A 59,742-nucleotide genomic window follows, 5' to 3' on the forward strand; every position below is an offset into this window, starting at 1 on the left:
GAACCCACAACTCATGTTTCCTAGCAGATCGTTAACCACTGGCCACGATGGGAACTCCCCCATTGGTTTTTTTATAGCATGTTGGTTATTTTCATGGTAGTCAGGCTGTTTTCTCATTTCTTTCCTGTGGTTGATTTCTATTCTGCCATTTGGTCAGAAGATACTTGAAATAATTTCATATCTAAATTTGATTGAGCGTTAGCTTTGTGCCCAGTATGTGATTATCTTGAGCATGTTCCAGGTGCGTTTAGCAGAATGTATATTCTGATGTTTTTGATGTAAATTCCTGAAATGTCGATAAGTCTAACTTTTCTATTGTTCCTTTAGGTCTCTTGTTGCTATGATTTTCTGTCTAAGGATCTGTCCATTGAATGATGTGAGTGTGGTGTTAAAGTCTCCTACTGTGATAGTTTCCATTCTGTTGCTCCTTTTATGTCTGTTTAATTATTAGGTAATGCGCTTCTCCTATATTAGGGCAATATACTTGTGATTGTAATGTCCTCTTCTTTGAATGGTCTTAACCATTAAACAGCATCCTTCTTGTCTTTCTTTTGGCCTTCGTTTTAGCTAGTTTTGTCTGATATGAGTAGTTGAATCCTGCTGTTCCTGTCTATGAACCATGCATGAAAATCTTTCCCATCCCCTCACTTTTCATCAATATTGTGCCTTTGCCCTAAGGTGAGTTTCGTAGACGCAGATGTAGGTTTTTGCTTTTTATCCAACCTGCACTCTGCGTCTTATTGGAGATTTCAGTCCACTGACATTAAGGTGATTATGATAGATATGTATTTATGCTTTTAGACTTGTTCCATCCATTCTATGTTTCATTTCTTCTTCTTATTTTTCTAGTTTGGGATGGTTTCCATTATTTTATGCTGAATACTTTTCAGTTTTGTGATTATTGTCGGTGTGATTTGTAGTTGCCTGTTTTTCCTTCCTATCTCTACTTGCTTTTGCCTGTTACTCATATAGGCTCAAACATTTTTTCTAAATCTTATTTCTACTTCCTTCCCCAGATTTTGTTTAAGTCCTTTTTTTTTTTTTTTTTGTTTTTTTTGTTTTTAAACTCTTCATGTTGAGATCTCTATCGCTGTATTGACTGACTGCTTCCTTAATGTTTCCTCCATTCCTAATTCTTTTTTTCTCTTTTTTTCTCTCTCTCTTTTTATTTTTAAACTCAGAGAAGAAGCATTCAGTATTTCTTTAGATGGGTTAGTATTGCTTGTCTAGTTTAGCTTTGTATGCTGCAGAAAGGAAAGAAATCTTCTTTCCCCTTTATTTTAATTGATATATGCTGACTAGGAGTATTCTAGGTTGCATGTTTCCTCTCCAGCACCTTAAAATATATCTTTGCACTCCTCTGGCCTGTAGGTTCTTACAAAAATCAGCTTGATCCCTATGGGGGTCCTATAATTCAGCCTTGCTTTTCTCTTGCTGCCTTTAGAATCCTCGTTTATCTTTAAATTCCCATTTTATTATAATATGTTTGTGTGGGCTTTGGGTTCACTGTTGGCCTCTGTGCTTCCTATCTTGATTCAGTATCTTTAGATTGGAGTTTTCATCATTAATTTCTTCAACATGTTTGTTATAGTTATTTTTGTCTTTCTAGGGCTTGCACCTGCGGCCCTAGGGAGTTTTCCCAGGCAGGGTTTAATCAGACCTAAGCCACCAGCCTAACCACGAGCCACAGCAATGCCCATTTATTAAGCCATATTATATCATACACCAAGAGCTACGGCAAGCCGGATCCTTAAACCAATGATCAGGCCAGGGTCGAACCGCACCTCACGGGTCTTATGTGGTTCTGTAACATGGACCACACGGAACTCCTCTTCCAATATACAGTTTCAATCCCCTTTCTTTCTTCACCTCTGAATCCTATTATGCATAGATTGCCTGCTTTATGTTATCCATAGTCGTTATTATTGCCCATTCATGTTTTTCATTTGGTTTTTCCTGTCTGCTTCATGGGATTTCTATTCTATGTCCATGTCACTAATTCATTCTCTCATTATGCTTTTCTTTCCTCGCTTAGTCATTTGAATCTTGCAAATGATCTCTAGTTTTCTTGGCTCCTCCTTATATTTTCTAGTTCCTTTCTAAAGGAATCTCTCTCCTTCCTTCAGTGTTTTCACTACCTCGCGTTTGACTACAATGTCTTCAGACTGCAGAGGCTTTTCATTGTTTGACTGCTTAGGTGAATTTTCCTGTTGCTTTAACTGGATGGTTTCTGAGCTTCGTCTTGCTTTTGTTTCTTTTCTGTTGGGCTTGGGGAAGGCCAAACTGTAGTGCTTCAAGGCTACAAGGTAATTTCGATGCAGAGGGAAACCCCTATTATTCATGGGGTACTATATTTCTGGAGTGGAAGTTTGAGGATAGTGCGTGTCTCTTCGGTTGTGAGCAGGTGTATCCCAGGTGCGCGTGTTGATTTTCAGGGAGAAGGAGGCAAGGGGAGGAGCCAGTATCAGTTCGGTGCATTGGCTTCATATCAGTAGTAAGGACTGCAGGAATGCAGCAAGTGTTCTGTTGCAGGTCCCTGAAAAGTGGGGAGCTCTGGTCAATTTCAAGGACAGCATTTGCGGTTAGGAAAGGCAAGTGATGCTAGTTCCAGGGAGGAGAGCCTGACAGCTTGGTTTGATTGCAATGCCTGTGAAGGTGATTTGAACCGGTGTGCCTGGTTCAGACCCCATTAGAGCAGCCCATGACTGTCTCTTGGTCAAGTATAGACTTGGGGGTTTGCGGCCCCCCACCTGTAGACTGCATCGTGAAGATCCGTGTTCACTTAGCCCACAGAGGAGGTGCCGTAAAGGCTGCTCCTAGTTGCAGGATTCTGGGAAGTGACAGAGATCAGGCTTGTACTGCCAAAGGTACTGCCTGAAACCTTTGGCAGTGGCAGTAGCAGGGAGGTGTGTTCCTGGGTGCTAGTGCACCTACAGGCGGTGTTTGGTCACAATGCCCTCCTCTGTGGTGCCCTTTAGGTGAAGGGGGCTGCAAGTGATTTTGGTTCCTGTATTTCCAATGGCAGTGGCCACACCCACCTCTGGAATCAAATACTTGCCGTGGTTTGCCACTGCAACCTGCAGACCACACAAGAAGCACCCTGTCCCACTTAAACCACATGGATGGTGCTGCACCAGTTGCTCCTAGTTGTAGGGTCTTGGGAAGGGACAGTCAAGTTTCTGGCCACCACCAGAGCATTTTGGCAGTGGCAGCTGCCAGGCGCTGTGTTCCCAGGGGAGTGAGAGAACAGCGTATGGTGCTTGGTTGCAGTGCCTCTTTTTTGCCAACCCTGAGGTGACTAGGGTTGCAGATGGAACCCACTCACAGGCCCCAGTGGTGGCAAGCCAAGCCACCCTCTGGCCTCTGAGATGACCGATGCAGTCTGTCCCTGCCACCTGTACATTGTGCAAGGGGCACCACTTGGCAATTAGCCCCTTATGCCCTTAGCCCACACAATAGGTGCCTGGCCACAATAGGTAGCCTGCACAAGAAGCACTAATCTCCCCTAAACGAGCAAGAGGCTTCTCACAGCCCCTAGCTCTGCTGAGCCACCCCACCTTGCCCTCTAAGCCCGGGGCAAGTGCACCTCTGGTGCTAGGACTTTCCTATAGTAGCCCACCTCGCCTCCTTTCCCGCCCCAACAATGGCGCCTTGCCCTCCTTTGGGTCCAGACCTTCTCATGGGGTCCCTCTGCCATGGTGTCCCCTCTTTAGCCTGTGGCACACTGCCCTTTAGCCCTGCATGCCGTCCCCAGTTCTCTCCCGGGACTGACTCCAGTGCCTGAGTCTCAGGGCCCAGCTCCCACCAGAGTGTCTCAGGCTGGTATCTGGGCCTGTGTTTCAGATGATCTGTGCGACTCTCACTCTGCTGTGCTGTTATGAGTCCAGCTGCCGTGCTTTTCTTGGTAGTTGAGGTCCCACTGACTGGGCTGATCTTTCGGCAGTTAGGTGGCTTCCCAGGGTGGGTTCCTTTTCTCCTACAGTCCCTATCAGGATGCTGGTCCTGTCCTGATTACTTCTCTCTCTTTTTTTTCCTTTTGTTCTACCCAGTTCTGTCAAGAGTTTCTTGCCCTCTTGTGGAGGTTCAAGTTCTTCTGCCAGCATCAGCTGATGTTCTGTGTGAGTCGTTTTACATGGGGATGTGGTTTTGTGATGTGTTTGTGGGGAAGGTGCGCATGACCTCTTACTCCTCTGTCATCTTGTTCCGCCTCCCCAGGAAGATTTCTTGATATGACAGTAAACACAGGAACCACAATATGATGACCTGGTTTTCATAAAAACAAAAGCATTAATAAGATCAAATGACATTGTGAGAAACAAATGACAGAACACAGATTTCATAATATTCAGAGAACAGTAAAGGGTTTGTGTCTAAAATCTATAACTTGCTTTCATAACTCAATGGTGAGAGAACAGCCAATTTTTTAATAGGTAGAAGTTTGATAGACACTTCACCAAAGAAAGAGGTATGAAGGGCAAATAAGCATTTGAAATGGATGCTGCACACAACCAGTCCCCGGGAAATGCAATACATAAAAGACATAATGCTACACACATAGTAGAATGGCTTAAAAAAATCCGACCAGTAGCAAGTGCTGACAAATAACCAACATAAACAGAACTTCATTACAATGCTGGTTAGAAATTTGGAATGGCCCAGCCATTTTGAAAAAGTCTTGCCATTTTTTTATACGCATATACTTACCGTAACAGCCAGCAATTAAAATCCGGATATTTATTCAGGAGGAAATGAAGCACACATCACACAAAGACTATATGGAGATATTTATAGAAGCATTATTCAGAATTGCCAAAACTAGAAAATTCTCAATGCCCTTCACTGAATTAAAAGTGAAGAAATGGTGGTACATTCGTGCAATGGCTGTTTGAGAGGATTTTGCCACAATCCAGAGTCTAACATTTCTTTCACAGTATCAGGGCATCATTCAAACGTGCGGACATAAAAAAGGGATATGCAATCCTTCTCATGATAAAGGGGGAAACAACCTCAAGGAAGGCTGAAAACAAAGTTTATGCTTCCATCTTAGGAAGCTTAAAAGGAACAACAAACAATTGGGAAAATATATAATAACAAAAGACACCAATGAAATAAATAGAAGACTGATAGAAAAAAAACATATCTGTAATTTCACTCACTGAAAAGATTAATAAGGAGTTCCCATTGTGGCACAGTGATAAGGAACCAAACAATATCCATGAGGATGAAGGATTGAACCTGCCTTGCTCAGTGGTTAAGGATCCTCTGATGCCGTGAGTTGTGGTGCAGGTCACAGACACAGCTCGAATCTTGCATTGCTGTGGCTGTGCCAAAAGGGAAGCAGCTGCAGTCCCGATTCAACCCCTAGCCCAGGAACTTCCTGTGCCATGGTGCAGCCCTGAAAAAAAGGAAAGCTTATGAAAATGGAAAAACCTGGAGTCTTCCTCAAGAAAAAGGCAAACATATTACTTATCCAAGAAGGACATGCAAAGAGGCTTAACTTCACGTTTGGCAAATATTAGGGTGATTAACATAGAGAGTATAACAATTGTGTCAATAAATTTAGTAAACAGTAATGGATTTTGTAAGGAAAACTGCCTTGTTGGGACAGAAACAGAAAACATTTCTGTTGTTCTTCAGACGAGGAGGACCGACACACAAGAATCTAGCACAAATTAGTAGAAAATGCTTCCCCCAAGCTTATGTCCATAATGACCCAATTTCTCACTGACGAGTGTGTCCTTACTGATAACAACACCCAGGGCTGGGGACTATCCCCACTTATTACTGGAGACGCCCAGTTAGTAAATTGCCATCATTTCTTAATGGCGTCCAACCCCAGACTACGTCCTTCTCCTCATCTCACTCAGAAGCAGCAACCAGTCCGGCACTGATTCCTGCACCCCTTCATTGTCCTCAGTATCTTCAGTGAGAATCCAGTCCTTCCCAGAGGCATCTGCCTTCTCTCCCCTGTTGAGAGATGCATGCTGGTTTTTGGCGAGCCCTCCCTCGCTGCACTGACCCAATAAACTTGATTGTGTAGGACTATAGGTTTGTTTCTGGTGGTCTATGGCTGACTAGCCTTTGAAACTGTAGCTTTACATATTTATGGTTTAGTGGTGGGAGATTAGGTCTCACTATCCTAAATGAGATTTGGATATGAATGTTATAGGGGTTCCATAAGTAGCTTGTGGATGAATGAAAGTTATTGGAGTTAAGAAGGTAGAGGAAATTTGAGGTTAGGCTGTCAGTTGATGTGTCCAAATGCTTAGAAGTTGTCTTTGCTGGGGACAAAGGTAGAGGTGAAGGGAAAATTTGAGGTGCAGGAGCTCAGGTCCTCAGGGGATGAGGAATAGCAGGGAGCTTCATGGGGTGGACAGGAGATGCCATAGCTTAGAACACCATGGTTTCAAAGAAGAAAGTATCTGGGGGGGGGTTAAGATGCAATAGAATAATTTGCAAAAGGTGGCAGGGCACCTCCCAACCCTGATGAGTGTGAATCATCAGAGTCAACACATCCAAGCCCTTTCTTCTAATCAATGTTTGAGACAGAGCAGTAACTTCACTTAGCTCTTCCAGATATTATATGCTATCCCAGTTAAGTCTTAGTCCTATACTGTGAGATAGGGGTTATAATCCCACTTTATAGAACATGAAATTCAGTCTCAAAGAGCTTAAATAGCTTTCTTGAGCTCATGCACATCAAGCTAACCTCAGGTCTCCTGGCTATAAAGCCACACTTAGTGATTTTCAAACCATTTAAGTTTTTATCCATTTTCCCCCAAGCCTCCAAGGATGATTGGTAATGAGATCTATTACAAAACTAGAATGGCTGGGAAATCAGTAACAGGACTGAAATAAAAAATGTAAATCTAATGTTTATGATTAGAGTCAACACATTTAAATTACTTTCTCAAATTGCTATGAAAGTGTAGAAATGGTTCCCTTCACTCCTCTCCTTAATGCATCGAGGACTGATAATAACAGTTTGCCAGCGAGCACCAGTCTGTGGGCTGCACGTTGAGGGACAGGAGACGGTGCTTTGTTTCTGCTGCCTGACTCGTATTACTCCATGGCTTTCTCCACCAGCTGATGTCCTCAGTTAAAGGGACTGTTTTGTCTACATAGACGAAATTAGAGCCTTTTGGTGGCCCTGACTGTGGCCCCCATCTCCCTCCAAATTTCTTTCTCAACTGTTTTTTTTTAATCCTATTCTCTGGAAAAGTGTTCATCAGGCTCCTTGGAATTTGTTCCAACTGGACCTTCTGTTTATGCCACTGAATGCGTCACATACTCTGCAAGTCATTTCTGGAGAGCTAACCCAGGGACCTTTATCTCAAGGGGCCAGGAAGAACAGCCCTAGAGATTTGTCAGTTCTATTAGAACCTTCATTTCCTTCCCACACACACACAAAGACACCCTCCTCATCCTTACAGAACGTTTGTAATCTGTTTCTAGATGGAGCAGAGCCTTCAACCATTTATGCTGTCAGGTATTTAGTGCAGAGCTACTATACAATTACATGGCAAACATCTGCTTTATAAAGTTCTCCTTAGAGGTCAGCATCAACACTTCTGCTCTGAGAGGTGAGTGCACTTGTCATGGGTTTGTCTAAATAATGTAAAACTGTGTTTGTAAATGCAAACTATTACATTTAGAATGCATATGAAATGAGGTCCTACTGTTCGGCCCAGGGAACTATATCCAATCTTTTGGAATAGAACATGATAGAAGAGAGTATGAGAATATACAGGTATATGTATGTATATATATGACTGGGTCACTATATGTACAGCAAACATTGACACAACACTGTAAATCTACTGTAATTTAAAAATAAATGAAATAACCAAAGTAAATGAGAACTTAAAAATTAAAGAAACTCTAACCAATTTTAGCTCTTGAGCCCTGTGGAAAGGTGGCCTCAGCAAGACTGGCGTTGCAGAATGGTCATTCTGGGCACCCAAACCAGGCTGCCCAAGAGTCCCTAGAATGCCGTCTGGACGGTCCCCAGCAGCCAAAGCAGTGCTCGGCTTGTGTAGCTGAAACAGTGGAAAGCGAATCCGGAAGAAACCACCTGACGTTCAGGTTGTTGGAGGCACGGAGCCATGGCCCCTTCATCCTGTGCAGTGAGGGGGAGCGTGGGGTGAGCATTAATCTCTGACTCAGGGGAGCCAGCATGAACCTCGTGCCAAAGTTAAGAGCTCTAGAAAGATCTCCAGGTAGCCAGGGGAGGGGAAGAAAGGGAAAAATCAGTTTCCTTTTATGCTTGGGGCTGTGAATGACATAGCCCCAAACAGAGAAAGGAGCATAGACTGTACTTCCTGACAGCCTTTGATTTTGTGAATATCTCTCGACATGGGTTGAAGGGAAAATTATGCTATGATCCTCATGAAAGTGAAATAATTGAAAATCCACCAACACTTTACTTTGACTTAAGGAAAAGTAACTTAATTCTGATGTAGAACAAACACCTCTGATGAGTACTTTGTAGATGTCATTTCTTTCAACCTCACTCCAAAGCTGCATCGTAGGGACAACTTTTCATGTTTTTACAAATGAAAAAATACTGAGTGAGACAGATTGAAATGTCAGATGCAAGAAAATGCTGGCCCCCGGGAGGCCCAGGATCTGTGTCTTCTGTCTTCAGCCTCCAGGATGCTGTGAGCACAGACTGAAGCCTGCAGTGAAGGCACGGTTGGCCCCACAGAACTCTGCTTGGGTCAGAGGGCAAAGAGCACACATGCTGCTCAGTGCTTGGCCCCATTCCTCAGACCAGAGCCTGTTCATAGACTGACTGGAGAATGGTGAGGAATCTGAAAGCTATGCCCCAGGTGGAATGGCCAAAGGATCTATGGGGGCTTACTTTTGGAAAAGGGAAGGCAGTAGGTGTGTGCTGGCTCTATTCAGATATTTCAGTGTTTTGATGTAGAAAGGAGAGGCTTTGGACCATTAAAGTCATGGGAGATCAAGTGATAAGACTAAAAACAGATATTTCATGAAAGAGCTACATCCATGGTAGTAGACTAGCCTATCACTAGAGTAATTTAATGCATTTAATGAAGACTGATCATAACATATTGTTCAATGAGCTGTAGGTTCTTAGCTATTCATTCATTATATGTCACAATTCATTCTATCAATGAACTAAGTGGTATGAGTAGAAACGCTAAATGCTTTCGTAAAATGAGACATTTTTATATTTTTAAGTTAGAAGGACATTTCGAAGCTATTTAATGCATATATTATCATTTGCATTAAATACTCCAGACTTTAAAGAATGCAAATAATGTTGTTGGCAGAAAATTTTCTTTCTATGAAGATCAGAACCAGTTGTACTGAATAGAAAATTTCAGTGTCATGTTAATGTGTTAAAAGAATAAACTTTCCAAAGAGCATATAGAGAGATACATTTAGGAAAGTATTTTGGGATATGTTTTGAAGTTCCATGAATATCATATCCAGCATTTCTTCTATGAGTATTACCTGAGAAATCAGGAAATATTTAATCAACATAACTAAGTGAAAATATAAATAGTAAATGTAATTTATAATATGATTACAAATATATAACACTATTTGCAACTGACATTAAAAGAAACCGAAATAGATTGTGAGGCATTGTTAACATTAAGGATTTGTGAGTGACTCTTTCTATAGTTAATTATGTAGAGAGAAGTAGAGAAAATGCATGCAAATAGGTTTTGTAAATCGGAAGAAATTACCTGAAGGGATTGATATTTAATTGGAGTTAGTGAAAAGAAAAGACGTGCATAAGTGAAAATTTCAGATTACTGAAAGAAATCTCTAAGTTTTTATTTTATAATACTTGAAAGAAACAATTTAAAAAGATTTTCATACTCTATTTTCTCATTCTGACAAATATCACTTTTTTTTCTAAATTTCACTGAATCTGTAGTATACCCTAAAATACTGCATTGGATTGCAATGATTTCTTTGTGTCTTCCCTTATAATTTATCATTAATTCTGCTTTCTCAGGATTGTTTCAAAACACAGGAAGTTTGCCTAAGTCACAACACAATGGCAAAACATAGAGAAGGTACTAATGAAAATGTCACCCTAGGGAGTTCCCATCGTGGCTCAACTAAATGAATCATATTAGCACCCAGGAGGACCCAGGTTCAATCCCTGGACTTGCTCAGCAGGCACCTGGATCTGGTATTGCTGTGGCTGTGGCATAGGCTGGAAGCTACAGCTCTGATTCGACACCTAGCCTGGGGACCTTCATATGTTGTGGGTGCAACCCTAAAAAGGCAAAAAAATTTTTTTTAATATAAAAAGAAGAAAATGTCACCCCAAACTCAACAGATCAGTGAATGTAGCTTAGCACAGGGGTTGCGTATTTTCATTATTGAAAATAGTAGAGATACATTTGTCTTAGAGCTCAGCACATATTTCTTTTGAATTGGCATTAAGAAAAGCAGCTAGTAACGGCAGTTTCTAGATCTTATTTTGTAGTGTAATCCACCTGATGCTTTATCAAACTGTCCATGCATTCATCCATCAAATGTTTTTTTGCAGTACATTTTATTCCCAACACTAGTTATGATACAGGAAGAAAATACACCATTGTTGAGGGAAATGTATATAAATTGAGGAGAGTGAAGAGCAAACATGCAAACAACAACAAAAAGCATAGCCAGGATAAACAGTGGTGATCTGGACATCTTCAAACATGATGTCAAGCCAAGGGAAAGTCATCTGATTACCCCTTGGAAGGCAGAGAAGACTTTAAGAGAAATGAATCTTAGGATGAACAGAAGTCCCCGGGGGGGGGGCTGATGGGGGGAGGTTGGAAGCCATTCAAGTTGAAGAAAAAGGCACAAAATCCAGAGAGAGTAGAGTGTGTGTGTGGTGGGAGGGGACTCTAAATAGCTCAGGAAGGTTGGATCAGTGCAGGCGTAGGATAGAAATATCCCAAGGAACAAGCAAAGAGTCACATGCAGAGGGGGGCATCAGAAAGTGTACACTGTGCTGTGCTCGAGAAGTTAGGGTGCATCCTGGAGGCAGGCAAAATGTGAAAGACTTAAAAGAATCCTTTTGGCATCACTTGTTCTTCGATACATAACAATTATCCTGTTATGGGAAGAAGAAAGAAACACAAACAAAAATCCCATAAAGCACTCTGTTTACAGGCAGTGCAGAAGAAGAACTTCCTGTGCATGGGTCTGCGGAATAAGCAAAGAAATCTGGGAAAGTGTAGAATGAAAGTATAAACAAACATTCCCATTTCCCTCAACAGGACTAGTTCCCAGGAGAGATGGAGGCTGGAAACCACAGCAGTGTGACAGAGTTCATCCTTTTGGGGCTCACAGAGGACCCTGTGCTTGGTGTCATCTGCTTTGTGATATTTCTAGGCATCTATGTTGTCACCTTAGTAGGCAATAGCAGCATCATTGCTTTGATAAGAAGCTGTGCCCATCTTCACACCCCCATGTACCTCTTTCTTGGCCATTTGGCTTTTGTGGATATTGGTTGTTCCACAGCAGTCACACCTGTGATGCTCATAGGATTCCTTAGACATGGACTGGCCATCACCACTGCTGGCTGTGAAGCCCAGTTCTGTTCTGCGGTCCTGTTTGGGACAACCGAGTGCTTCCTATTGGCCGCCATGGCCTATGACCGCTATGTGGCCATCAGCTTGCCCCTGCTCTACTCCACCCACATGTCCCCAAGAGTCTGTGTCCTCTTACTGGGGGCTTCCTATCTGGGTGGGTGTGTGAATGCTTGGACATTTGCTAGTTGCTTGTTGAGTCTGTCTTTCTGTGGACCAAATCAGATAGACCACTTTTTCTGTGATTTCTCCCCTTTGGTGAAACTTTCCTGCTCAGATGTCTCTGTTCTTGAAATTATCGCTTCCATCTCCTCTGGGTCCATCATTGTGGTCACAGTGATTGTCATAGTTCTCTCTTACATCCGCATCCTCATCACTGTCCTGAAGATGCCCTCCACTGAAGGAAGACACAAGGCCTTCTCCACCTGCACCTCCCACCTCACGGCTGTTACTCTCTACTATGGAAGTATCACCTTCATTTACGTGATGCCCAAGTCCAGCTATTCCACTGGCCAGAACAAGGTGGTGTCTGTGTTCTACACGGTGGTGGTCCCCATGCTGAACCCCCTCATCTACAGTCTCCGGAACAGAGATGTAAAGGAGGCCCTGAGGAAGACCACTCTCAGAGTATCTCAGTAGGACTCTTTCTTAGCATTTTGGGTGATCTATAAATTTTTTAAATACTGTATTAGTTTTAACCAAAACCTAGCAAATATTGCTTAATTGGGTTAACTTAAGTTTAGGTTAAAATCATGCTTCTTTCAACCCTCACCTTTATTTCCTTGTACACCAAATGGGAGACACCTTAAAATCAGGAATGATCATAGCAATAATTATCACTATTATTAGCACCTGTAGGTTCCAAGCACTTTATTTATTTTATAGAAGTATAGTTGATTTACAATGTTTCTTCAGTTTCTGTTGTACAGCAAAGGGACCCAATCACACACAGTTTTTCTGTGCTGTACAGAAGGACCCCATTGCCCATCTATTCCAAATGTTATGGTTTCCATGTACCAACCACAAACACCCCATCCATCCCACTCCCGCCTCCCCACCCCCTGGCAAGCACAAGTCTTCTCTACACATCCATGATCTGTCTCTGTTTCGTGGTAGGTTCATCTGTGCCATATTTTTAGATTCCACATAAAAGTGGTACCTTATGGTATTTGTCTTTCTGACGTCACTTAGTATCAGAATCATTAGGTACATCTATGTTGCTGCAAATGGCATTATTTGTCTTTTATGACTGAGTAGTATTCCATTGTATACATGTACCACTTCTTAATCCATTCCTCTGCCGATGGTCATTTATGTTGTGTCCCTATCTTGGCTATTGCGAATAGTGTTGCAATGAACATACCCGTGCACGTGTCTTTTTCGAGGAAAGTTTTGTCCAGATATATGCCCAAGAGTGGGATTGCTGAGTCATATGGTAGTTCTATGTTTAGTTGTCTGAGAATTCTCCACCCTGTTTTCCACAGTGTTATACCAATTTACACCCCCCCACGCACAGAGTGTAGGAGGGTCCCCTTTCCTCCACCCCTTCTCCATCATTTGTTACATGTTGGCCTGTTAATGATGGCCATTCTGACATGTGTGAGGTGGTGCTCTTGTAGTTCTGATTGGTATTTCTCTAATAATCAGTGATGTTGGGCATTTTTTCATGTTTTTGTTGGCCATCTTTATAACTTCTTTGGAGAAATGTCTATTCAGATCATTTGCCCATTTTTCAATTGGGTTGTTAGTTGTTTTTGCTCTTTCTATTATTTTAGAATTAAACCCTTGTCAGTTGCATCATTTGAAACTATTTACTCCCATTCTGTAGGTTGAATTTTTGGTTTTTAATGGTTTCCTTTGCTGTGCAAAAGCTTGTCAGTTAGATTAGGTCCCCTTGGTTTATTTTTGCTTTTATTTCTGTTGCCTCAGGAGACTGCCCTAAGGAAACATTTGGCCGGTTGATGTCAGAGAATGTTTTGCCTATATTCTCTTCCAGGAGTTTGGTGGTGTCTTGTCTTATGTTTAAGTCTTTAAGCCATTTGGAGTTTATTTTTGTGCATGGTGTGAGGTGAGGGTATGTACCAATTTCATTGATTTACATGCACCTGTCCAGTTTTCCCAGCACCACTAGCTAAAAAGACTGTCGTTTTCAGATTTTTGAAATTAAAACAAAATCAACAGACAGCTTTAAGGGTGCAACATGTTAAACACACCATAATATGCTAGCAATTAGAAAAAATAGAGGGGGTGGTGTAACTATATACCCTTATGCACAAGCATAAGGATAAGCCCTGCAAGTAGAGAAAAAACCCATTCAGGACTGAACAGAGGTCCTTGTTTGCTGGTAGGATCTCCCCTTGACTTCAGACTTGAGACAACCCAGAGAGTCTGTCTGTATACAGAAACCACTGACACAGGACAGATAGTAACTGGAAAGATGGCCAGTTCAGATTGTGGGGGCAAGTCTGAAGTGATCAGGGTTGGCTGGAGGCTGGAATACGGCTGCTCAAGTCCAGGAGCAGCAATCTAGAGAGAGAATGGTTAGTGCTTTCTTCTAAAACTGCTTGTTTCCAAACGAGTTCCTAAGAGGCTTTCCCCAAACAGGGTCTAGTCACTTATTTAAAAATTGAAATCAGGAGTTTAGGTTGTGGCTAGCAAGTTACAAACTCAAGCTGTACCCATGAGAATGCAGGTTCAATCCCTTGTCTCACTCAGTGCATCAAGGATCCAGCCTTGCTGTGAGCTGTGGTGTAGTTCACAGACATGGCTAGGATCCTGCATTGCTGTGGCTATGACCTAGGCCAGCAGCTGCAGCTCAGGTTCAACCCCTAGCCTGGGAATTTTCAAATGCCTTATGTGTTGCCCTTTAAAATAGCTAAAAAAAAGGAAAAAATTGAAATCAAATTCACAGTTACCAAAGGGGAGATGTGGAGCAGGAGGGAAAAATTAGGGGTTTGGGGTGGACATATACAGACACTACTATGTGTGAAATAAATATAGCCCAGGGCCACCTCTTCAATAGGAATCAAGATGTGTATATGAAGAACCAATTACTTTGCTCTATACCTGAAAGTAACATAGTTTCTTCGTCAACTACACTCCAAATGTATTAAAATTTTATTCTACAGTCACTTGCAAATGAAAACCGTTTTTTCCCTAAAATATTTTTAGTTCTCTGTTTCATTTGTAGTATCTATATTATTTTAGAAGTTTATTGTTGTTGAAATACTGACACACAGGATTGCATAAGCTGTAGATGTTCAAAGTGTTGATTTGCCACATTTACGTATTGCAGGACGTTTTCTACAGCAGCACAGCTACAACGTTTATCAGATCACATAATTACAGTTTATTTTTTGTGGTGAAACAACTAAGCTCTAGACACAGCAACTTTGAAGTTTATACTCTGGTATTATAGATAATGAGTGTAGTTTTGTGCATTAGCTGTCCAGGACTTAGGCATATCTGCTAGTTCCAAATTTGTACCTTTACAGAACACCTCTTCAATCACCCCTACCTCTCATCCTTTGTTTTTTTTAATGAGTGTAGCTTCTTTAGATTCCACAAATAAGTTCAAATGTACAGTCGTAGTCTTTCTCTGACTTACTTCACTTAACATAAAGCCTTCAAGTTGTAATCATGTTGTCACAAATGGCAGGGTTACCTTCTTTCTTGAGGCTGAACAATATTCCATTATGACAAATACATTTATCACAACTTCTTCATCCATTCATTTTCTGACTGCTACCTTGGCCGTTTTTATATCTTGGCTACTATAATAATATCACACCATTGCCATAAACATGGGAGTGCAGATATCTCTTCAGACTCCTGTTTTCACTTCCTTCAGATGGATACAACCAGAAGAGGAATTGATGGATCATATAGTAATTCTACTAGTGATATTTTTTATGGCCACACCCACAGCATATGGACGTTACTGGGCCAGGGGTTGCATCCGTGCTGTACCTGCGACCTGAGCTGCAACTGCAGCAATGCCAGATCCTTTAACCCAACATGACAGGCCAGGAATCCAACCTGCATTGGTCCCTGGAGTCGTCCCACAGCCAAGACTAAGAGCCAAGTCTGGCCTCAATTCCCGGATCACGCCATCCTAAGCTGGAGTCAAGTAGCTGTTGCTTTAAACACCAAGGATTAGAGCAGTGTGTGTGCAGTACAGAACACCACCTCCCAGTGTGACACCTGGGAGTGAGAGTTTTCTGTAGCAGAGGCCCAGATCCTGTGGCACTGGCTTTGAAAGAGAAGCAGAAGGAAACTCGGTGTGGGGTGGTGGGGCTTTTAGTGACGTCTGGAAGGCTCTTAGGGAGACGGTGTGGCCTTGAAGGATAGTGGGGAGAGTATCTCAGGGACTAAAGGCAAGAAGACACTTGCTAAGTCCTGGTAGGAAGTTGGTCGGTATTATCACCTGTGATAACATGAAAATATAAAGTGTACCTCGAACGTTCTTGCATTTGGCTGGGATGCTTTCCAAGAGGAGTATAAAAGCTTCCATCTAGGGCCTCATAGCTGCTTGTGCTAAAGCATGAGAAGAGATACATGAACCGTAGAAGGATTTGTTTGATTTTTGAGACATGGTTAGAAAAAGCATAAGGAAAGCAGGTCTTGCTGGGTTTGAAAATAGGGCTATTTCTCCTCCTTGATGCTTTCCAGGAAAAGAGTCTCAAGGGAAGAAATGGCTCCAGATGAAAGATACAATTGGTGTTGGAGCTGTAGTTTTCAAGACCTCAGGGCTGAAGACTCCACTGACCCTGTCAGCTACTCAGGAGTGACTCTTAATGGAACGTTGTCGTCACCTCCTGATGAAACCCTCCGTCCTGTAATATCATACCACCTGCCCCATTTTCTCGACTCTGACCTCAGCAGTGTATGAAAAATATTTTTCCTTTCGTTGCTTCTTAAATTTATGCCTTCCCATCTCCACTGCTGTTACCCCATTACACTCACCCAAGGCCTTTTAAGATCCTTGTCTTGAATTTGGATGCTTTACCCAGTTATTTCAGTATTTTCTCTGGGCTGGGAGTTCCTTTATTCCAGAAAACCTCTCCTCCCTTTTCCATTGCCATGGTGATGATGTAAACAAGATTTTCACCCAGGAAATACATACAGGACAGTCTTTGACGACATTTCTGGGGTTTTCTCTATGTCTCTAGTATCCTTACGAAATGAGATCATGGAACTAGGACTGGTGTTAACACACTAACTGCAATGATTACAATAAAGAGATAGACTTTTTAATTCCTCCACATAATGATGTCTAGCTTATGCCCAATGAGCCTGTTGTCAACATGTGCTTACATATGGTCAGACTTCCAGTCAGATCACGTCATTGAGGGGTCTGCCCCTGACTTCCGAGAGATGGGGACCAGGCTGGGTTTCCCCTCTCTTCCTTGCTGTGGAGGCTTCACAGTCTAGACCTACTTGGTGGTAGAGTTTGTTGAAAAGACTGACACAGAGGAGCAGCTTAGACTCGAGGACCCTGCCCCGCTCCTCCAGAGCAGTAACAGTCCTGAAGTCAGTGCACTGACTGTGGCCTTAGAGAGCAGATCAAGTGTGTGGACTCTCTCGAGAAACACAAGACCATTAAACCGAGGAGTCTGGAACATAAACTTTCTGGATTCAAACCCTGGTCCCACCACATCCTAGCTGCGTGACTTGGGACAGTCTACCTAATGTCTCTGTGCAACAGATGATTTGTTTGCCAAACAGTAATATCATTACAGCTTCATAGGTTTTGGTGGGAAATAAACCAGTTAAAGAGGATGCAGAGCTGACCAAGAGCAAGTCCCTCTTAGAAGGAGTCTCACTCTGTCCCTGAGGAGCTGTGGGACCCCACTTATTCCCACAGAGAAGTCATCTTGGACCTGCCAGAATTCACAGGTTGGTGAGGGACAGCCCATGCTGTCCTTCTCTGGGGACCCTGTATGGTGCCTGCAGCCAGATACGAGGAACCCAGACCAGAATTTTGGGTCCATATCATCCACTCTCAGCAAATACCCTTCCTGTGAGAGCCTCTCCGGAAACTTTCCAACTCCACTTGTCATTTCCTCTCAGAAGGTACTCAGTCAAGCCCCTTGTTGTCACAGTCATCACATGATCGACTGCTGTTGAACATACACACGGCATTAAACCATCAGTCCTATTCATCTTACAACTTTGTGTCTGTATGAGATGACGGATGTCGACTAACTACTGTGATCATCGTTCCATAACATACGTAAATCGAGACGTCCACCTTGAACTTACACAGTGCCATATGTCAGCTCCATTCTCCATGAATTATCAATGAAGTTGGAAGAAAAAAATCCTAAAAAAATGGCCACAGTCTTAAAGGTTTGAAGGTACAATAATCCTAACTTATGGCAGAGTAGAAACTTGGAAAAATGTGTGAATGGAATTTCAAATGATTTTCAGCAGAAGAAGTATTTTTTCATGTGAGCCCATTTGTTTTTCTTAATTACAAATTTATTTTAATTTTATTAAAGGAAAAAGGGAACACTACAGTCTGTGATTTACAATTAGATATCTGAAAATCCACTCCTAATTTTACTAAATTGTTGCACCTTGACTGATGATATAGCATGGATAGAGTTAAACCAAACAAGCTCAGTTTCTTATTAGTATAATATTTATGGCATATTATGATATCAGTTACTACCAACTAAGAGCCTTCACTAAGGAAATGTTATTCTGCCAAGCTGTTTCTTCAGAGCCCCCTTAACTTCCTTGTTCCGGAGGCTGTAGATGAGGGGGTTCAGCATGGGGACCACCACCATGTAGAACACAGACACCACCTTGTTCTGGTCAGTGGAGTAGCTGGACTTGGGCATCACGTAAATGAAGGTGATGGTCCCATAGTACAGAGTGACCGCGGTGAGGTGGGAGGTGCAGGTGGAGAAGGCCTTGTGTCTTCCCTCAGTGGAGGGCATCTTCAGGACGGTGATGAGGATGTAGATGTAGGAAGTGGCTATGACAACCACTGTGACCGCAATGATGGAACCAGCTGTAAATGAGGGGACAACAGCAGGAACAGTGATGTCAGAGCAGGAGAGTTCCAGCAAGGGGGCAAGATCACAGAAGAAATGATTGACCCGATTTGGTCCACAGAAGAGTAAAAAAAGGAAGGAAGCAGTAAAGGAGGAAGCATTTAAAATACCACCGATATAAGACACTATGAGTAGCTGAACACAGACTTGCGTGGACATCTTCGTGGAATAGAGCAGTGGGTTGCAGATGGCCACAAAGCGGTCATATGCCATGGCAGCCAGAAGGAAACACTCAACTGTTCCAAAGAAAACAGCTGAACCAAGCTGGGTGGCACATCCAGGATAGGAGATGGTATTTCTTTCCACCAGGAAATTTACAAGCATACTGGGTGTGACAGAAGATGAATAGCCCATGTCAGCAAAGGCCAATTGGCTCAGGAAAAAATACATCGGATGATGGAGCTGAGGAGAGAGTATGACAAGAATGATTGTGCTGAGATTGCCACATATGGTCACCAGGTAGATGCACAGGATGATCACGAAGAGGAGGGTTTGCAGGGTTGGGTCATTTGTTAAGCCCAATAAAATGAACTCTGTCACTGAAGTGTGGTTCCCCTCTCCCAGGGAACCCATGAGATGACACAGCTGCTGCCCAAATGAACCTGTGATGAAACACTGCATTAGAGAAGTTGTGGTTCAATGATTCCATTTTCACTAATATGTATATAAGTGAGTATAAGCACATAAATTACCCAAGAGAACTTTGGAGTTGTTTTACTGAAGATTTCAGATTTTGGATGTGTATGTGATGGGTCTTCTATATTTGAAAAATTTCTTCTTAGCAGAAACACTAGAGAACCTGGTTCAAATGATGTGCATTTAAACATAATGTACTTAATATGACTTCAAATCTAAATATTTTTTTAAAAAAAGTAAGGCTTATGAGAATAAAAAGGAATGATCAGTATAACAAAAACATTAAATTGTATACCTAAAGGATTATGTTATGCAGACTTAACTAATAGCTAATATTTACTAAATGCTTACTAAATGATGGACACAATGTTAAGAATTTTATATAATTAGTTCTATTTTAACCCTCATGAAATAATATTAAACGTTTTTATTCTATTTATGGAAGAAATGGACTCTGACCCTATGAAGTAACCTACCTAAGTTTATACAAAAAGAGGTAGGATCAAGATGTGAACCCCAGGCAATTTGAACCCAGTCCATTCCTTTCATAACTACACCAAAGTGAAATGAGATAATGCTTACGATGAAGTCGAGTCTCTTGGAAATGGATGGATAACAAATTACCCTTATGCCTCATGACAGCTAATGTGTAAAGATCCACCTAGCTAATCACAGAGTTTACAGCTTCTCTCAGCAAAACAAGACTATGTATTTATAAGGAGAAGTAGAATTTTCTTGATAGGACAAGGAAGAGATAGAGAGGAATTTCAAATTAAATATATGAATGAAGTAAATCATTAATTTAAAACATAATAAATTATTACATATAATATTTGCAATTTAAATACTTTTGCATAAATTATTTAGAAATATCAATCTAATTACTATGCAAAACATTATATGATTAATAACTAGGAGACAATACAGTACATTTATTCAAACAAATCATTTCCTATTGTAACAGTGTTTTCTCATTGGAGTATTATAGGATAAAATAATATTGGTTTCAACTTGATATACAACTGAATACAGCTCCAGCCTGAAAAGTTAAGAAGTTTACCCAGGTTCACCCTGTGAGTGGCCAGGAAACCTCATTTCCTTGTTTTCTGGATTCATTTTCTTGACTTTGTCCAAAGTGTCTGGTTGCCTGAAAGTTAGAGCCTCCGAGGATAATAAATAAACAAAAGAAGTCTTTCCATAGATAGGTACGAACAGGTAGTCTCCAACACATCTCAAAACCAGAGAATCTATGAGTTTAATGGCCAAGGGCCAAGTGTAAACGGTGTTGAAAGAGCATGTGAGTTTCTGACATTTGGGGTGGGAAAATGAGGAATCCTAGTCTCTCGAATTATGCTTGTTTACACACACTAAACAGACTGTAGAAACTTAGGTTTGTTCAGCCGAGGTTATTTGAGAGCTGACAGCTGGACTGCATCTGCCCCAGCTTGTGAACACGGATGCACCTTTACAGTAAAACGTTTTCCGATGGTAAATGAACATCAGCAGGACAGACTAACGCACAAAGGCAAAACCTTACCTCTTGAAATAAGAATTGCTTCATGTTATGGCAATAAATTCAAAGTCATTATTCTTATACAGCAGCCATACTCTCTTTTATTGTTGTTTGCCTGTGGGGATAAGTCTCTGAAGACGTTAGAGATTCAAACGTGAATCCCAAAGCTCCAGGGATCACGATCCCGTTCTCAAGTGAGTACTGAGCAGCTCACTTCAAACAAAAACAGCTCTGTTTAAGGTTCTGTCGATTCTGAAGGAGTCAATTTTTTCCTTTATGTCTAGATTTCCATGAACTTTCCATTGGTCTTTATTGAGAGTAAAATAATAAATTATCTTATAGCCAAATATTGATTCTAAGCTTACTTTGCTATTTCAGGTTAAGGAATATTAAACATCGAATGTTAGGCAGTAACCTTAACTTTTGTAGTTCCCCGGTGGTTCAGCAGGTTGAGGATCTGGCATTGTCAATGCTGTGATTTGGGTTGCTGCTATGGTCCGGATTCGATCTCTGGCCCAGGAACTTCTGCATGCTGAGGGTGCAGCCAAAAAAAAAAAAAATTAGTAATTTTAGCTTCATTTACTCACCGTTCATTCATTTATGTGTTCTATAGTGATATATGTAAAACAGTCCATTAGGCATCTTGGGGAGCATCGGGGAGAATGCCATGTGAAGCTGAATTTCAAATAACGGTTATTTAAGAGGTGTATTTTTTCCAGCTGAAGATGTAAGCAGAATATCTTTAAGGTTGTAGGTGGGGGAAGTTCCTTTTGGGTAGGTGGATTATGGATCTCGCAATGTCACTGCCACAGCTTGGGTCACTGCTGTGGCATGGGTTTGATCCTTGGCCTGGGAACTCCCACATACTGCAGGTCCAGCCAGAAAAGAAAAGTTATAGCTTGAGAACAATGAAGGAAAAAGAGGTTTGAATGACTTCCAGATCAGACAGTCTACGGGCCTCAAAAGAAAGACTAGTAGTTTATGGTTTCTTTGCCTGGAAGGATGATGGCAGAAATAGCTCTTTTCAATGTGAAGGCTCAGTCTAAATATTCTTGCTAATCCCAGTTTCAGAAAGTCTTGCCTCACCCTCCTGAAATGCATATGCTTTGACCGATGTGCTACTAACCAAGTTTTCTTCCGACTTTACTCTTTGCTACGCACTGAACTTCATTTCTCATTTCACCCTCACCATACGTCGGTGAGCTAAGTATTCCCATTGTCCTAATTTGGGACAGAAGAGAGAATCGAGGCTTAGTTTAAGATACTTGTCCAAATGTACTCCACTGTTTCAATTATATCCAAGTTTAAATTCAGGCCCAACTGAATGCTAGAATGTGGACTCCACATTAAAAGGATCATACATGATGATCAAATGGGATTCATCTCAGGGATGCAAGGATGGTTCAATGTACACAAATCATTCGGTGTGATACAACACATTAAAGTTGCAGAATAAAAAATCCCGTGATCAGCTCACAGACGCATAAGTTGTTTTTCACAAAATTCACTGAGGATAAAAACACTCAACAAAGTAGGTGTAGAAGGAACATTCCTCACTATAATAAAGGACATCTACCACCCAGCCACTGCTCTCCTCATACTCAATGGAGAAAAGCTGACAGCATTTCCTCTAAGGAACAAGACGAGGATGCCTGTCTCAACACTTCTATTAAACACAGTATTGGAAGTCCCTGCCACATCAATCAGACAAGAAAAATAAATGAAAGAAATCAAAACTGGAAAGGAAGAAGGAAAACTGCCACCATTTATAGATGACATGATGCTGTATAAAGAATGTGTTTTTTTCCCCAATACCCTTTTTTCTACTGTACAGCATGGTGACCCAGTTACACATACATGTATACATTCTTTTTTCTCACATTATCATGCTCCATCATAAGTGACTAGACATACTTCCCAGTGCTACACAGCAGGATCTCAATTTTTAAAAAAATTTAAAAAAAGGATGTGTGTTCTTAACTGCTACTCTCATTTAGTCAATTTCAAGATTTCAGTGCCTCAGTAAAGACCACTGGTTCCCAGCTAGTCCCCACTCTCAACACTCTGCCTAAGTCCCCAACACTGGCTAAACCTAATTCCTGGTCCTGAGCCCCCGGCCAGTACTCACGGTCTTGATTTCCTCACATGTGCTCCCCAGTGACAAACACTGGTGGATCTTACCCAGTAAATTGCTATCAGATAGGTCCACTTCTCTCCATCTCACCACTGCAATAGCTGTCCTAATTGATTTTCCTACATGCATAATTGGCCCTCTGCACAGCGGCCATAGTGAGTGATTGCTTAAAGAAATTTAATATATTCACTTTAATGCCATCAAGGTATTACATGTCTTTGTTAAAATGGCTCAGAGAGAAAACAGTGGTCCATTCCCACTTCCTTTAAATACCCAACACTAAACGGGCAGCAGGGAACCACTTTTGAGTCTATTTCATATTTGATGTTCCTCAATATCTCTAAATAATATGTTTTAATACAAAAAATTGGAATTTCTATAGACATTCCTGCTATTTTCCCCTGTTTATGTAATTTGAACATAATAGGAAAAATTGGTGGCTTTTTGAAGTCTGAGAGAATCACTACAGTTTTCATTTCTGGAATTTATTTTAAAAAGTCGAGAACAACACAGAAGCGTGGAATATCTTTCCAATTCCTTGAATCCTATTTTATTTCCTTGGTTAATGTTTTATAGTTCTCAGCATATAAGTGTTTCACCACCTTGGTCAAGTTTACTCCTAGGTTATTTGATTTTTGGGGGTGCAATTTTAAAAGGTATTGAATTTTTGTATTCCTTTTCTAATATTTCATTGTTATTATACAGAAATGTTATTGATTTCTGAATGTTAATCCTATATCCTGCTACTTTGCTGAATCTGTTGATCAGTTCAAGTAATGTTTGGGTTGAGTCCTTGGGGTTTGCTATTTATAGTATCATGTCATCTGCATATAGTGACAGTTTTACCTCTTCTCTTCCTATTTGGATACCTTTCATTACTTTTCTTTTTCTTTTCTTTTTTTTTCTTTGTCTGATGGCTGTAGCTAGGACTTCCAATATTATATTGAATGACAGTGGTGAGAGTGGGCAAGCTTGTCTTGTTCCAGATTTTAGTGGGAAGGCTTTCAGCCTTTCTCCGTTGAGTATTATATTTGCTGTGGAGTTGTCATAAGTGGCTTTTATTATGTTAATGTATGCTTCTTCTATACCCACTTTGGTAAGAGTTTTGATCGTGAATGGATGTTGGACTTTGTCAGATGCTTTTCCTGCATCTATGGAGAGGATCATGTGGCTTTTGACTTTTCTTTTGTTAATGTGGTGTATGATGTTGATTGATTTCATATGTTGAACCATCCTTGTGCACCTGGGATGAATCCCACCTGGCCATGGTGAATGATCTTTTTTTATATGTTGTCAGATTTGGTTGGCTAAAATTTTGTTGAGAAATTTTTTTTGCATCTATATTCATCAAAGATATCGGCCTATAGTTTTCTTTCTTGGTGGCATTTTTGCCTTGTTTTGGAATTAGGGTGATGGTGGCATTATAGAATGTCTTTGGGAATGTTCCTTCTTCTTCAGCCTTTGAAAAATTTAAGGCGGGTGGGTAGAAGTTCCTCTTTGTATATTTGGTAGAATTCGCCTGTGAAGCCATCTGGTCCTGGACTTTGATTTGTAGGGAGTGTTCTATGACATATTCAATTTCATTTTTAGTGATCAGTCTGTCCAGTTGATCCATTTCTTCTTGATTCAGTTTTGGCAGGCTGTAGGTCTCTAGAGAGATGTCCATTTCTTCTAGGTTGTCAAATGTATTGGCAGATGATAATTCATAGTATTCTCTCATGGTTTTTTGTATTTCTGTAGTATCCTTTGTGACTTCTCCTTTTCCTTTTCTTGTTTTGTTTACTTGGGTTTGTTCTCTCCTCTTCTTGGTGACTCTGGCCAGAGGTTTGTCAATTTTGTTTACCCCCTCAAAGAACCAGCTCTTGGTTTGATTGATTTGGTCTATTGTTTTCTGAATCTCTATTTTATTGATTTCCTCTCTGATCTTTATGTTTTCCTTCCTTCTGCTGACTTTGGGTTTTGTTTCTTTTTTTCTAATTTATTTAAGTGGTGGGTTAAGTTGTCGCTTTGAGATTTTTCTTCTTTTTTGAGGGAGGCTTGTATTGCTATGAATTTCCCTCTGAGCACTGCTTTTGTGGCATCCCATAGATTTTTTTTTTTATTTTCCCAATGTACAGCAAGGGGGTCAGGTTATCCTTACATGTATACATTACAATTAAAGTTTTTCCCCCACCCTTTCTTCTGTTGTAACATGACTATCTAGACATAGTTCTCAATGCTATTCAGCAGGATCTCCTTGTAAATCTATTCTAAGTTGTGTCTGATAAGCCCAAGCTCCCGATCCCTCCCACTCCCTCCCCCTCCCATCAGGCAACCACAAGTCTCTTCTCCAAGTCCATGATTTTCTTTTCTGAGGAGATGTTCATTTGTGCTGGATATTAGATTCCAGTTATAAGTGATATCATATGGTATATGTCCTTCTCCTTCTGGCTCATTTCACTCAGTATGAGATTCTCTAGTTCCATCCATGTTGCTGCAAATGGCATTATGTCATCCTTTTTTATGGCTGAGTAGTATTCCATTGTGTATATATACCACTTCTTCTGAATCCAATCATCTGTCGATGGACATTTGGGTTGTTTCCACGTCCCGGCTATTGCGAATAGTGCTGTAATGAACATGCGGGTGCATGTGTCTCTTTTAAGTAGAGTTTTGTCTGGATAGATGCCCAAGAGTGGGACTGCAGGGTCATATGGAAGTTCTATGTATAGATTTCTAAGGGATCTCCAAACTGTTCTCCATAGTGGCTGTACCAGTTGACATTCCCACCAACAGTGCAGGAGGGTTCCCTTTTCTCCACAGCCCCTCCAGCACTTGTTATTTGTGGATTTATTAATGATGGCCATTCTGACTGGTGTGAGGTGGTATCTCATGGTAGTTTTGATTTGCATTTCTGTTATAATCAGCGATGTTGAGCATTTTTTCATGTGTTTGTTGGCCATCTGTATATCTTCTTTGGAGAAATGTCTATTCAGGTCTTTTGCCCATTTTTCCATTGATTGATTGGCTTTTTTGCTGTTGAGTTGTATGAGTTGCTTGTATATTCTAGAGATTAAGCCCTTGTCGTTTGCATCATTTGAAACTATTTTCTCCCATTCTGTAAGTTGTCTTTTTGTTTTCTTTTTGGGTTTCCTTTGCTGTGCAAAAGCTTTTCAGTTTGATGAGGTCCCATGGGTTTATTTTTGCTCTAATTTCTATTGCTTTGGGAGACTAACCTGAGAAAATATTCATGATGTTGATGTCAGAGAGTGTTTTGCCTATATTCTCTTCTAGGAGTGTGATGGTGACTTGTCTTCTATTTAAGTCTTTCAGCCATTTGGAGTTTATTTTTGTGCATGGTGTGAGGGTGTGTTCTAGTTTCATTGCTTTGCATGCAGCTGTCCAGGTTTCCCAGCAATGCTTGCTGAATAGACTTTCCTTTTCCCATTTTATGTTCTTGCCTCCCTTGTCAAAGATTAATTGACCATAGGTGTCAGGGTTTATTTCCGGATTCTCTCTTCTGATCCATTGGTCTGTCTGTCTGTTTTGGTACCAGTACCACACTGTTTTGATGACTGTGGCTTTGTAGTATTTCTTGAAGTCTGGGAGAGTGATGCCTCCTGCTTGGTCTTTGTTTCTCAGGATTGCTTTGGCGATTCTGGGTCTTTTCCTGTTCCATATAAATGTTTGGATTGTTTGTTCTAGTTCTGTGAAAAATGTCATGGGTAATTTGATAGGGATTGCATTGAATCTGTAGATTGCTTTGGGTAGGATGGCCATTTTTACAATATTGATTTTCCCAATCCAGAAACATGGAATGTCTTTCCATTTCTTTACATCTTCTTTGATTTCTTTGGTTAAAGTTTTATAGTTCTCGGCATATAGGTCCTTTACCTCCTTGGTCAGGTGTATTCCGAGGTATTTGATTTTGTGAGGTACAATTTTAAAAGGTATCGTATTTTTGTATTCCTTTTCTAATGTTTCATTGCTGGTATACAGAAATGCAACTGACTTCTGAATGTTAATCTTATATCCTGCTACTTTGCTGAATTTATTAGTCAGTTCAAGGAGTTTTGGGGTTGAGTCCTTAGGGTTTTCTAGGTATACTATCATATCATCTGCATACAGTGACGGTTTGATCTCTTCTCTTCCTATGTGGATGCCTTTAATTTCTTTTGTTTGTGTAATTGCTGTGGCTAGGACTTCCAAAACGATGTTGAAGAGCAGTGGTGAGAGTGGGCATCCCTGTCTTGTTCCAGATTTGAGTGAGAAGGCTTTCAGTTTTTCCTCATTGAGGATTATATTTGCTGTGTGTTTATCATAAATGGCTTTGATTATATTCAGGAATGTTCCCTCTATACCCACTTTGGCGAGGGTCTTGATCATGTATGGATGTTGAACTTTGTCAAATGTTTTTCTGCGTTTCTTGAGAGTATCATATGATTTTTGACTTTTCTTTTGTTAATGTGGTGTATGATGCTGATTGATTTGCGTATGTTGAACCATCCTTGTGAACCTGGGATGAACCCTACCTGGTCATGGTGTATAATTTTTTTGGTATGTTGTTGGATTCGGTTGGCTAAGATTTTGTTGAGAATTTTTGCATCTATATTCATCAATGATATTGGCCGATAGTTTTCTTTTTTGGTGGTATCTCTGTCTGGTTTTGGAATGAGGGTGATGGTGGCATCATAGAATGTCTTTGGGAGTTTTCCTTCTTCTTCAATCTTTTGAAAGATTTTATGGAGGATGGGCACCAATTCCTCTTTATATGTTTGATAAAAATCACCTGTGAAGCCATCTGGTCCTGGACTTTTATTTGTAGGGAGTGATTTTATGACCTCTTCAATTTCATTTCTAGTGATCGGTCTGTTCAGTTGGTCTGTTTCTGCTTGATTCAGTTTTGGCAGGCTGTAAGATTCTAGAAAATTGTCCATTTCTTCCAGATTGTCAAACTTGTTGCCATACAGTTGTTCATCGTATTCTCTTATGGTTTTTTGTATTTCTGCTGTGTCCGTTGTGATTTCTCCTTTTTCATTTATAATTTTGGTGATTTGGGTTCTTTCTCTCCTCTTTTGAGTGAGTCTGGCCAGGGGTTTGTCAATTTTGTTCACCTTTTCAAAGAACCAGCTCTTGGTTTTATTAATTTTCTCTATTGTTTTTTGAGTCTCTATTTTATCGATTTCTTCTTGGATCTTTATAATTTCCTTCCTTCTGCTGACTTTAGGACTTTTTTGTTCTTCTTTTTCTAGATCGTTTAGGTGGAGGGTTAAGTTGTCAATTTTGGATCTTTCTTCTTTTTTGAGAAAGGCCTGTATCGCTATAAATTTCCCTCTGAGCACTGCTTTCACAGCATCCCATAGATTTTGAGAGGTTGTGTCTTCATTATCATTTGTTTCAAGGTAGTTTTTAATTTCCTTCTTGATTTCCTCATTGACTCATTGGGTTTTTAGTAGCATGTTGTTTAGTCTCCATGGAGTAGGTTTTTTCTCTTTCCTTTTCCCATGGTTGGTTTCTAATTTCATGGCATTGTGGTCAGAGAAGATACTTGAGATAATTTCTATGCTCCTAAATTTATTGAGATTCGCTTTATGTCCCAATATGTGGTCGATTCTTGAGAATGTTCCATGAGCATTTGAGAAGAATGTGTTTTCTGATTTTTTTGGTGTAGTGTCCTGAAGATATCAATTAAGTCTAACTTTTCTATTGTTTCCTTTAGGATCTCTGTTGCTTTATTGGTTTTCTGTCTAGAGGATCTGTCCATTGATGTGAGGGGGGTATTTAGGTCTCCTACTATGATTGTATTCTCATCAATATCTCCCTTTATGTCTGTTAATATTTGTTGTATGTATCTGGGTGCTCCTATATTTGGGGCATATATGTTGATGATAGCAACATCCTCTCCTTGGATGGCTCCCTTAATCATTAAATAGTGTCCTTCTTTGTCATTCTTTATGTCTTTTGTTTTAAAGTCTATTTTGTCTGATATGAGCACTGCGACTCCTGCTTTTCTGTCATGTCTATTGGCGTGAAATATTTTCCCCACCCTTTCACTTTCAATCTATATGTATCTTTTGTCCTAAGGTGAGTTTCTTGTAGGCAGCATATTAAAGGTTTTTGCCTTTTTCTCCACTCAGCCACTCTGTGTCTTTTGATTGGGGCATTCAGCCCATTGACATTTAAGGTGATAATTGATAGATGATTATTTATTGCCATTTGAACCTTGTGTTCCAGTTGGTTCTATGGTTCTCCATTCTTCCTTTCTTTTTTTTTTTTTTTTTGTTGGATAATCTCCTGTTATTATCTGCTTGAGTGTATTTTTTTTTCATTTTTTGCAAATGCAATATTTGGTTTTGGCTTGTGGTTGCCCTCTTTTTTAAGTATGCTAACCCCTTCCCATAATTGTGTGTTTTAGCCTGATGGTCCTGTAAGTTCAAACACTTCATTACTATATTAAAATTAGGAAGAGTGATATACAAACACACAAAAAGGGTTATTTACTTCCTAACATCCCTTTCCCACATTTTATGGTTTGATGACTCTTTTTTATTTTTTCTTTTTAATTTTATTTTGTTTGAAGCATGTTCATGATTAAATCTGTATGCTGGCTTATTTGAGGGACTGCTCTCTGATTGCGGTTTCCTCAGTCCTAGTTCTTCCTCTTCTTCTTTTTTTTTCTTTTCTTTTTTCTTCCCTTTCCTTCCTTTCTTTTTGGTTTAGAGAAGCCCTTTCAATATTTCCTTTAACCTGGGTTTTGTGTTGCTGTTTTTGTTTGTTGGGAAAAAATTTTATTTCCCCTTCTATTTGAAATGATATTCTTGCTGGATAGAGTATTCTAGGTTGCATATTTTTTCCTTTTAGCACTTTAAATATCTCTTGCCATTCCCTCCTGGCCTGTAGTGTTTCTGTAGAGAAATCAGCTGATAATCTTATGGGGGTTCCCTTGTAGGTAACATTCTGTTTTCCTCTTGCTGCCTTTAGGATCCTCTCTTTATCACTAAATTTTGCCATTTTTATTATGATGTGTCTTGGTGTGGGTCTATTTGGGTTCAGTTTGTTTGGGGCCCTCTGTGCTTCCTGTATCTTGAACCCAGTATCCTTTAGATTTGGGAAGTTTCCATTGATAATTTCTTCAAATATATTTTCCATCCCCTTATCTTTTTCTACTCCTTCTGGAATTCCTATTATGTGTAGATTGGCCCACTTTATATTATCCCATAGGGTCTCTTATATGACTTTCCAGTTTTTTGATTCGGTTTTCTGTCTGTTGACCGGATTGAGTGATTTCCATTATTCTATCTTCCATATCACTGATTCGTTCTTCTGCATTATTCATTCTGGTTTTCACTGCCCCCAGTTCAGTTTGCATCTCTGCAAATGAATGTTCTAGTTTTTCTTGGCTCCTCCTTATATTTTCTAGTTCCTTTCTGAGGGTATCTGCATTACTGTTCATATCTTCTCTTCATTCCTTCAGTATTTTCACTATTTCTCTTTTGAACTCCAGGTCTGTCTGACTGCAGAGATCTGTTTCATTGTTGACTGTTTTAGGTGAGTTCTCCTGTTGGTTTGACTGGGGGTGGTTTCTCAGCTTCTTCATCTTACTTGTTGTTTTCTTTCTCCTGAGGGAGTTGTATTCTCTGTGATCGGGCAGTGTTTGCCTTGTCACTGCCATGGAAATTTCGTTGTTGGTCAGTCTTTTTTGAGGCAGTGTGGCTTTTCTGGAGTGTTGATGGGGCTAACAGTGTTTCTTTGAAGCAAAGGAGGACTTCCTGAGGGCAGACAGGACTGGGATGTCCACCCCATGATGGTAGCAGATTTCACTTGGTCATTCAGAGCTTGCTCTGGTGTTTTTAGGCTGTGGCGGTCTTGCAGGGGGTTGGCGGTGTTGGGCAGCTGCTCCTCAGGAGTGCAGCACCCCCTGGGGGCTGGAGAAGCTATCTGGGTCACTGAGAACCTAAGAGGCTCTTCCCTAGGGCAGCCCAACTCAGAAGGACAGCCTGAGAATGTACCGGATCTTTTCACAGTCTGGCCGAGCTTGTTGCAGCTTTTCTGGGCTGCAGGGGCTCTTCCAGGGGGCTGGTGATGCTGAGCAGTTATTTCACGGGAGTGGGGCATCCCCTGGGTGCTTGGGCGGGTAGCAGGGCCATTGGAGACCCAAGAGGCTCCTTCCCAGGGCAGCCGGACTCAGAAAAACCGTCTGAGATCTTTTCCCGACTCGGCCAGGCTTGTTGCAATTTTCTGGGCTGCAGGGGGTCCTGCCTGGAGCTGGCAGTCCTATGCAGCTGATCCACTAGAGCATCCCCTGGGGGCTTGGGCGGGTAGCAGGGCCGTTGGAAACCCAAGAGGCTCCTCCCGGGGCAACCCGATTCAGAAAAACCGTCCGAGAATTAGGCCGATCTATTCACAGCCTGGCTAAGCTTGTTCTAGCTTTTCTGGGCTGCAGGCCTTTTCTAGCGGGCTGGTGGTGTTTGGTGCTGCTCTGCGGAAGTGTATCCCCTCCAAAGGGCAAGCAGGCCTGTGCAGGGACAGCCCCTGCGGTGGTAGGCTTCAGGAAATTGTTGAGGCCAGCCCTCCAAGATGGCAGGCAGCCCCAGGTTCGGGAGAGCATAGGAGGTGGCGGGGGTGGGGGGAGGGGATGCACTGGGAAGCACAGTTTCAGCTAGCTGGCGGCCTGTAAGTTGCTGTGGCATGGGGGGTATTCTATGGGGACCCACCCCTACTCTCCCCTCCCCAGCAGGGGGCAGACCAGCTCTTCTCCCAGTTCCCTCTGATGCAGCTTTCCACTTCCCCGCTCCTAGAGTATTATTCCCTTCCTCTGTGACAGCTTTGTTTTCTGTCTCCCAGGCAGTCTCTGCCCCTCAAATGGTTTCTAGACGTCCCAAGCAGTTTCCGCTCTGCCCCGCCCCCCCAGCCCGGGGACTAACCTCGGAGCCGAGGTCTCGGTGCCCAGCCCTCACCCAGGCGGCGTCTCCCGGCCCTTTCTCAGGGACCAAACTTCGGAGGTGAGTTCTCGGTGCCCAGCCGCCACCCAGGCGTCCCCCGGCTCCCCCGGCCCTCTCGGGACTAACCTCTGAGCGAGTCTGGTGCCCAGCCCCCACCCAGGCATCCCCCGGCCCTTTCCAGGGACTAACCTTCGAGGCGAGGATCGGTGCCCAGCTCCCCACCCAGGCATCTCAATTTTTGGTGACTGTGCCCGTAGTTCAGATGGTCCGTTTGGTTCTTGACGGTTTTCCATACTCCAACTTACTGCTACACTCTTCTCTGCATCTGGAGATTCCTCCTGTTCGTTTGATCTTTCCCCGGTAGGTGACTTTCCAGGATGCGGGATCCCTTTCTCCTCTGCAGTTCCCTTTCGGTAGCACCCATCCCGCTCGGATTCACCTTCTCTCACTCTCCTCTTTTCTCCCGTTCTGCCCAGTAATGTCACGAACTTCTTGCCGTTATTGGAGTTTAGGTTCCTCTGCCAGCGATTGGTTGCTGTTCTGTGCGAGTCATTTATTCTGTAGATGTGCTTTTTTTGTTGTGTTTGTGGGAGAGGGCGAGCGTGTCTCCCTACTCCTCCACCATCTTGTCCTCTCTCCAACTCACTGATCGCATCCCATAGATTTTGAGTGGATGTGTCTTCATTTTCATTTGTCTTGAGGTATTTTTTAATTTCCTTCTTGATTTTCTCATTGACCCATTGGTTTTTTTATTATTTACTTTTATTTTATTCTTTGTCTTTTTGTGTTTTCTTGAGCCACTCCTGTGGCATATGGAGGTTCCCAGGCTAGGGGTCTAATCGGAGTTATAGCCACCGGCCTACACCAGAGGCACAGCAACGCATGATTCGAGCCATGTCTGCAACCTACACCACAGCTCAGGGCAATGCCGGATCCTTAACCCACTGAGCAAGGGCAGGGATTGAACCCACAACCTCATGTTTCCTAGTCAGATTCGTTAACCAGTGCGCCACGATGGGAACTCCCCCATTGGTTTTTTAATAGCATGTTGTTTAGTTTTCATGTACTCAGCTTTTTTTTTTCTCATTTCTTTTCCTGTGGTTGATTTCTAGTTGCATGCCATTGTGGTCAGAGAAGATACTTGAAATAATTTCTATACTCTTAAATTTGTTGAGGTTAGCTTTGTGCCCCAGTATGTGATCTATCCTTGAGCATGTTCCATGTGCACTTTACAGGAATGTATATTCTGGTGTTTTTGGATGTAATGTCCTGAAAATGTCGATGAAGTCTAACTTTTCTATTGTGTCCTTTAGGATCTCTGTTGCCTTATTGATTTTCTGTCTAGAGGATCTGTCCATTGATGTGAGTGTGGTGTTAAAGTCTCCTACTGTGATAGTATTCCCATCTGTTGCTCCTTTTATGTCTGTTAGTAATTATTGTAGGTAATGGCTTCTCCTATATTAGGGGCATATATATTGATGATTGTAATGTCCTCTTCTTGAATGGATCCTTTAACCATTAAATAGCGTCCTTCTTTGTCTTTCTTTATGGCCTTCGTTTTAAAGTCTATTCTGTCTGATATGAGTATTGAAACTCCTGCTGTCCTGTCTTGACCAATGGCATGAAATATCTTTTCCCATCCCCTCACTTTCAATCAATATGTGTCCTTTGCCCTAAGGTGAGTTTCTTGTAGACAGCAGATGGTAGGTTTTTTCTTTTTTATCCAATCTGCCACTCTGCGTCTTTTGATTGGAGCATTCAGTCCACTGACATTTAAGGTGATTATTGATAGATATGTATTTATTGCCATTTTAGACCTTGTTTCCCAGTCAATTCTATGTTTCACTTTTCTTCTTCTCTTTTTCTAGTTGGATGGTTTCCATTTATTTTATGCTTGAATACTTTTCAGTTTTTGTGAATGTATTGTTCGGTTTTGATTTGTGGTAGCCCTGTTTTTCCCTTCCTATCTCTACTTGCTTTTGCCTGTTACTCATATAGGCTCAAACATTATTTTTTAAAAATATCTATATTTTCTTACATTCCTTTCCCAGATAGTACAGATAGTATGATTTTGAAGTCCTTTTTTTTGTTTTTTTTACATCTTCATGTTGAGATCTCTATGCTGGCTTATTTACTGACTGCTTTCCAATTATGATTTCCTCCATCCTAATTCTTTGTTTTTCTCTTTTTTTCTCTCTCTCTTTTTTATTTTTTTAACTTAGAGAAGCCAATTCAGTATTTCTTTTAGAATGGGTTTAGTATTGCTGTACTATTTTAGCTTTTGTATGCTGCAGAAATTCTTTCTTTCCCCTTCTATTTTAAATGATATTCTTGCTGGATAGAGTATTCTGGTTGCAAATGCTTTCCTCTCAGCACTTAAATATATCTTGCCACTCCCTCTGGCCTGTAGTGCCTCTGTACAAAAATCAGCTGATACCCTTATGGGGGTTTCCTTATAATTCATGCTTTGCTTTTCTCTTGCTGCCTTTAGAATCCTCGCTTCATCTTTAAATTTGCTATTTTTATTATAATATGTCTTGATGTGAGCCTGTTTGGGTTCACTTGTTTGGGGCCCTCTGTGCTTCCTGTATCTTGATGTCAGTATCCTTTAGATTTGGAAGGTTTTCAGTCATAATTTCTTCAAACATATTTTATGTTATGTTATTTTTGTCTTTTTCTAGGGCTGCACCTGCGGCCTAGGGAGTTTCCCAGGCTAGGGGTTTAATCAGACCTATAGCCACCAGCCTACACCACAGCCACAGCAATGCCATATCTGAGCCATATCTATGATCTACACCAGAGCTCACGGCAATGCCGGATCCTTAAACCACTGATCAAGGCCAGGGATCGAACCCGCAACCTCACGGTTCTTAGTTGGTTTTGTTAACCACTGAGCCACGACGGGAACTCCTCTTCCAATACAGTTTCAATCCCCTTTTCTTTTTCTTCACCTTCTGGAATTCCTATTATGCATAGATTGGCCTGCTTTATGTTATCCCATAGGTCTGTTATATTGCATTCATGTTTTTTTATTTGGTTTTCTGTCTGCTATCCCAGTTGGGGTGATTTCCGTTATTCTATTGTCCATGTCACTAATTCATTCCTCTGCATTATGCATTCTGGTCTTTATTGCCTTTAGCTCAGTTTGTATCTTGGCAAATGAATTCTCTAGTTTTTCTTGGCTCCTCCTTATATTTTCTAGTTCCTTTCTAAAGGAATCTCTCTTAATTCCTTCAGTGTTTTCACTACCTCCCGTTTGACTCAATGTCTTCAGACTGCAGAGGTCTGTTTCATTGTTGACTGCTTTAGGTGAATTTTCCTGTTGCTTTAACTGGGATTGGTTTCTGAGCTTCTTCGTCTTGCTTTTGTTTTTCTTTTTCTGTGGGCTTGGGGAAGGCAAACTGTAGTCTTGCAAGGCTACAAGGCTACATATTCTGTGCAAGAATAACCCTTTGTATTATGGGGGGGGGTTACTATTTATTTTTGGAGTGGACGTTTGGATAGTTGCTGTCTCTTTCTTTGGTATGAGCAGGCTGTTATCCCCAGGATGCTCAGTGTGTTTTCAGGGAGAAGGAGGCAATGGGTAGGGCCAGTAATCAGTTCCTGGTCATTGGCTGTCAATATCAGTAAGGACCTGCAGGAAGGTGGCACAGGCTGTTTCTAGTTGCAGGTCCCTGGAAAGTGGGGATAAGCTCTAGTCAGATCTTCAAGTGACCAGAGCATTTGGCAGTAGCAACAGGAAAGTGCATGAGTTCCCAGGGGAGTGAGAGCTATGACAGCTTGTGTTTGTTTGCAATGCCCTCCTCTGAGGTGATTTGAATCACAGGTGGTGCCTGTTCAGGGACCCCTATTGAGAGCAGACCATGACTGTCGCTTGAGTCAGTGATAACTGTGGTGGTTTGCCCCCGCCACCTGTAGACCATGCATGAAGCATCCTGTCTCACTTAGCCCACAGAGGAGGTGCCGTAAAGGCTGCTCCTAGTTGCAGGATTCTGGGAAGTGACAGAGATCAGGCTTGTACTGCCAAAGGTACTGCCTGAAACCTTTGGCAGTGGCAGTAGCAGGGAGGTGTGCTCCTGTGGGTGCTAGTGCACCTACAGGCAGTGTTTGGTCACAATGCCCTCCTCTGTGGTGCCCTTTAGGTGAAGGGGGCTGCAAGTGATTTTGGTTCCTGTATTTCCAATGGCAGTGGGCCACACCCACCTCTGGAATCAGAAATACTTGCCGTGGTTTGCCACTGCAACCTGCAGACCACACAAGAAGCACCCTGTCCCACTTAAACCACATGGATGGTGCTGCACCAGTTGCTCCTAGTTGTAGGGTCTTGGGAAGGGACAGTGACCAAGTTTCTGGCCACCACCCAGAGCATTTTGGCAGTGGCAGCTGCCAGGCAGCTGTGTTCCCAGGGGAGTGAGAGCAACAGCGTATGGTGCTTGGTTGCAGTGCCCTCTTTTTTGCCAACCCCTGAGGTGACTAGGGTTGCAGATGGAACCCACTCACAGGCCCCCAGTGGTGGCAAGCCAAGCCACCCTCTGGCCTCTGAGATGACCGATGCAGTCTGTCCCTGCCACCTGTACATTGTGCAAGGGGCACCACATTGCACTTAGCCCCCTTATGCCCTTAGCCCACACAATAGGTGCCTGGCCACAATAGGTAGCCTGCACAAGAAGCACCTAATCTCCCCTAAATGAGCAAGAGGCTTCTCACAGCCCCTAGCCTCTGCTGAGCCGCCCCGCCTTGCCCTCTAAGCCCGGGGCAAAGTGCACACTCTGGTGCCAGGACTTTCCTATGGTAGCCCACCCTGCCTCCTTTCCCGCCCCCAAAATGGTGCCTTGCCCCTCCTTTGGGTCCAGACCTTCTCATGGGGTCCCTCTGCCATGGTGTCCCCTCCTTAGCCTGTGGCACACTGCCCTTTAGCCCTGCATGCCGTCCCCAGTTCTCTCCCCGGGACTGACCTCCAGTGCCTGAGTCTCAGGGCCCAGCTCCCACCCGAGTGTCTCAGGCTGGTATCTGGGCCTGTGTTTCAGATGATCTGTGCGGCTCTCACTCTGCTGTGCTGTTATGAGTCCAGCTGCCGTGCTTTTCTCGGTGACGTTGAGGTCCCACTGACTGGGCTGATCTTTCGGCAGTTAGGTGGCTTCCCAGGGTGGGTTCCTTTTCTCCTTCACAGCTCCCCATCAGGAATGATGGTCCTGTCCTGATTCCTTCTCTCTCTTTTTTTTTCCTTTTGTTCTACCCAGTTCTGTCGAGTTTCTTGCTCTCTTTGGAGGTTCAAGTCCTTCTGCCAGCATCAGCTGGTGTTCTGTGCGAGTTGTTTTACATGGGGATGTGGTTTTGTGATGTGTTTGTGGGGAAGGTGCGCACTATCTCTTACTCCTCTGCCGTCTTGTTCCGCCTCCCCAGGAAGATTTTCTTGAATATGACAGTAAACACAGGAACCACAATAATAATTGATGACCTGGTTTTAATAAAAATGAAAGCCTTAATAAGATCAAATGACATTGTGAAGAACAAAATGAAAGAACACAGATTTCAATAAAATATTCAGAGAACAGTAAAGGGTTTGTGTCTAAAATCTATAACTTGCTTTCATAACTCAATGGTGAGAGAACAGCCAATTTTTTTAAATAGGTAGAAGGTTTGAATAGACACTTCACCAAAGAAAAGGTATGAAGGGCAAATAAGCATTTGAAATGGATGCTGCACACAACCAGTCCCCGGGGAAATGCAAATACAATAAAAGACATAATGCTACACACATAGTAGAATGGCTTAAAAAAATCCGACAGTAGCAAGTGCTGACAAATAACCAACATAAACAGAACTTCATTACAATGCTGGTAGAAATTTGGAATGGCCCAGCCATTTTGAAAAAAGTCTTGCCATTTTTTTATACGCATATACTTACCGTAACAGCCAGCAATTAAAATCCCGGATATTTATTCAGGAGAAATGAAAGCACACATCCACACAAAGACCTATATGGAGATATTTATAGAAGCATTATTCAGAATTGCCAAAAACTAGAAAATTCTCAAATGCCCTTCACTGAATTAAAAAGTGAAGAAATGGTGGTACATTCGTGCAATGGCTGTTTGAGAGGATTTTGCCACAATCCAGAGTCTAACATTTCTTTCACAGTATCCAGGGCATCATTCAAACGTGCGAGCACATAAAAAAGGGATATGCAATCCCTTCTCATGATAAAGGGCTGGAAACAACCCTCAAGGAAAGGCTGAAAACAAAAGTTTATGCTTCCATCTTAGGAAGCTTAAAAAGGAACAACAAACAAATTGGGAAAATATATAATAACAAAAGAACACCAATGAAATAAATAGAAGACTGATAGAAAAAAAACATATCTGTAATTTCACTCACTGAAAAGATTAATAAGGAGTTCCCATTGTGGCACAGTGATAAGGAACCCAAACAATATCCATGAGGATGAAGGATTGAACCCTGGCCTTGCTCAGTGGGTTAAGGATCCTCTGATGCCGTGAGTTGTGGTGCAGGTCACAGACACAGCTCGAATCTTGCATTGCTGTGGCTGTGCCAAAAGGGAAGCAGCTGCAGTCCCGATTCAACCCCTAGCCCAGGAACTTCCCTGTGCCATGGGTGCAGCCCTGAAAAAAAGGAAAGCTTATGAAAATGGAAAAACCTGGAGTCTTCCTCAAGAAAAAGGCAAACATATTACTTATCCAAGAAGGACATGCAAAGAGGCTTAACTTCACGTTTGGCAAATATTAGGGTGATTAAACATAGAGAGTATAACAATTGTGTCAATAAATTTAGTAAACAGTAATGGATTTTGTAAGGAAAACCTGCCTTGTTGGGACAGAAACAGAAAAACATTTCTGTTGTTCTTCAGACGAGGAGGACCGACACACAAGAATCTAGCAACAAAATTAGTAGAAAATGCTTCCCCCAAGCTTATGTACCATAATGACCCAATTTCTCACTGACGAGTGTGTCCTTACTGATAACAACACCCAGGGCTGGGGCACTATCCCCACTTATTACTGGAGACGCCCAGTTAGTAAATTGCCATCATTTCTTAATGGTGTCCAACCCCAGACTACGTCCTTCTCCTCATCTCACCTCAGAAGCAGCAACCAGTCCGGCACTGATTCCTGCACCCCTTCATTGTCCTCAGTATCTTCAGTGAGAATCCAGTCCTTCCCAGAGGCATCTGCCTTCTCTCCCCTGTTGAGAGATGCATGCTGGTTTTTGGCGAGCCCTCCCTCGCTGCACTGACCCAATAAACTTGATTGTGTAGGACTATAGGTTTGTTTCTGGTGGTCTATGGCTGACTAGCCTTTGAAACTGTAGCTTTACATATTTATGGTTTAGTGGTGGGAGATTAGGTCTCACTATCCTAAATGAGATTTGGGATATGAATGTTATAGGGAGTTCCATAAGTAGCTTGTGGATGAATGAAAGTTATTGGAGTTAAGAAGGTAGAGGAAATTTGAGGTTAGGCTGTCAGTTGATGTGTCCAAATGCTTAGAAGTTGTCTTTGCTGGGGACAAAGGTAGAGGTGAAGGGAAAATTTGAGGTGCAGGAGCTCAGGTCCTCAGGGGATGAGGAATAGCAGGGAGCTTCATGGGGTGGACAGGAGATGCCATAGCTAGAACACCATGGTTTCAAAGAAGAAAGTATCTGGGGGGGGGGGGGGTTAAGATGCAATAGAATAATTTGCAAAAGGTGGCAGGGCACCTCCCAACCCTGATGAGTGTGAATCATCAGAGTCAACACATCCAAGCCCTTTCTTCTAATCAAATGTTTGAGACAGAGCAGTAACTTCACTTAGCTCTTCCAGATAATTATATGCTATCCCAGTTAAGTCTTAGGCCTATACTGTGAGACAGGGGTTATTAATCCCACTTTATAGAACATGAAATTCAGTCTCAAAGAGCTTAAATAGCTTTCTTGAGCTCATGCACATCAAGCTAACCTCAGGTCTCCTGGCTATAAAAGCCACACTTAGTGATTTTCAAACCATTTAAGTTTTTATCCATTTTCCCCCAAGCCTCCAAGGATGATTGGTAATGAGATCTATTACAAAACTAGAATGGCTGGGAAAATCAGTAACAAGGACTGAAATAAAAAATGTAAATCTAAATGTTTATGATTAGAGTCAACACATTTAAAATTACTTTCTCAAATTGCTATGAAAGTGTAGAAATGGTTCCCTTCACTCCTCTCCTTAATGCATCGAGGACTGATAATAAACAGTTTGCCAGCGAGCACCAGTCTGTGGGCTGCACGTTGAGGGACAGGAGACGGTGCTTTGTTTCTGCTGCCTGACTCGTATTACTCCATGGCTTTCTCCCACCAGCTGATGTCCTCAGTTAAAGGGACTGTTTTGTCTACATAGACGAAATTAGAGCCTTTTGGTGGCCCTGACTGTGGCCCCCATCTCCCTCCAAATTTCTTTCTCAACTGTTTTTTTTTAATCCTATTCTCTGGAAAAAGTGTTCATCAGGCTCCTTGGAATTCGTTCCAACTGGACCTTCTGTTTATGCCACCTGAATGCGTCACATACTCTGCAAGTCATTTCTGGAGAGCTAACCCAGGGACCTTTATCTCAAAGGGGCCAGGAAGAACAGCCCTAGAGATTTGTCAAGTTCTATTAGAACCTTCATTTCCTTCCCACCACACACACAAAGACACCCTCCTCATCCTTACAGAACGTTTGTAACTCTGTTTCTAGATGGAGCAGAGCCTTCAACCATTTATGCTGTCAGGTATTTAGTGCAGAGCTACTATACAATTACATGGCAAACATCTGCTTTATTAAGTTCTCCTTAGAGGTCAGCATCAACACTTCTGCTCTGAGAGGTGAGTGCACTAGTCATGGGTTTGTCTAAATAAGGTAAAATTGTGTTTGTAAATGCAAACTATTACATTTAGAATGCATATGAAATGAGGTCCTACTGTTCGGCCCAGGGAACTATATCCAATCTTTTAGAATAGAACATGATAGAAGAGAGTATGAGAATATACAGGTATATGTATGTATATATATGACTGGGTCACTATATGTACAGCAAACATTGACACAACACTGTAAATCTACTGTAATTTAAAAATAAATGAAATAACCAAAGTAAATGAGAACTTAAAAATTAAAGAAACTCTAACCAATTTTAGCTCTTGAGCCCTGTGGAAAGGGTGGCCTCAGCAAGACTGGCGTTGCAGAATGGTCATTCTGGGCACCCAAACCAGGCTGCCCAAGAGTCCCTAGAATGCCGTCTGGACGGTCCCCAGCAGCCAAAGCAGTGCTCGGCTTGTGTAGCTGAAACAGTGGAAAGCGAATCCGGAAGAAACCACCTGACGTTCAGGTTGTTGGAGGCACGGAGCCCATGGCCCCTTCATCCTGTGCAGTGAGGGGGAGCGTGGGGTGAGCATTAAATCTCTGACTCAGGGGAGCCAGCATGAACCTCGTGCCAAAGTTAAGAGCTCTAGAAAGATCTCCAGGTAGCCAGGGGAGGGGAAGAAAAGGGAAAAATCAGTTTCCTTTTATGCTTGGGGCTGTGAATGACATAGCCCCAAACAGAGAAAGGAGCATAGACTGTACTTCCTGACAGCCTTTGATTTTGTGAATATCTCTCGACATGGGTTGAAGGGAAAATTATGCTATGATCCTCATCAAAGTGAAATAATTGAAAATCCACCAACACTTTACTTTGACTTAAGGAAAAGTAACTTAATTCTGATGTAGAACAAACACCTCTGATGAGTACTTTGTAGATGTCATTTCTTTCAACCTCACTCCAAAGCTGCATCGTAGGGACAACTTTTCATGTTTTACAAATGAAAAAATACTGAGTGAGACAGATGGAAATGTCAGATGCAAGAAAATGCTGGCCCCCGGGAGGCCCAGGATCTGTGTCTTCTGTCTTCAGCCTCCAGGATGCTGTGAGCACAGACTGAAGCCTGCAGTGAAGGCACGGTTGGCCCCACAGAACTCTGCTTGGGTCAGAGGGCAAAGAGCACACATGCTGCTCAGTGCTTGGCCCCATTCCTCAGACCTGAGCCTGTTCAGAGGCTGACCAGAGAATGGTGAGGGATCTGAAAGCTATGCCCCAGGTGGAATGGCCAAAGGATCTATGGGGGCTTACTTTTGGAAAAGGGAAGGCAGTAGGTGTGTGCTGGCTCTATTCAGATATTTCAGTGTTTTGATGTAGAAAGGAGAGGCTTTGGACCATTAAAGTCATGGGAGATCAAGTGATAAGACTAAAAACAGATATTTCATGAAAGAGCTACATCCATGGTAGTAGACTAGCCTATCACTAGAGTAATTTAATGCATTTAATGAAGACTGATCATAACATATTGTTCAATGAGCTGTAGGTTCTTAGCTATTCATTCATTATATGTCACAATTCATTCTATCAATGAACTAAGTGGTATGAGTAGAAATGCTAAATGCTTTCGTAAAATGAGACATTTTTATATTTTTAAGTTAGAAGGACATTTCGAAGCTATTTAATGCATATATTATCATTTGCATTAAATACTCCAGACTTTAAAGAATGCAAATAATGTTGTTGGCAGAAAATTTTCTTTCTATGAAGATCAGAACCAGTTGTACTGAATAGAAAATTTCAGTGTCCTGTTAATGTGTTAAAAGAATAAACTTTCCAAAGAGCATATAGAGAGATACATTTAGGAAAGTATTTTGGGATATGTTTTGAAGTTCCATGAATATCATATCCAGCATTTCTTCTATGAGTATTACCTGAGAAATCAGGAAATATTTAATCAACATAACTAAGTGAAAATATAAATAGTAAATGTAATTTATAATATGATTACAAATATATAACACTATTTGCAACTGACATTAAAAGAAACCGAAATAGATTGTGAGGCATTGTTAACATTAAGGATTTGTGAGTGACTCTTTCTATAGTTAATTATGTAGAGAGAAGTAAGAGAAAAATGCATGCAAATAGGTTTTGTAAATCGGAAGAAATTACCTGAAGGGATTGATATTTAATTGGAGTTAGTGAAAAGAAAAGACGTGCATAAGTGAAAATTTCAGATTACTGAAAGAAATCTCTAAGTTTTTATTTTATAATACTTGAAAGAAGCAATTTAAAAAGATTATCATACTCTATTTTCTCATTTTGACAAATATCACTTTTTTTTCTAAATTTTACTGAATCTATAGTATACCCTAAAATACTGCATTGGATTGCAATGATTTCTTTGTGTCTTCCCTTATAATTTATCATTAATTCTGCTTTCTCAGGATTGTTTCAAAACACAGGAAGTTTGCCTAAGTCACAACACAATGGCAAAACATAGAGAAGGTACTAATGAAAATGTCACCTTAGGGAGTTCCCATCGTGGCTCAACTAAATGAATCATATTAGCACCCAGGAGGACCCAGGTTCAATCCCTGGACTTGCTCAGCAGGCACCTGGATCTGGTATTGCTGTGGCTGTGGCATAGGCTGGAAGCTACAGCTCTGATTTGACACCTAGCCTGGGGACTTATGTTGTGGGTGCAACCCTAAAAAGGCAAAAAAATTTTTTTTAATATAAAAAGAAGAAAATGTCACCCCAAACTCAACAGATCAGTGAATGTAGCTTAGCACAGGGGTTGCGTATTTTCGTTATTGAAAATAGTAGAGATATATTTATCTTAGAGCTCAGCACATATTTCTTTTGAATTGGGCATTAAGAAAAGTAGCTAGTAACGGCAGTTTCTAGATCTTATTTTGTAATGTAATCTACCTGATGCTTTATCAAACTGTCCATGCATTCATCCATCAAATGTTTTTTTTTTTCAGTACATTTTATTCCCAACACTAGTTATGATACAGGAAGAAAATACACCATTGATGAGGGAAATGTGTATAAATTGAGGAGAGTGAAGAGCAAACATGCAAACAACAACAAAAAGCATAACCAGGATAAACAATGGTGATCTGGACATCTTCAAACATGATGTCAAGCCAAGGGAAAGTCATCTGATTACCCCTTGGAAGGCAGAGAAGACTTTAAGAGAAATGAATCTTAGGATGAACAGAAGTCCCCGGGGGGGGGCTGATGGGGGGAGGTTGGAAGCCATTCAAGTTGAAGAAAAAGGCACAAAATCCAGAGAGAGTAGAGTGTGTGTGTGGTGGGAGGGGACTCTAAATAGCTCAGGAAGGTTGGATCAGTGCAGGTGTAGGATAGAAATATCCCAAGGAACAAGCAAAGAGTCACATGCAGAGGGGGGCATCAGAAAGTGTACACTGTGCTGTGCTCGAGAAGTTAGGGTGCATCCTGGAGGCAGGCAAAATGTGAAAGACTTAAAAGAATCCTTTTGGCATCACTTGTTCTTCGATACATAACAATTATCCTGTTATGGGAAGAAGAAAGAAACACAAACAAAAATCCCATAAAGCACTCTGTTTACAGGCAGTGCAGAAGAAGAACTTCCTGTGCATGGGTCTGCGGAATAAGCAAAGAAATCTGGGAAAGTGTAGAATGAAAGTATAAACAAACATTCCCATTTCCCTCAACAGGACTAGTTCCCAGGAGAGATGGAGGCTGGAAACCACAGCAGTGTGACAGAGTTCATCCTTTTGGGGCTCACAGAGGACCCTGTGCTTGGTGTCATCTGCTTTGTGATATTTCTAGGCATCTATGTTGTCACCTTAGTAGGCAATAGCAGCATCATTGCTTTGATAAGAAGCTGTGCCCATCTTCACACCCCCATGTACCTCTTTCTTGGCCATTTGGCTTTTGTGGATATTGGTTGTTCCACAGCAGTCACACCTGTGATGCTCATAGGATTCCTTAGACATGGACTGGCCATCACCACTGCTGGCTGTGAAGCCCAGTTCTGTTCTGCGGTCCTGTTTGGGACAACCGAGTGCTTCCTATTGGCCGCCATGGCCTATGACCGCTATGTGGCCATCAGCTTGCCCCTGCTCTACTCCACCCACATGTCCCCAAGAGTCTGTGTCCTCTTACTGGGGGCTTCCTATCTGGGTGGGTGTGTGAATGCTTGGACATTTGCTAGTTGCTTGTTGAGTCTGTCTTTCTGTGGACCAAATCAGATAGACCACTTTTTCTGTGATTTCTCCCCTTTGGTGAAACTTTCCTGCTCACACGTCTCTGTTCTTGAAACTCTCCCTTCCATCTCCTCTGGGTCCATCATCGTGGTCACAGGGATTGTCATAGTTCTCTCTTACATCTACATCCTCATCACCATCCTGAAGATGCCCTCCACTGAAGGAAGACACAAGGCCTTCTCCACCTGCACCTCCCACCTCACAGCCGTTACTCTCTACTATGGAAGTATCACCTTCATTTACGTGATGCCCAAGTCCAGCTACTCCACTGGCCAGAACAAGGTGGTGTCTGTGTTCTACACGGTGGTGATCCCCATGCTGAACCCCCTCATCTACAGCCTCCGGAACAGAGATGTAAAGGAGGCCCTGAGGAAGACCACTCTCAGAGTATCTCAGTAGGACTCTTGCTTAGCATTTTGGGTGATCTATAAATTTTTTAAATACTGTATTAGTTTTAACCAAGACCTAGCAAATGTTGCTTAATTGGGTTAACTTAAGTTTAGGTTAAAATCATGCTTCTTTCAACCCTCACCTTTATTTCCTTGTACACCAAATGGGAGACACCTTAAAATCAGGAATGATCATAGCAATAATTATCACTATTATTAGCACCTGTAGGTTCCAAGCACTTTATTTGTTTTATAGAAGTATAGTTGATTTACAATGTTTCTTCAGTTTCTGTTGTACAGCAAAGGGACCCAATCACACACAGTTTTTCTGTGCTGTACAGAAGGACCCCATTGCCCATCTATTCCAAATGTTATAGTTTCCATGTACCAACCACAAACACCCCATCCATCCCACTCCCGCCTCCCCACCCCCTGGCAAGCACAAGTCTTCTCTACACATCCATGATCTGTCTCTGTTTCGTAGTAGGTTCATCTGTGCCATATTTTTAGATTCCACATAAAAGTGGTACCTTATGGTATTTGTCTTTCTGACGTCACTTAGTATCAGAATCATTAGGTACATCTATGTTGCTGCAAATGGCATTATTTGTCTTTTATGACTGAGTAGTATTCCATTGTATACATGTACCACTTCTTAATCCATTCCTCTGCCGATGGTCATTTATGTTGTGTCCCTATCTTGGCTATTGCGAATAGTGTTGCAATGAACTTACCCGTGCACGTGTCTTTTTCGAGGAAAGTTTTGTCCAGATATATGCCCAAGAGTGGGATTGCTGAGTCATATGGTAGTTCTATGTTTAGTTGTCTGAGAATTCTCCACCCTGTTTTCCACAGTGTTATACCAATTTACACCCCCCCACGCACAGAGTGTAGGAGGGTCCCCTTTCCTCCACCCCTTCTCCATCATTTGTTACATGTTGGCCTGTTAATGATGGCCATTCTGACATGTGTGAGGTGGTGCTCTTGTAGTTCTGATTGGTATTTCTCTAATAATCAGTGATGTTGGGCATTTTTTCATGTTTTTGTTGGCCATCTTTATAACTTCTTTGGAGAAATGTCTATTCAGATCATTTGCCCATTTTTCAATTGGGTTGTTAGTTGTTTTTGCTCTTTCTATTATTTTAGAATTAAACCCTTGTCAGTTGCATCATTTGAAACTATTTACTCCCATTCTGTAGGTTGAATTTTTGGTTTTTAATGGTTTCCTTTGCTGTGCAAAAGCTTGTCAGTTAGATTAGGTCCCCTTGGTTTATTTTTGCTTTTATTTCTGTTGCCTCAGGAGACTGCCCTAAGGAAACATTTGGCCGGTTGATGTCAGAGAATGTTTTGCCTATATTCTCTTCCAGGAGTTTGGTGGTGTCTTGTCTTATGTTTAAGTCTTTAAGCCATTTGGAGTTTATTTTTGTGCATGGTGTGAGGTGAGGGTATGTACCAATTTCATTGATTTACATGCACCTGTCTAGTTTTCCCAGCACCACTAGCTAAAAAGACTGTCGTTTTCAGATTTTTGAAATTAAAACAAAATCAACAGACAGCTTTAAGGGTGCAACATGTTAAACACACCATAATATGCTAGCAATTAGAAAAATAGAGGGGGTGGTGTAACTATATACCCTTATGCACAAGCATAAGGATAAGCCCTGCAAGTAGAGAAAAAACCCATTCAGGACTGAACAGAGGTCCTTGTTTGCTGGTAGGATCTCCCCTTGACTTCAGACTTGAGACAACCCAGAGAGTCTGTCTGTATACAGAAACCACTGACACAGGACAGATAGTAACTGGAAAGATGGCCAGTTCAGATTGTGGGGGCAAGTCTGAAGTGATCAGGGTTGGCTGGAGGCTGGAATACGGCTGCTCAAGTCCAGGAGCAGCAATCTAGAGAGAGAATGGTTAGTGCTTTCTTCTAAAACTGCTTGTTTCCAAACGAGTTCCTAAGAGGCTTTCCCCAAACAGGGTCTAGTCACTTATTTAAAAATTGAAATCAGGAGTTTAGGTTGTGGCTAGCAAGTTACAAACTCAAGCTGTACCCATGAGAATGCAGGTTCAATCCCTTGTCTCACTCAGTGCATCAAGGATCCAGCCTTGCTGTGAGCTGTGGTGTAGTTCACAGACATGGCTAGGATCCTGCATTGCTGTGGCTATGACCTAGGCCAGCAGCTGCAGCTCAGGTTCAACCCCTAGCCTGGGAATTTTCAAATGCCTTATGTGTTGCCCTTTAAAATAGCTAAAAAAAAGGAAAAAATTGAAATCAAATTCACAGTTACCAAAGGGGAGATGTGGAGCAGGAGGGAAAAATTAGGGGTTTGGGGTGGACATATACAGACACTACTATGTGTGAAATAAATGGGTAACAAGGAGCTACTGTAGAGCCCAGGGCAATCTCTTCAATAGGAATCAATATATGTATATGAAGAACCAATTACTTTGCTCTATACCTGAAAGTAACATAGTTTCTTCATCAACTACACTCCAAATGTATTAAAATTTTATTCTACAGTCACTTGCAAATGAAAACCGTTTTTTCCCTAAAATATTTTTAGTTCTCTCTTTCATTTGTAGTATCTATATTATTTTAGAAGTTTATTGTTGTTGAAATACTGACACACAGGATTGCATAAGCTGTAGATGTTCAAAGTGTTGATTTGCCACATTTACGTATTGCAGGACGTTTTCTACTGCAGCACAGCTACAACATTTATCAGATCACATAATTACAGTTTATTTTTTGTGGTGAAACAACTAAGCTCTAGACACAGCAACTTTGAAGTTTATACTCTGGTATTATAGATAATGAGTGTAGTTTTGTGCATTAGCTCTCCAGGACTTAGGCATATCTGCTAGTTCCAAATTTGTACCTTTACAGAACACCTCTTCAATCACCCCTACCTCTCATCCTTTGTTTTTTTGAATGAGTGTAGCTTCTTTAGATTCCACAAATAAGTTCAAATGTACAGTCGTAGTCTTTCTCTGACTTACTTCACTTAGCATAAAGCCTTCGAGCTGTATTCATGTTGTCGCAAATGGCAGGGTTACCTTCTTTCTTGAGGCTGAACAATATTCCATTATGACAAATACATTTATCACAACTTCTTCATCCATTCATTTTCTGACTGATACCTTGGCCGTTTTTATATCTTGGCTACTATAATAATATCACACCATTGCCATAATCATGGGAGTGCAGATATCTCTTCAGACTCCTGTTTTCACTTCCTTCAGATGGATACAACCAGAAGAGGAATTGATGGATCATATAGTAATTCTACTAGTGATATTTTTTATGGCCACACCCACAGCATATGGACGTTACTGGGCCAGGGGTTGCATCCGTGCTGTACCTGCGACCTGAGCTGCAACTGCAGCAATGCCAGATCCTTTAACCCAACATGACAGGCCAGGAATCCAACCTGCATTGGTCCCTGGAGTCGTCCCACAGCCAAGACTAAGAGCCAAGTCTGGCCTCAATTCCTGGATCACGCCATCCTAAGCTGGAGTCAAGTAGCTGTTGCTTTAAACACCAAGGATTAGAGCAGTGTGTGTGCAGTACAGAACACCACCTCCCAGTGTGACACCTGGGAGTGAGAGTTTGGGGTAGCAGAGGCCCAGATCCTGTGGCACTGGCTTTGAAAGAGAAGCAGAAGGAAACTCGGTGTGGGGTGGTGGGGGCTTTTAGTGACGTCTGGAAGGCTCTTAGGGAGACGGTGTGGCCTTGAAGGATAGTGGGGAGAGTATCTCAGGGACTAAAGGCAAGAAGACACTTGCTAAGTCCTGGTAGGAAGTTGGTCGGTATTATCACCTGTGATAACATGAAAATATAAAGGGTACCTCGAACGTTCTTGCATTTGGCTGGGATGCTTTCCAAGAGGAGTATAAAAGCTTCCATCTAGTGCCTCATAGCTGCTTGTGCTAAAGCATGAGAAGAGATACATGAACCGTAGAAGGATTTGTTTGATTTTTGAGACATGGTTAGAAAAAGCATAAGGAAAGCAGGTCTTGCTGGGTTTGAAAATAGGGCTATTTCTCCTCCTTGATGCTTTCCAGGAAAAGAGTCTCAAGGGAAGAAATGGCTCCAGATGAAAGATACAATTGGTGTTGGAGCTGTAGTTTTCAAGACCTCAGGGATGAAGACTCCACTGACCCTGTCAGCTACTCAGGAGTGACTCTTAATGGAACGTTGTCGTCACCTCCTGAAGAAACCCTCCATCCTGCAATATCATCCCACCTGCCCCATTTTCTTGACTCTGACCTCAGCAGTATATGAAAATATTTTTCATTTCGTTGCTTCTTAAATTTATGCCTTCCATCTCCACTGCTGTTACCCCGTTACACTCACCCAAGGCCTTTTAAGATCTTTGTCTTGAATTTGGATGCTTTACCCAGTTATTTCAGTATTTTCTCTGGGCTGGGAGTTCCTTTATTCCAGAAAACCTCTCCTCCCCTTTCCATTGCTATGGTGATGATGTAAACGAGATTATTGCCCAGGAAATACATACAGGACAGTCTTTGATGACATTTCACTAAATCCAGGGCTGGGTGTAACATTTCCTTCTGGCCTCTTACATTTTCTCATGAGGAAAGCATTTGTCTTAGGTTTTCTGGTTTCTCCCAGAAAATGAGGGTGATTGTCCCATAGAACAGAGTGACCGTGGTGAGGTGGGAGGTGCAGGTGGAGAAGGCCTTGTGTCTTCCCTCAGTGGAGGGCATCTTCAGGACAGTGATGAGGATGTAGATGTAGGAAGTGGCTATGACAACCACTGTGACCACAATGATGGAGCCAGATGTAAATGAGGGGACAACAGCAGGAACAGTGATGTCAGAGCAGGAGAGTTCCAGCAAGGGGGCAAAGTCACAGAAGAAATGATTGACCCGATTTGGTCCACAGTAGAGTAAAAAAAGGAAGGAAGCATTAAAGGAGGAAGCATTGAAAATACCACCGATATAAGACACTATGAGTAGCTGAACACAGACTTGTGTGGACATCTTCGTGGAATAGAGCAGTGGGTTGCAGATGGCCACAAAGCGGTCATATGCCATGGCAGCCAGAAGGAAACACTCAACTGTTCCAAAGAAAACAGCTGAACCAAGCTGGGTGGCACATCCAGGATAGGAGATGGTATTTCTTTCCACCAGGAAGTTTACAAGCATATTGGGTGTGACAGAAGATGAATAGCCCATGTCAACAAAAGCCAAGTGGCTTAGGAAAAAATACATGGATGATGGAGCTGAGAAGAGAGTCTGACAAGAATGATTGTGCTGAGATTGCCACATATGGTCACCAGGTAGATACACAGGATGACCACGAAGAGGACGGTTTGAAGGGTTGAGTCATTTGTTAAGCCCAATAAAATGAACTCTGTCACTGAAGTGTGGTTCCCCTCTCCAGGGAACCCATGAGATGACACAGCTGCTGCCCAAATGAACCTGTGATGAAACACTGCATTAGAGAAGTTGTGGTTCAATGATTCCATTTTCACTAATATGTAGATAAGTGAGTATAAGCACATAAATTACCCAAGAGAACTTTGGAGTTGTTTTACTGAAGATTTCAGATTTTGGATGTGTATGTGATGGGTCTTCTATATTTGAAAAATTTCTTCTTAGCAAAAGCACTAGAGAACCTGTTTCAAATGATGTGCATTTAAACATAATGTACTTAATATGACTTCAAATCTAAAGATTTTCTTTTAAAAAGTAAGGCTTATGAGAATAAAAAGGAATGATCAGTATAACAAAAACATTAAATTGTATACCTAAAGGATTATGTTATGCGGACTTAAGTAATAGCTAATATTTACTAAATGCTTACTAAATGATGGACACAATGTTAAGAATTTTATATAATTAGTTCTATTTTAACCCTCATGAAATAATAGTAAATGTTTTTATTCTATTTATGGAAGAAATGGACTCTGACACTATGAAGTAACCTACCTAAGTTTATACAACAAGGGGTAGGATCAAGATGTGAACCCCAGGCAATTTGAACCCAGTCCATTCCTTTCATAACTACACCAAAGTGAAATGAGATAATGCTTACGATGAAGTCGAGTCTCTTGGAAATGGATGGATAACAAATTACCCTTATGCCTCATGACAGCTAATGTGTAAAGATCCACCTAGCTAATCACAGAGTTTACAGCTTCTCTCAGAAAAACAAGACTATGTATTTATAAGGAGAAGTAGAAGTTTCTTGATAGGACAAGGAAGAGATAGAGAGGAATTTCAAATTAAATATATGGATGAAATCATTAATTAAAAACATAATAAATTATTACATATTATAACATTTGCAATTTAAATACTTTTGTGTAAATTTTTGGAAATATCAATCTAATTACTATTGCAAAACATTATATGATTAATAACTAGGATATAATAAAGTACATTTATTCAAACAAATTATTTCCTAATATAACAATGTCTTCTCATTGGAGTATTAGAGGATAAAATAATATTGGTTTCAACATGATATACAACTGAATCAACTCCAGCCTGAAAAGTTAAGAAGTTTACCCAGGTTCACCCAGTGAGTGGCCAGGAAACCTCATTTCCTTGTTTTCTGGATTCATTTTCTTGACTTTGTCCAAAGTGTCTAGTTGCCTGAAAGTTAAAGCCTCTTAGAATAATAAATAGAGGAATTCTTTCCACAAGACAGGTTCAAACAATAAGTCTCCAACACATCTCAAAACTAGAGAATCTATGAGTTTAATGGCCAAGGCCAAGTGTAAACGGTGTTGAAAGAGCATGTGAGTTTCTGACATTTGGGGTGGAAAATGAGGAATCCTAATCTCACGAATTATGCTTGTTTATGCACACTAAACAGACTGTAGAAACTTGGGTTAGTTCAGCCGAGGTTATTTGAGAGCTGTCTGCTGGACTGCATCTGCCCCAGCTTGTGAACACGGATGCCCCTTGCAGTAAAATGTTTTCCGATGGTAAATGAACATCAGCAGGACAGACTAACGCACAAAGGCAAAACCTTACCTCTTGAAATAAGAATTGCTTCATGTTATGGCAATAAATTCAAAGTCATTATTCTTATACAGCAGCCATGCTCTCTTTTATTGTTGTTTGCCTTTGGGGATAAGTCTCTGAAGACGTTAGAGATTCAAACGTGAATCCCAAAGCTCCAGGGATCACGATCCCGTTCTCAAGTGAGTACTGAGCAGCTCACTTCAAACAAAAACAGCTCTGTTTAAGGTTCTGTCGATTCTGAAGGAGTCAATTTTTTCCTTTATGTCTAGATTTCCATGAACTTTCCATTGGTCGTTATTGAGAGTAAAATAATAAATTATCTTATAGCCAAATATTGATTCTAAGCTTACTTTGCTATTTCAGGTTAAGGAATATTAAACATCGAATGTTAGGCAGTAACCTTAACTTTTGTAGTTCCCTGGTGGTTCAGCAGGTTGAGGATCTGGCATTGTCAATGCTGTGATTTGGGTTGCTGCTATGGTCTGGATTTGATCTCTGGCCCAGGAACTTCTGCATGCTGAGGGTGCAGCAAAAAAAAAAAAAAATAGTAATTTTAGCTTCATTTACTCAATGTTCATTCATTTATGTGTTCTATAGTGATATATGTAAAACAGTCCATTAGGCATCTTGGGGAGCATCGGGAGAATGCCATGTGAAGCTGAATTTCAAATAACGGTTATTTAAGAGGTGTATTTTTTCCAGCTGAAGATGTAAGCAGAATATCTTTAAGGTTGTAGGTGGGGGAAGTTCCTTTTGGGTAGGTGGATTATGGATCTGGCACTGTCACTGCCACAGCTTGGGTCACTGCTGTGGCATGGGTTTGATCCTTGGCCTGGGAACTCCCACATACTGCAGGTCCAGCCAGAAAAGAAAAGTTATAGCTTGAGAACAATGAAGGAAAAAGAGGTTTGAATGACTTCCAGATCAGGCAGTCTACGGCCTCAAAAGAAAGACTAGTAGTTCATGGTTTCTTTGCCTAGAAGGATGATGGCAGAAATAGCTCTTTTCAACGTGAAGGCTCAGTCTAAATATTCTTGCTAATCCCAGTTTCAGAAAGTCTTGCCTCACCCTCCTGAAATGCATATGCTTTGACGGATGTGCTACTAACCAAGTTTTCTTCCGACTTTACTCTTTGCTACGCACTGAACTTCATTTCTCATTTCACCCTCACCATACGTTGGTGAGCTAAGTATTCCCATTATCCTAATTTGGGACAGAAGAGAGAATCGAGGCTTAGTTTAAGATACTTGTCCAAATGTACTCCACTGTTTCAATTATATCCAAGTTTAAATTCAGGCCCAACTGAATGCTAGAATGTGGACTCCACATTAAAAGGATCATACATGATGATCAAATGGGATTCATCTCAGGGATGCAAGGAAGGTTCAATGTACACAAATCATTCGGTGTGATGCACCACACTAACAAGTTGCAGAATAAAATATCCCACGATCAGCTCACAGACGCATAAGTTGTTTTTCACAAATTCACTGAGGATAAAAACACTCAACAAAGTAGGTGTAGAAGGAACATACCACACTATAATAAAGGACATCTGCCACTGCTCTCCTCATACTCAATGGAGAAAAGCTGACAGCATTTCCTCTAAGGAACAAGACAAGGATGCCTGTCTCAACACTTCTATTAAAACAGTATTGGAAGTCCCTGCCACATCAATCAGACAAGAAAATAAATGAAGAAATCAAAACTGGAAAGGAAGAAGGAAAACTGCCACCATTTATAGATGACATGATGCTGTATAAAGAATGTGTTTTTTCCCCAATACCCTTTTTTCTGCTGTACAGCATGGTGACCCAGTTACACATACATGTATACATTCTTTTTTCTCACATTATCATGCTCCATCATAAGTGACTAGACATACTTCCCAGTGCTACACAGCAGGATCTCAAGTTTTAAAAAAATTTTGAAAAAAGGATGTGTGTTCTTAACTGCTACTGTCATCTAGTCAATTTCAAGATTTCAGTGCCTCAGTAAAGACCACTGGTTCCCAGCTAGTCCCCACTCTCAACACTCTGCCTAAGTCCCCAACACTGGCTAAACCTAATTCCTGGTCCTGAGCCCCCGGCCAGTACTCACGGTCTTGATTTCCTCACATGTGCTCCCCAGTGACAAACACTGGTGGACCTTACCCAGTAAATTGCTCTCAGATAGGTCCACTTCTCTCCATCTCACCACTGCAGTAGCTGTCCTAATTGATTTTCCTACATGCATAATTGGCCCTCTGCACAGCGGCCATAGTGAGTGATTGCTTAAAGAAATTTAATATATTCACTTTAATGCCATCAAGGAATTACATGTCTTTGTTAAAATGGCTCAGAGAGAAAACAGTGGTCCATTCCCGCTTCCTTTAAATACCCAACACTAAACGTGCAGCAGGGAACCACTTTTGAGTCTATTTCATATTTGATGTTCCTCAATATCTCTAAATAATATGTTTTAATACAAAAAATTGGAATTTCTATAGACATTCCTGCTATTTTCCCCTGTTTATGTAATTTGAACATAATAGGAAAAATTGGTGGCTATTTGAAGTCTGAGAGAATCATTACAGATTTCATTTCTGGAATTTATTTTAAAAAGTCGAGAACAACACAGAAGCATGGAATATCTTTCCAGTTCTTTGAATCCTATTTTATTTCCTTGGTTAATGTTTTATAGTTCTCAGCATATAAGTGTTTCACCACCTTGGTCAAGTTTACTCCTAGGTTATTTGATTTTTGGGGGTGCAATTTTAAAAGGTATTGAATTTTTGTATTCCTTTCTAATATTTCATTGTTATTATACAGAAATGTTATTGATTTCTGAATGTTAATCCTATATCCTGCTACTTTGCTGAATCTGTTGATCAGTTCAAGTAATGTTTGGGTTGAGTCCTTGGGGTTTGCAATTTATAGTATCATATCATCTGCATATAGTGACAGTTTTACCTCTTCTCTTCCTATTTGGATACCTTTCATTGCTTTTCTTTTTCTTTTTCTTTTCTTTTCTTTTTTTTTTTTGTCTGATGGCTGTAGCTAGGACTTCCAATACTATGTTGAATGACAGTGGTGAGAGTGGGCAAGCTTGTCTTGTTCCAGATTTAGTGGGAAGGCTTTCACCCTTTCTCCATTGAGAATTATATTTGCTGTGGGTTTGTCATAATGGCTTTTATTATGTTAATGTATGTTTCTTCTATACCCACTTTGGTAAGAGTTTTGATCGTGAATGGATGTTGGACTTTGTCAGATGCTTTTCCTGCATCTATGGAGAGGATCATGTGGCTTTTGACTTTTCTTTTCTTAATGTGGTGTGTGATGTTGATTGATTTCATGTGTTGAACCATCCTTGTGCACCTGGGATGAATCCCACCTGGTCATGGTGAATGATCTTTTTTTATATGTTGTCGGATTTGGTTGGCTAAATTTTTGTTGAGAAATTTTTTTTTTTGCATCTATATTCATCAAAGATATCGGCCTATATTTTTCTTTCTTGGTGGCATTTTTGCCTTGTTTTGGGAATTAGGGTGATGGTGCATTATAGAATGTCTTTGGGAATGTTCCTTCTTCTTCAGCCTTTGAAAAAATTTAAGGCGGGTGGGTAGAAGTTCCTCTTTGTATATTTGGTAGAATTCGCCTGTGAAGCCATCTGGTCCTGGACTTTGATTTGTAGGGAGTGTTGTATGACATATTCAATTTCATTTTTAGTGATCAGTCTGTCCAGTTGATCCATTTCTTCTTGATTCAGTTTTGGCAGGCTGTAGGTCTCTAGAGAGATGTCCATTTCTTCTAGGTTGTCAAATGTATTGGCAGATGGTAATTCGTAGTATTCTCTCATGGTTTTTTGTATTTCTGTAGTATCCTTTGTGACTTCTCCTTTTCCTTTTCTTGTTTTGTTTACTTGGTTTGTTCTCTCCTCTTCTTGGTGACTCTGGCCAGAGGTTTGTCAATTTTGTTTACCCCCTCAAAGAACCAGCTATTGGTTTGATTGATTTGGTCTATTGTTTTCTGAATCTCTATTTTATTTGATTTCCTCTCTGATCGTTATGTTTTCCTTCCTTCTGCTGACTTTGGGTTTTGTTTGTTCTTTTTCTAATTCATTTAAGTGTTGGGTTAAGTTGTCCGCTTTGAGATTTTTTCTTCTTTTTTGAGAGAGGCCTGTATTGCTATGAATTTCCCTCTGAGCACTGCTTTTGTGGCATCCCATAGATTTTGAGTGGTTGTGTCTTCATTCTCATTTGTCTCGAGTATTTTAATTTCCCTCTTGATTTTCTCATTGACCCATTGGTTTTTTATTATTTATTTTTATTTTATTTTTGTCTTTTTGTGTTTTCTTGAGCCGCTCCTGTGGCATATGGAGGTTCCCAGGCTAGGGGTCTAATCGGAGTTATAGCCACCGGCCTACACCAGAGGCACAGCAACGCGTGATCCGAGCCATGTCTGCAACCTACACCACAGCTCATGGCAACGCCGATCCTTAACCCACTGAGCAAGGCAGGGATCGAACCCACAACCTCATGTTTCCTAGTCAGATTCGTTAACCACTGTGCCACGATGGGAACTCCCCCATTGGTTTTTAATAGCATGTTGTTTAGTTTTCATGTAGTCAGCTTTTTTTTTTTTTCTCATTTCTTTTCCTGTGGTTGATTTCTAGTTGCATGCCATTGTGGTCAGAGAAGATACTTGAAATAATTTCTATACTCTTTAAATTTGTTGAGGTTAGCTTTGTGCCCCAGTATGTGATCTATCCTTGAGCATGTTCCAGGTGCACTTTAGAGGAATGTATATTCTGATGTTTTTGGATGTAATGTTCTGAAAATGTCGATGAGTCTAACTTTTCTATTGTGTCCTTTAGGATCTCTGTTGCCTTATTGATTTTCTGTCTAGAGGATCTGTCCATTGATGTGAGTGTGGTGTTAAAGTCTCCTACTGTGATAGTATTCCCATCTGTTGCTCCTTTTATGTCTGTTAGTAATTATTGTAGGTAATGGGCTTCTCCTATATTAGGGGCATATATATTGATGATTGTAATGTCCTCTTCTTGAATGAATCCTTAACCATTAAACAGCGTCCTTCTTTGTCTTTCTTTATGGCCTTCGTTTTAAAGTCTATTCTGTCTGATATGAGTATTGAAACTCCTGCTGTCCTGTCTTGACCAATGGCATGAAATATCTTTTCCCATCCCCTCACTTTCGTCAATATGTGTCCTTGCCCTAAGGTGAGTTTCTTGTAGACAGCAGATGGTAGGTTTTTTCTTTTTTATCCAATCTGCCACTCTGCGTCTTTTGATTGGAGCATTCAGTCCACTGACATTTAAGGTGATTATTGATAGATATGTATTTATTGCCATTTTAGACCTTGTTTTCCAGTCAATTCTGTGTTTCACTTTTCTTCTTCTCTTTTTCTAGTTGGATGGTTTCCATTTATTTTATGCTTGAATACTTTTCAGTTTTTTGAATGTATTGTTCGGTTTGATTTGTGGTAGCCCTGTTTTTCCCTTCCTATCTCTACTTGCTTTTGCCTGTTACTCATATAGGCTCAAACATTATTTTTTAAAAATATCTATATTTCTTACTTTCCTTTCCCAGATTGTATGATATTGAAGTCATTTTTTTTTTTAACATCTTCATGTTGAGATCTCTATGCTGGCTTATTTACTGACTGCTTTCCAATTATGATTTCCTCCATCCTAATTCTTTGTTTTTCTCTTTTTTTTCTCTCTCTCTTTTTTATTTTTTTAACTTAGAGAAGCCATTTTAGAATGGGTTTTAGTATTGCTGTACTATTTTAGCTTTTGTATGCTGCAGAAATTCTTTCTTTCCCCTTCTATTTAAATGATATTCTTGCCAGATACAGTATTCTAGGTTACAATGTTTTCCTCTCAGCACTTAAATATATCTTGCCACTCCCTCTGGCTGTAGTGCCTCTGTACAAAAGTCAGCTGATACCCTTATGGGGTTTCCTTATAATTCATGCTTTGCTTTTCTCTTGCTGCCTTTAGAATCCTCGCTTTATCTTTAAATTTGCCATTTTTATTATACTATGTCTTGATGTGAGCCTGTTTGGGTTCACTTGTTTGGGCCCCTCTGTGCTTCCTGTATCTTGATATCAGTATCCTTTAGATTTGGAAAGTTCAGCCATAATTTCTTCAAACATATTTTATGGTATTTTTGTCTTTTTCTAGGGCTGCACCTTGGCATAGGGAGTTTCCCAGGCTAGGGTTTTAATCAGACCTATAGCCATCAGCCTACACCACAGCCACAGCAATGCCATATCTGAGCCATATCTATGATCTACACCAGAGCTCACGGCAATGCCGGATCCTTAAACCACTGATCAAGGCCAGGGATCGAACCCGCAACCTCACGGTTCTTAGTTGGTTTTGTTAACCACTGAGCCACGACGGGAACTCCTCTTCCAATACAGTTTCCAATCCCCTTTTCTTTTTCTTCACCTCCTGGGAATTCCTATTATGCATAGATTGGCCTGCTTTATTTATCCCATAGGTCTGTTATATTGGCATTCATGTTTTTTCCATTTGGTTTTCTGTCTTGCTATCCCAGTTGGGGTGAATTTCCGTTATTCTATTGTCCATATCACTAATACATTCCTTCTGCATTATGCATTCTGGTCTTTATTGCCTTTTAGCTCAGTTTGTATCTTGGCAAACGAATGCTCTAGTTTTTCTTGGCTCCTCCTTATATTTTCTAGTTCTTTCTAAAGGAAGCTCTCTTAATTCCTTCAGTGTTTTCACTACCTCCGTTTGACTCAATGTCTCAGCTGCAGAGGTCTGTTTCATTGTTGACTGCTTTAGGTGAATTTTTCTGTTGCTTTAACTGGGATGGTTTCTGAGCTTCTTCATCTTGCTTTGTTTTTTTTTTCTGTGGTCTTGGGGGCAAACTGTAGTCTTGCAAGGCTACAAGGTACATATTCTATGCAAAATAACCCTTTTGTACTTTTGCCGGGTTACTTTTTTTTTTGGAGTGGACGTTTGGATATTGCTGTCTCTTTCTTTGGTGTGAGCAGGCTGTTATCCCCAGGATGCTCAGTGTGTTTTCAGGGAGAAGGAGGCAATGGGTAGGGCCAGTAATCAGTTCCTGGTCATTGGGCTGTCAATATCAGTAAGGACCTGCAGGAAGGTGGCACAGGCTGTTTCTAGTTGCAGGTCCCTGGAAAGTGGGGATAAGCTCTAGTCAGATCTTCAAGTGACCAGAGCATTTGGCAGTAGCAACAGGAAAGTGCATGAGTTCCCAGGGGAGTGAGAGCCATGACAGCTTGTGTTTGATTGCAATGCCCTCCTCTGAGGTGATTTGAATCACAGGTGGTGCCTGTTCAGGGACCCTATTGAGAGCAGACCATGACTGTCTCTTGAGTCAGTGATAACTGTGGTGGTTTGCCCCGCACCTGTAGACCATGCATGAAGCATCCTGTCTCACTTAGCC

General features: G+C 41.2%; 3 protein-coding genes and 1 pseudogene across 3 annotated transcripts; 2 read left to right on the forward strand and 2 right to left on the reverse strand.

Annotated features, from left to right (window-relative positions):
* The first annotated feature begins 11,271 nt into the window (after positions 1-11,271).
* LOC110258181 (olfactory receptor 491-like) lies at positions 11,272-12,245 on the forward strand. The gene has a single exon (XM_021081359.1). The coding sequence runs from the start codon at positions 11,280-11,282 to the stop codon at positions 12,210-12,212; it is 933 nt and encodes a 310-aa protein (XP_020937018.1). The 5' UTR covers positions 11,272-11,279; the 3' UTR covers positions 12,213-12,245.
* Positions 12,246-18,265: 6,020 nt separating this feature from the next.
* Positions 18,266-19,210, reverse strand: LOC110258180 (olfactory receptor 502-like). The gene has a single exon (XM_021081358.1). The coding sequence runs from the start codon at positions 19,208-19,210 to the stop codon at positions 18,266-18,268; it is 945 nt and encodes a 314-aa protein (XP_020937017.1).
* Positions 19,211-44,374: 25,164 nt separating this feature from the next.
* On the forward strand, positions 44,375-45,456 carry LOC110258182 (olfactory receptor 491-like). The gene has a single exon (XM_021081360.1). The coding sequence runs from the start codon at positions 44,383-44,385 to the stop codon at positions 45,313-45,315; it is 933 nt and encodes a 310-aa protein (XP_020937019.1). The 5' UTR covers positions 44,375-44,382; the 3' UTR covers positions 45,316-45,456.
* Positions 45,457-49,892: 4,436 nt separating this feature from the next.
* LOC110258183 lies at positions 49,893-54,052 on the reverse strand (annotated as a pseudogene).
* Positions 54,053-59,742: the final 5,690 nt, after the last annotated feature.

The sequence above is a fragment of the Sus scrofa genome, unplaced genomic scaffold (assembly GCF_000003025.6).
Source record: "Sus scrofa isolate TJ Tabasco breed Duroc unplaced genomic scaffold, Sscrofa11.1 Contig1499, whole genome shotgun sequence".
Classification (NCBI taxonomy): domain Eukaryota; kingdom Metazoa; phylum Chordata; class Mammalia; order Artiodactyla; family Suidae; genus Sus; species Sus scrofa.

Excerpts from the sequence above, each read along its gene's own strand:
- LOC110258181 (XM_021081359.1), top strand. The coding sequence starts at position 11,280 with ATGGAGGCTGGAAACCACAGCAGTGTGACAGAGTTCATCCTTTTGGGG.
- LOC110258180 (XM_021081358.1), bottom strand. The coding sequence starts at position 19,210 with ATGGGTTCCCTGGGAGAGGGGAACCACACTTCAGTGACAGAGTTCATT.
- LOC110258182 (XM_021081360.1), top strand. The coding sequence starts at position 44,383 with ATGGAGGCTGGAAACCACAGCAGTGTGACAGAGTTCATCCTTTTGGGG.